This window comes from Triturus cristatus, chromosome 7 (genome assembly GCF_964204655.1).
Source record: "Triturus cristatus chromosome 7, aTriCri1.1, whole genome shotgun sequence".
NCBI classification, from domain to species: domain Eukaryota; kingdom Metazoa; phylum Chordata; class Amphibia; order Caudata; family Salamandridae; genus Triturus; species Triturus cristatus.
In genome coordinates, this window is record NC_140590.1 from 683,800,653 (window position 1) to 683,872,741 (window position 72,089).

Below are 72,089 nucleotides of genomic sequence, written 5' to 3' on the forward strand. Positions count from 1 at the left end.
GCTTTCCGAAATAGTGGCTCTGAATCAATATGCCGGATATTGTTTGGCAAAGAGTTCCAAAGCTTGACGGCCCTGACCGTGAAAGATCTGCCACCTAGCCGGGCTCTCCTAAATGAGCTGTATTCACCCTCCTGTATCTACACTTTCCCCTGAGGGAGCCTTTGACGCCTCGTCCACAGCTACCACTAAGAGTCAAGTGCAAAAAGTGTACTTGGCCCAGTTGCTCAGGATCCATAGTAAGTCTGGCCCCGGGACATCAGGAGGGTTAAAGGCCTCATCTACCATGGTTGGGCCCAGTAGCCGCTAGCGGCCCATGGCCCTTTGAAAGGGTTTCTGGCACTATATGCTGCTCCATGCTTGTTTATGTAGTTTCTGAGTATGGTACTCTTCAGTGCAAGTAAGTGCTCTTTTACACATTCACAGCTAGTGAAACTCAGCTGCTCCCATTGAACTCTTGCACTGCATGAATGAATGCATGAATGCCACTTTTCTGCACATGCACACTATACATCTATGCTTGCTTTGGAGATGGAGTGACTTCCCAGTTGGTTCACTGAGACCTGCTCATAAGGGAGAGTAAATGCTAGAACTGTTGCAGAGCTGTGTATGTGAAGTCGGGGTGAGTATCTATGAGCACAGAGTCTGGGCAGGGGTTTGTGACTCTTCACCATTTAACACATATGGTTGTGTACGTAATGTGGGGATCAGTGATAGATGCTGGGGCTGGGTGGGTTTCAGTAGTTTACCAACAGATACCAACCAATTGTTTTTGAAAGTACAAAAAGTAAATTAATGGAAATCCTAGATCATTAATGCCAACTTCATCACCCACCTCCCCCAAGGTTTGTGCAGCTTCATCCGAGAAAGCAGACTTTCAAGGCTCACAAGCATAGAAAGAAAACTCCACTCAGGAATTACTTCTTCAGTGAAGTCTGAAGTGACTTGTCTATTGTTAAAGGAGGACCCAACTTGGTTTTGTTCATGACTTCAATGAAAGCACAAAAGGAACTGTTAAAGCAGTTCTAGTGGAAAAACAAAACAGTCTAAACAATGATAGCAGCCTCACATTTCTCATTGAAGTGCAGCAACACACCACCAGATTCTCACATCACTAACAAACTACTGCAAGCATTCTTACACCCCTCACATAGTAGTATTCTTGCACCACCAAGAACACTACTACAGCTATCAGAGTAGCAGTCACACACTATCAGTTGCATTCGCAAATCTCACTAATCTAGTAGTCACACTCAATGAATACCGCCCACACCCCACCCAGGGTAGTAATCTGATACTATTAGGAGCACTCCCACACCACCCTTTTTAGACTAATATTGACACAACTGAAAACACTCTCCTACAGCTCACATACTAGAAGTCATACACTACGAATAACACTATGACACTACTCACAGACTAGCAGTAACACTTTACTAGAAGTAGTATCACACCCCTTGCACATTGACAGCAAAATAAAAAGAGCCTCTTCATTGATTGGTTAGTTTGTGTGTATGGTGTGGGTGAGAGAGATAGTGTGTGACTGCAAGGATGAACTAATGAATAAACAAATTCTTGAGTCTAAGGATGAGTGTCTAAGTGCATGATTGATGATTGTTTGCAAGAACAGATGGGTGAAAGCGTCTGTGCTCTGCCATGACTAAGACAGAACTATTGCCATTGCGAATGCTTGTTTCAAAGTGTTTTATAATTCATTTTTATGGAGGAGGAGTTCTGGTCGAGTGGTTCCAATCACTGGGTTATAGAGTACACATAAATGTCTCCAATGATCTGTTACATAACCTCATCTCAGCCCCTAAGAAATGAACACAGAACTACCAACAAAACATATTTTACGTAAAACATACACCAATTTAAATAAACTCTTGTGAACTGCACCCTGTGGTAGTTTGAGAAGAGTCCAAGGGATCTGAGAATCCTCACAGATGAGGAGAGCACCTCTTCTTTGGCAGATAAAGGATGTTTTCCACTGTGATTTCATCTGAAAAGACAGAATAAATCCTTAATTTCCTCATCAAAGTGTTTTTCATATTACTTTCATGCCAACACGACCTACTTTATCTTGTATTTTTTTTCAGGATCACTGGCTGCACATGCCAAAGGCTTGCTGCTGCTTTTAATCTGCAATGAGGTCATTTATCCCATCCGGTAGAAGCAAAGAGCTCGTATAAAATGTCACACACAAACAGATCCAGTGAAAAGAGTAAAAGCTGCTAATATTCCGCTTCCTACAGTGCATGCCCACCCGTATACAAGAAATATACAGACAATAGCTCACAGCATGGTAAGGTCTGTTGCAATCCACAAAGAATAATGCTAATGTTACCGTACAATGCAATATCCGGATATAGTTCACTCAGGAGGAGGAGGTAATGGTAGCTACTGATATAGTAAACGATTATACAGGAAGGAAAAGGCCCAGCTGTGCTAGGAGACCCCATTAAATGTGAATTATATAGTGAAGTTAGTCATCCCTCATGCTTATTTAAAAACACAGATATTTTTAAATGCTCCCAATTTAAACAAGTATAACTGTAAAAGTAATATGTAAGGGTGATTCTGGAAATGTGGATAGATGTTTTTTTTCCCCTCGTGTGTGCATTTTGAAGAGATCCAGCTCTTCTCTTTTATATGTAATACCTGTGAGGAAACCATAACCTATTTGGAAAACTAAGTACCTGATTTAGACGTGGGTGGTAAAAGAAAAACTCTTTGTGTGCATAACTATGCCTTTGCTCCTCAAACAACCTATGTGCACCTTGTGTTTCTGTCCTGCTTAATCTCTGTGCTTTCAATTGCACAATTGTCTGCTATTTTTCGCAAAAAGCTGTCCAGGTAGAATATTTAAAAGAACATGGGCAAAAATGGAATTTTTTAAATCTCACTAAATTATGCCTCTTTAAAAGATAATGTGGAGGAGCCATATGCCTGTCCACCTAGAGGCCTCTTTTAAGCTGTACAAGTACAAAACATCTACCCCTCGCTAGCACCTAATGCTAATAAAGGATTTATGATTTCTCGGCCTCAAATATAGGACACTTTCCAACTTCCATACTAAATTGGAATATCTGCCTTCCTTCACCAGTTACCATGTAAAAAACATGCCAAAATGTATCTTTGGTAATACTGTACCCTCTAATCCCATTCTTCTAATTCTACTCTGAGCTCAAAAGCTTGTCACTAGAAAATCTATTTGGAAATTATTTCTAAGGGTGTCAAAGGATGGGGGCTCTGTGTAAGCCATGGCAGGGTCGGATTCATTGTCTGCATTGCCAGCGGCCAGTATTAATGTCGTGCAGAAAGAGAGCTGCTTTCGTCATTCCACGTTTGTTTGCTTTTTGAAACTTCTCCCTGTTCCTATTTCGGTGCATTTTAACATTAATTCTAAAAAAACATGGGTCTGGAATGAACATCTCTGCCTAATGGCTTTTGCCGCATAATTAAGGATACGGATGAACTACATCTGGATCGATAGAGCTAACAACACGATGTTATCTGCAATCAAGGAACGACGACGTAGTTAATGTAAATTCCCAAGGATGTGCTCTTCTTTTATCGCTTTTCCGAGCCTATATTTTTCTCGGCTATGTTTGAAAGTTGTCATGGCTCCAGAAGCAGTTCCTCACAGCAAACCTAGAACAAATGAACGCCACTGTACACTGGGACAAACTGTGTGATCTTGCGTGCATTGTTCCAGTCCGCGTGCCTTGATTTTGCCACAGAGGAAACACCGAGCAATGGTGACATCTATATTTGTTCACTAGACTCGCGTCCTCGCAGTTCCCAGTCAGTCCCCGCAGCAGTGTGATGACGCAGACCACCTTGCAGCCAGGGCTGTGGTTATAGATCAGAATTGGGCTTGTGATGCTCCAGTTTATAATTGGAAGCGGGTGGCCGCCGGCTTACCACATCCTTAGTATGTAATATGATGATTTAATAAATTCCAACCTCCCCTTATAAAAATGTCAAAAAACAAACACAACAGCAGACTAGACGGTTTGCCTCTTTTTTTCTAAAGGGTTGCTCTCTCTGCCGTCAGATGTTTAAGAGATTAAGCAGTGGGGTGTAGAAAAGTAAAGGGAGGGAGAAAAACAGAGGCCATGCCAAGTTTTCGGTTCCAAACCCCATGTTGTGACTTTGACAAATGACGTGGAGGGGGAAATGTCTGCCGGCCTCGAAAGCATTAGCACATTATCACAGGCAAAAGTGAGGCCTCGCCGGTGCCCCTGGGGAGCCACTGACGAGTGCCTTGGAAATGATGCTTCCATGGCGGTCCGTGCCTTTAGAGCCGGCGCCGGAGTGAGCTACTGCCGTGTTTCAGGAGCCTTTCGGGGCCAGGCGAAGATATCAATCGGCCAATTACCGTTCGAGCTGGGCAGGTAATCGCTGATCCAGAGGCATGCAACCACGGTACTTTGTGTTGATTTAAGGGTCACCTGTAGGAAATAGCATTAGCATCATTGCTCTATATTAAGTACCATGGTCCTTTTCCAGACTGTGCTCTTCAAAAGCCGCAGCCGAAACCCTGTCACTGTCCCACCAGACTCTATTTATTATGTTTTCCATTCAAAGGATTACAAAAAAATGCACTTTTTAGGTCTCGTCTGACCCAGCGCATGCGCTGCTCTGGCGAGACTTATTGAGAGAGCTCCAAAAAGTGCTACCAGGCCAGCCTAGAGCTACAGTGCATGTGTACGGGCGCGCGTGACACGCTTGACCGCGATTTCTTTCACTTTCGAAAAGTTCTTGCTTTTGGGACCTTATAAGTATTTAGTTATGCAACTATTGCATGGCTAAACACTTATAAGGTCCCAAAGGCGAGACCTATTGGCTATGCCAATGCTTGTTTAAAAGAAGGCAAAGCTTTGACTAAAGTGAATCACTGTATCCTGTTACTCTTTAACCCATCTTGCCTCCTGCATTCCTCAAACTGATGTTCACTATCTGATTCTAGTCACGTTATCTAAAATCAATGTCTCTATCTTGGGTACGCAGAGAAAATAGTCTTTCAATCGTAAATGTAGATGTATGTGTATAGTGCAAACCTAGTGAAAAGGCAGAGGAGGGATGTATATTGTCAAAGGCAAGCATAAAGTCAACAAGTAAGAGGAGAGGTAGCAGGGCTGTGGGTAGGTAATGCATTGTTGTTAGACTTGGCATTCTTAGCGTGCTATTTCCCCAAAGTGCTTGCCTTCACCCGCCCTTTTTTAGGTCTCGCCTTGCTATCGCGTAAGCGATTGCAAAGCGAGACTATAGGGAGCGGGTTTGAAAAGTGCTCCCAAAAAGCGGATTGCCTTGCTAGCACGCGCACAATCACGCGCATCGTGCCGCCATGCAATCCGCCTTTTGGGAGCACTTCAAAGGGTCCGCTCCCCCGCCCCCAAGCGCCACGCTCCGCAAACACAGTCCGAGTCTTTGATCTCTACGGAGTGTCTTGCTCACGCTGTCTGCTCTCTGTCAGTCGGCTCCCTGATTGGTTGGCAACTACCAAATAAGCTTTCCGATTGGTAGACCTTGTCAACCAATCAGAGAGCCTACTGGCGCGTGCAGGCAGCTTGAGCAAGACACGCTGTAGACTCGCTGTTCCAAGTGCAGCACTGGCGCCTTTTCCTTCCATCCGGTCACAAAGGTACAGGACTGAAGCAAATACTTCTAAAGAGGACCCCTGGAGGCCGGCAGAACCGGAAGAGGCTGGAAACATTTGGTAAAGTTTCATGGCGATGACTGTGAAGGCTCCGATATTTTCAAAAAACGTAGCATGTATGTTTGTGTATGACTTTGTCCTCTCTTTAAGCTCTGGCTGCCGACGTGAGGACTGGATCATTCACACAGTCGACAGGCATACTTCGGTAATTAACCATTCCACAATTGAACTTCTTAACTACAATGTCACATCTGCCCAACTGTTCCAACTCCTCCTGCAGTCCCACCCCACCAAAACACTTGTATTTGGCGCTATTCGCTGTGCCTGGTGGAGCAGCCCCCGCCCACCCCTGCCGACCAAATTTGCCAGCCCGCCCCCATAGGCCATAGCCGGCCCTCCCTGTTCTCCTTATCTGAGAAATTCCTTTCCTCGGACGGCCCCTTCCCTCCTTTCACTAGCTGCCTAAGTTAGTGCCCCCCTACCCCCCACGCCGCCGCTCCCCCTGGCGGGCTTTTTCTCCCTCCAACCTTACTCCCGTCGCGCTGTGTCTTCACCAGAGACAAGGTACCACCAAATCATCGCTGAGGAGGGGGCTAAACACTTCTGTAGAAAGCACCCAACTGTCCAATGGTGCACTGCACAGTCCCAAAACCACAATCCGTCCACAAACCACAGGGCCAGTGCCTCTCCATCTCTGGCGACCTGCAGCAGTCAGAGCCTCCCGCCGGCCAAATGGGTGCAATCTGTGCAACCTATGCCTTCTTTGTGTTTATTTATTTATGCTTTTTTTTTTATATAGCGCGGACTTTACCCGAAGGTGTCAGAGCGCTTCACAAACCCACTTCACTGCCCGACCCCTGCCCGCCGGACAGCGGCACTCACAGCGGTTAACACGTCACTCACAACCCCACCGGAAAATGTCACACTTAGCAAACCAAAACCTTGGCCGCTATGTCCGTTTCCTAAACTGTATTCTCCTTATGTTTATAACATTCAATCAGTCTGTGTATTGTGGGAATGGCGCCAACCCCATACCGCACAGACCCCATGTGAGGGACCACCTGCTGGATTATAGTCATCACCCACCCTGTTCTCCTTATCTGTGATAAATTCCTTCATTTGGACGGCCTCGCCCCCCCCCCCCCCCACTCACCCTGTAACCAGACCCCTCGCTACCTCTTCCTTAGCTGCCTAAATTACTGCCCACCGCTCCCCTTGGCGCGCTTTTGCCCTAATCAGTATCCTCTATCCTGCCCCCTGATCCAGAGATGCGGCCCTCCCAGCGCTCCCCGCGTGCTGTCACACTCGCGCGGCTTCTACCACTGGCCACCGCTATTGTTTACGGCCCTAAACCTTGCGTTCTTTTCACACCATTTTATTATGACCTGCCCATAAACCGACCCTCTTCCCCACATAGACCTCCTGTCACCTCGTCCGCCCTGGATCCCGGCATGCCAGTAACCTGCAAATCCTCTAACCACCATTGTGCCAGACCCCGAACCAACACCTCCGCACATTATGTATGCCACAATGGAAATGATCAGTCAGGGTTGGAATGCCTGCTCATGACAGCAGCCACTGTGACAAATTGATTTATTTAATATATAGTACCATACGATACCTAACGTTTAAAAGACAATCAGATTCAGATAAGACCTTGTACACCGTTTGCAGGGCCCCAGTTTTAAGGTTGCGTCAATCAGAATATAAACTTTATTTTACAATTTAATTTACAACCACGGTGAAACTATAGAATTGCTGCAAAATGTTTAACATGCGATTGTCAGATATTCCTTTGTATGATGGGCACATGCTGATGAGCTTTGCGGGGGTCAACAGGGGTTAACAAGCATTTGCAATGCAATAGGTCTCGCATTTACGCGAGTTTAAGCTATTGGCATTGTAAATGACAATGCCTTTTATTTATGTTTGAAAAACGAAAACACAAATAAAAGGCATTGTTATTTGCAATGTGAATAGCTCAAACTCGCGTAAATGCGAGACCTATTGCATTGTAAATGCTTGTTGCTAATTTGTGATTGTTGGTTTTAGGAATCTGGATTTTACCACTGCTAATTAGTGCTAAGGTGCTTGTGTTCTCTCCCTCAAACATGGTAAAATTTGACTACACCTAATTGACAGATTTAATTTACTCATCAGTCCCTAATAAATGGCATTACATGTACCCAGGGCCTTTAAATTAATGTTACTAGTAGCCGTACCAATGGTACGGAGCAGCGTACATCTAGGTAACCACCACCACCACCTTGAGACCAGGAAGCCGGTATACCCTAAAGTATAGAAAATCTAATGAAGATTAGAACCTGAACCAGGCAGGATTCCCCTGGGTTTAAAGGTAGCACACACCTTATTTCTATTTTTCATTTTAGCGACCATTAGAAGTCACAAATACTTCGGAAGGGATCCATTAGCCCCGAAGAATGCCCCAGACTGCTTTGGCTAATATCATTGGGCATAGCCATGTTTCCAGATGAGGAACGGGTTGGATCCATTATCTCATTATACCCATTCAAGATTGTTTTTAGTTATACCCGAGTATCCCTTTGAATAAAGGTAATAACCTGGCAGCACCGAGGTGTGTTTAAATATCTGGATCCCATCTTTGTCCAATTAGTCTTATTTAAGAACTCCCTCATTCCATTTAAGTCTTCGAGGAGGTTGAGTCAGCCCTGGTGGTATTTACCTACCGGGGTGGGGACAGGATTCCGATGTTGAAGCATGCCACTATTATGTGTGTGAGGTTTCCTCTTCCATATAGGGTGATTTTCTTTGCAAACACAGCATAATTCCAAAAGTCTTTGGTTTCCACTCTGTTCCTATAATTGGTAGACAACTAGATAGAGAGATTTGTGTTTCTCTCATATTCCCATTGATGCTACCGTACTTGGGTATGTGGTAAATACTAGTAGGACTGCAGCACTCATTGTGTCATCCACTAAGGTAGTACTTGAAAACATGTCTCAGGCCTGCCACTGCAGCCTGTAGCGTAGTTTTAAACTATCATTTTTGACCTGGCAAATTAAACCTATTGCCGGCCCTAAACCTTCATTTTTAATGCATATGTCACCTCTATGGAAGGCCCTAAAGGGTCATAGGACAGGGCGTATTGTATTTAAAAAGGGAAATGTGTACATACGTTTTACACGGCCTAAAGTCGATTTTCACAGTTGAAAGGCTTATCTCTCCTATTGACTGACACTGGGTTACCTTATTACATTTATTAAGTGATAATTTTTTATTGGGAGCAGATCAGAATGTGCTAGTTACACTCAAATTAATTGTAATTTAAAATCCTCTTTAATAGTAAAATCGGATTTTAAGTCACAATTCTGAAAATGCCACATGTAGAAAGTTGGCATTTTCATATCCCAGCCATTTGTGCCTTTTGTCAGTGACCTGAATCATATGACTATGAATGGTTCTGCTACTGGAGTTGTGTATTGCTTCAAGACAGTAACACAAAGAGGGGTTAGTTGTGGTCAGAATGGGCTATCTTGGCAGGAAGACTGGGTAGGAGCTCTACCCAGTCCCACTTCTTATTCAAAAGGTTCTGCCTCCTGCACACACAAAAGAACAAGGCACCAGGCCTGCCCTGCCCTGCCATTTGCCAGCCCCAAACAGTTTGGGGCCTTGACTGGAGAAGAGGAAGAACTTTCCAGCACCAGATGTCAGGATAGGACAGGGAGTCCCCCACACAAAGGCTGGCAGCAGGTATAAATATTGGACCTCCAGAGCCACTCATCAGAACACTCCTGGACCTGTGGAAGTTAGAGAAGAAGGACTGCCCAGCTGCTTGAAGGTTGCCTTTTTGTCTAAGAAGGAAGACTGAAACTTATTGCCTTCATGCCAAGCTAACCAGAGTGATTCCAAGGGTCAGTTGGCTGATCATCTGTGTTAGCTACAGGGATACAGCAAGCTTCAGATGCCTCCCTGCAACTGCCCAGCTGACCCGCTGCATCTGGGCCTGCCTAGACCTTCCACTGAACCTGCCTTCACCCTGCTTGTGACTACTGGAGTGAGTCCCTGATCCCCAAGTGGTGCCTTCCCAGGTACTGGACCATTGTCTGGCATCAGAGTATACTCCTCTTGAAGAAAAGGTGAAATCCTGAAGTTTGGGCTCCTCAACACTGCACACAGGCTCGTTCATGCCAAGACTCTGCTGATCCCAACAACTGCCCACTTGAAGTAGCAGTGGGACCTGCTCTTCATGCTGACAAATGACATTCCATGGTGACCTGCAACTTGAGACCTGCACTTCGCGCTACACTAACAACAGCCTGCGTTGACTGCCATCTTGAAGCTACACCAACGACCGACCATGATGCCTGACCAGCTCTTCATGCTACATGGACAATGATCTACAATGCCCGACCTGCTGTTTGTGCTTCAGTGCAGACCAACCTGCAATGCTCATCCTCCTCCCCATGGCCTCATCCTATGTGAACAGAACTCTTTGTGTTGGACTTACAAGGTAACTTTTCAGGAGGATTTACCTGGTACCTAGTTATTAAAATCTACTCTAGTCTCTAAACTGGTTTGGGAGTTTTTTTGTGTTATGTTTTCACTTTATTACTGCTTGTGTGCTGTGTAAATACTTTGTACATTGCCTCTAAGTTAAGCCTGACTGCTTCATGCCAAGTTACCAGAGGGTTACCACAGGTTATTATAATGAATTTGTTGGGTCGCCTGGACAAGGATTGTGGTTGTTGCCTGAGTGGGGCTTTCACCCTCTTCAACCAATAACTAAATTTCTTACAATTGTGATGCAGTGTTCTTTAATGAGTGAGTCTCCAACTCTTTCCTATATTGGATATGAGCATGTTGTTCCGGATCGTGGGTGCATAGATGGAAAAAGGCTGCTGTCTTTTCTTTTTACACTTCTTGTTCTGCAGTCCAATGATGTCCTGGCAGGAGGTCTACCAAGCTCCAACAGGGATGGTGAGCTTGTCTGCAAAATAAGTAGGGGTGCTGGTCATGATAGCTTGGTAAATTATGCAACTGATTTTGAAGGTAGTGTGGACTGTCAAGGGCTGTTCATGGCATTCCATTAGGATGGGGGTTATGTAATTATATTTTTCAGGCCCTCGATGAGATGTACTGCAGTGTGTAGGATGCCCCTACGGGGTGCTAGAGCCGAGACAGGGAGGCCATGGAGCAGGGCATTGCCACCATCCAGATGTGAGAGAATGAAGGTTTGTACAGCAGTTCTGAAGTTGCTATCTGAAAGAAGTTGATTGACTTTCTTTAGAAGAGAGAGGTGGTACCAGGCCACTTTTGTTATTTTGGCAGTGTGTTCCTTGAGAGTGAGGCTGATGTCCATTGTGAGTCCAAGCGACTTGGCATTCCGTGAAAGTTGGGATTCGAAGCTGTCAAGTTTTATGTCATTGAGCCGGGTTTGTACTGTATATTGTTTATTGTTCTTGGCAAATAACAGGAATTCTGTCTTGGTTGGGTTGAGCTTCAGGTAGTCGCTGGACATCCAGGTCTAGATAATGTTCAAGCAGTGTTTGAAGTTTTGGATGTCTGAAGAAGAAGAGACTTGCATGTAGAGTTGTGTATAATTGACATTTTAGTGAATCTTTATGTTCTTAGAAAATTAACACACAAAGTTATAAATGGAATCAACATAGAGCTCAGTCAAACGCAAACAATAAGTTTGGTTTTAGTATACACTTCCGTTTTAACTTGAGGTGGGTGAAATTTAAAATTGCCTACAAATGCTTGAAAAGTTGACAAAATTCACATTTTCTATACTTTGCAAAGTTTACAAATTAGGCATAATTCCACCTAATGTGGAAATCTAATCAAAATATGCTTTACAGAAGAATGTTCCTGCAAAATCAACTTTTTTGCCACAAAACCTACTTTTGTATGATATTTCCAGAAATATTTCTTTTAAAACCATGGAACTCTCATTAGCATTATAAAGCTTTAAGACTTCCTAAAGATTAGTGAGAACTACATTTGCAGCTTTGCACAGCTATGCCTTCCATCCAAACCCATGATTCTACTTTTATTACCAGATTTTATAGAAAAGATGTAAGGACGTTTAGAACTTTTTAAGTGAAAGAGAAATAAGCAGTGCATTGGCTGTTTTCTTTATTTGGCAAATTGGATGAAAACCTTTTAGACACTTTCCAAAACGCTTACAACTTATTTCCACTCATCCACCGTATTATGCTACTCCCACTCAACCTTAGCATGTTGTACTTCCATCAGAGAGCAATTACACCCACAGAATATATGGAAAAATACAGCCACCTTATTATTTCCTTTCTGAAGACTGGTAAGGTGTAATAGGACAACATCCTGTTTCCCCAGCAATGTGGAAAAAAGTACATTAAAAAGTCAGTTTGTGTGTGAGTTGCCATATGTGTAAATGAATGAGTGTATGCATATGTGTGAATACGTCTGTGTGTGTGTGTGTGGGCATGTATAACTCACTTTGTGGGTACCGTATAGGTCCTGTGTGTGTGTGTATATTATTTGTGAGTGTTTCTATTTTCTGGTGCCAGGATGTTCTGGTAAGGGGTATTCGTTTACTTTCAAAGTGGACCGCCTATCAACCTGAGTCACTCTTGCCCCTATTCCCGGCATTAAAATATCTAAAGATTGTTTTTTATGGGGTTTTTTTTATGCCAGATTTTATTTGGGGTTTAGGCCGAGTTACATAATAGCATGACATTTTCACTACATATCATCAATAAAAAGCATTGATATATCATTGTTATCCCCATTGTATTCAACATTATTAACATTCAAACTCCCTCTCCTTCCACCCCCTGTGAGTCGGTTCAGCTTCTGCATGTCAGCTTGAGTAGTATGTGAATGATCTTTAGGTGTCACTGCTTGTTGTCTTGCATAGGCTACAAACATGGGGCTCAAGGGGGTAGGATCAGGTAGAGGGCGCTAACTGTGCGACACGGCAAATTCCATCTTCTCCATGCTCAGGCGATGGGGGACGTGAGGGGACTGCCATTGCTGCCTCATGGTCTAATGCTATTAAGTTGTCGACTTGTCTTCCCCAGCCCTAGCCATGTCTAGTGTGCCTATGCCCCATTGGTTTCCTTCAGTAGTACTCTCCCTTCACAGTTCGTCCATTTTTCTAGCTCTCTTCTCCACCTCACGACTCTCGCCCCCGTTGACTTCCAGTTACTAGTGATTTTCCATTTGGCCAGGACATATGCAAGATCCTGAAATTTCCCTTTCACTTTGGTTTTAGCTGCTTCCTCCAATTGGAAAAATCTTCTAATTAGCACCGGTGTCAGGTGTACCCTATGTAGGCTGTAGTAGTTGATTCATTTGCAATGAGCATTAGGCGAAACTTTTGGAGTCCTCTCTACTATGGTTTCCCAGTCAGCCTCAGGGATTGGGGTTCCCAAGACCCCCTCCCATTGCAGCCACAATCGTTCCATTGGCTGCTGGAGATCGTGACGGATCACCCTATAAAGGCATGAGACCATTTTGATCCTGCCTGCTGACAAAGCAACATATCGACAACAGCTCAGTGCCCGTGGTTCTGTGAATCCAGTACCCCAGTGCTCCCTAAATGGTGATGTGAGTGCCCTGTGTAGGAGAAAGTGGCCTTGGGGTAGGTCAAATTCTGTGCAAAATTCATCAAGGGGGAGTAACTCAGAATCCTAAAAAAGATCACCCACCAGCATCGCCTCCACTTCCACCCAGGCATCCAGGCCTGTCCAGTTTCCACCGTGTGGCAAGTGTTGAAGCAGGACAAGGGGTAAGTCAGGAGAATAAGGGATTCTGCTATGGGTTCATTGCAGATATCAAATCCAACACCGGGTTATTACTCTGTTCTCTTTGGTGTCCCCAGTGGGTCGCCGGCATATGCATAGCAATATTTTTGCGAGCACCCAGGACATTAGTGTGAATGTGTTCAGGGCCCTCTCTGGGTCACCATCCACTAGATCAGCCAGTTGAGCTGCGCTGCGATGTAGTACGCTTCAAAGTCTGGGATTGCCAGCCCTCCAGTCACTGTGGTGCACTGTCACGTGATCAGAGCCACTCGTCTGTGGGCCAATCCCCAAATAAACAATACGATCTGGGAGTCTAAATCTCGGAACAGCGTGCGGGTGATCCACTCTGGATATGTACCAAAGTAATACAGCAAATGTGGCAACACCACCATCTTCAGGAGAGCTGCTCTGGCTGCTACAGATAATGGTAGGGACTTCCAAAGCTCCATGGATGAGCGAAGAGAGCGTATCGCTCTACCCACATTGCCCTCCATGATGTCAGCGGATCCATGATATATTTTAACCCCTATGCCATGCAGCTGGATTCCCATTGGATGCAGTCCAGCACTTCTGGGGAGGCCTATTGGGTGTCATGGGGAAGAGTCAGGATTTCTGCCAGTTCACCCTTGGACTTGCAAGCCAGTCAAAACATTCCAGCATATTCTGCACCTCTCTCAAGTCCTCTCTCATGTTGGGGAGGAATACCAGGAGATCATCTGTATCCAAGGCGATGGGATGTGGAGAATTCCTTAACGTCAGTCCCTGGTAATCGTGTCCCGCTCTCGTGCAGCACGCCAAAGGCTCCATGGCCAGGGCAAAGAGCAGGAGGTATGGGGGCATCCCTGTTGCATGTCCCACTCCACTTTCTGACCCAGGGAAATAGCCCTCCCCGTACGCACTATGGACATTGGTTTTGCATGTAATAGTTTCGTCCATGCTAAAAAACTACCACTTAGTCCCACCATGCCCAACACCTCAAAAGCCTTCTCTATGTCCACTGCGAACACAGCCGGTGTGGCTCTATCGCAGTCATCTGCATCTAAAATGGTCAGGAGTCGCCTGATATTGGTGGCTGTGTTCCACCTTGGGATGAATCCAACCTGATCAGGATGGATCAGTATAATATCTAAAGATTTTTGGCATCATATCAATACTTGTGCGGCCATTCTTCCTCCTCCTGCAGATGAGGAACTGTTCATTGGCCCACGCATGTACATCTCTGGAGTGTGGCATGACTAGGACTCCTACTTTTCCCCAGAGTGTGAAACCTCTGTGTGTGTGTGTGTGTGTGTGTGTGTGTGTTTGTGCAAAGCGAGTTTTTGTGTCCATGTGTGCCTGTGAATATGTGTGTCTATTATATTTTGATGTACATGAGAGATTGTGGTACCTCAGGTTGGGGTCCCAATGTCACTTCATCCACTTCAGTGGCCTCTTTCAGATTATATATCCCATTTTCCACATTATTTCTAACATGGCAAGAAATCTCAGTTGCATTTTAGCTCCAGGTTTTTGTAACTCTTCAATTTTCCTTCCTAATTCCCATTGGCGCTGTGCTGTTATCTTGCCTATGTCTGATCTTATTTGGTCAAATAAGTTTTCATATGTTAATGCTCTATCGTTTAGTGCACATCCTAGAATATGCTCTAACACTGTATAAGTTAGAAAGTTGACTAGTGTGCTCATAGGAAATTTCCAATTTGGTTCTGTTTGAAGGAAATTCTAAGAATTTTCTGAATTTCTTATTCAACATTGATGTCGGGTCTAGCTCACAAAGCTCCATTACTTCGGAGTTTAATTAAAAATCCTTTGAAGTCATTGACCTCTGCTCGTTCAGGAATAATTAGAAAGCGCAAATTATTTTGCCTTTAACGATTCTCTAACTTTTCGAAGTATTCCATTAGTTGCCTATTTTGTTGTTTTAATTTTCCAATCTCCTGAGTGTTTAGATGCAATCCTTGGTTATGCTTTTCCATATTCACTTTTTCACACCCGTGTCTGCTCTGTGAGTTCGTCTAATAATTTACCCTTTTGACTGTGCCATGATCCCTGAATTTCCTACTTGTTGTGTTCATATGTCTCAAATCTTCTCATAATTTCCGATTTAAGACCCAGAAGAATACCTTCTAAGGAGACATTGGACTTATTACTCATGGTGAGCCTCTCAAGTTCATTCCCTTCTTTGTCTTTTAAATCTTCTACTAATTCAGCGGAATTTAAAGGAATAATTTCATTTGACACACTAGAAGCACCATCTTGTTTATCCACCCCTAGGAATGTCTCATAATCAAATTGCCTAGATGTGGGGCAAACTTATCTGATGCTTCCTCTCCATCAATGGTGCCATCATGGTGTTGTTCGGATATCAATATCCTGTCTTCTTTTACCCCACTAGCTGTATGTCTCCTTTATTTTGTTGTAGTATTTTAAAAAGGAATCTAATAGAGGGGGTAATTTTCTTGATAGTTTGGGTTGGTTTCCTACTTGCTGTCTTAGTGTCCGTTCTTATAGAATTATGGCCATGTGTTTTGGCTGGTGAGACCTTTCTTAATATAGTGCCTCTATCTTTATCTCTCATTGAACCCTCTTCTCTATCTAATTTCTTTCCTAAGTCTTCGTATCATAGCAAATATTTATTTTTGCACGGGTCTTTGCTAGAAATGGTGAACATCATGGTAATGATGTTATAGGAGTATAGTGAAGCAGGCTCGCTTTCATGCCTCCTGTTTACTTCCTAGAACATCTGAATGTGCTGGCAAACTTGTGATTCCTAACACTCCCTACCTCTAGTGGTGACTCTGTGTTGGGATCCAGTGTTCCACTAGCAGCCGTTCCCCACACGTGGCTGTTCCCTGCATGGAACATAAAATTTGGGGAGATCGGCAGTTGCTGCCGGGGAGCTGCGGAGGTCGGACTGAATAAACTGAGTGAGCCACTTACTTGCGTTGCACTTCTTTTTAGTGGCGACGAGATGTCCGGTCCCCAGTCTCCCCTACTGTAGATTCCTGGAGCTTACCTGGTCATCTCCTCCTGGTTGTGGCTGGAGTTCCAGTTGGAGTTCCAGTTGGTTGCAGAGTTCCTATCACGTCGCTCTGAGAACCTATGTGGTGTGAACCCAGTTTGCCACGCATGTTGGAGATCTGTTCCGGTGTTGCAGTTTGTGTCCGTGGCTGCCAGTTGTCGTTGGACGTCAGAGTGCCCGTTGCAGTGACGTGCCTGCTGTGGGCAGAGCAGTCCCGGCACTCCTGTTCGTGACGTGCCTGCCTTGGGCGGAGCAGTTTCTTGGTTCCTGGCTGTAACGTGCCTTCTGTGGGATGAGCTGCATGTTCGCTCCGGCTGTGACGAGTGAAGAGGCAGAGGCAGAATGCAGTTTGGTCTGGCATCAGCTTCGGCAGTGTTCCAGTGCCTTATGGGTAACTTATTTAAGAACACTGTCGTATTCGTGTTTTTCCAAGACGACATCCTCATTCATGGCAAAACTGAATGTGAACATTACAGCAGGGTCAAGCAGGTTTTGGAGATAGTTAGATCTAGCATGTTGACCCTAAGGAAGGACAAGTGCACGTTTTTTCAAGAGGGGGAGGATTACCGGGGTCATCACATTTCCACCAAGGGGGTGAAACCCACATTGAAAATTTTGGATGCCATTCAAATCGCACCTGAACCCATAAACAAGGACCAACTTTGCTCCCTTCTGGGGCTAGTGGAGTATTACACCAAATTTGTATGTAACTTTTCTGATAAAACAGCGTGTTTGAATGAGCTTCTCAAGAAAAATGCCAGGTATGTGTGAACTGATGAGAGTGACAATTATTTCAAGCTCCTTGTGCCAGCGCAACCCCTCAAATTGTTTAATATCAATGATGAGTGCATTGTCACTACCAATGCCAGTGATGTTGGGTTAGGAGCTGCTCTCATGCAGAAGAGATGTGATGGGCGTGAGGAGACCATTGCATTTGCCTCCAGAACTCTTGGGGGGGACGAAAACACGTATTCTACGATGGAGAAAGAGGCCCTGGCTCTGTGGTGGGGTGTGCAGTACTTCCGGAACTTCTTGTGAGGCAATGAATTTGTTCTTAGAACTTATCATAAGTCCTTGGTGGATCTGTTCACTACTATAGGTGGCGGTAGGGCCACTCCATGCATAGCCCAGTTGCAGTACAGATTGCACAAATTTAATTATCGCCTAGAGTATGTAGCGGGTGTGAAAAATCATGTTGTCGATTGTTTATCTAGGCTACCCCTCACGGAGGGTGTCAACGACTTTACAGCGGACGATCTAAAGATAGTGTGTGCTGTTGTTTCTATTGGGGATACTGTTATGGGTGCACTTTCCGAGCTTAAATGGTTGCAGGCTTTGTCTGAAGATGCGGAAATCAAAAGGGTGGCTGATTATGTGGCTCATGGTTGGCCCAACAATAAGGATTTGGTGCCCGAATTGATTCCTTTCAAAAGAGTGGGTGAGGAATTGTCTTTAGTCAATGGGATTTTACGGAGAGGGGGTTTGTTGTTAGTTCCTGCGTGTATGCAGAAGAAGATTTTGGACCTGGCTCATGAAGGTCACCTTTGCATTTGTGCCATGAAGCGCAGAGTTAGAGAGGGTTTCTGGTGGCTGGGCCTGGACAGTTCCATTGAACATTATGTGCGGAACTGCTGTGCATGTGTTTTAGCGATAAAACTCAGCCGACTTATTCCTCTCCCATTGATCCCATTGCTGTTACAGAACCTGCCTTGGTGCAAACTGGCTTTCGATGTTGCTGGGCCTTTTGGGGTCACTGGAAATTCTCCTCAGTATGCATTAGTACTAATCAATTACATGTCCAAATGGCCTGAGGTGAGGTTCAAGGACAGTGTCAATTCCACAACCATCATCAATTTTTTTAAGGACGTGTTTCTTTGGGAGGGATTTCCTGAGGAGTTAGTGACTGACAACTGCACCCAGTTGGTGTCTGTGGAAATGCAGAATTATTTTAGGGAACATGGCGTTAAGCACATTCTCCCTTTACCACCCAAGCAGCAATGGTCTCGTTGAGCGCATGAACATGGTTATCAAAGACCAGTTAGAATTAGCCTGGGTCAATGGGTTGCACTGGAGGGGGTGATTGTCAATATGTTATGGGCGATTAGGACCAACCCCCACATTAGCACTGGCATGTTTCCTTTCACCCTACTCAGGGGAAGGGGTGTGAGTTCCAAGTTAAACAAGGACTGGATGTCCAGGAAGTTAGTTGATCAGTGCAAATTGCACAGAGTGGCTGACGTCAGGGCAGAGGTTCCGTCACAATATGAAACGAATTGGGTCAGGGCCTCCCCTGTCTGTGTTGGTGATTGGGTAAGGACCAAGAAATCTAGTTTTGTTCACAAGGGGGTTCTCAGTTCTCAGCTCCTATGAGAGTGAAGGGGGTGAAAGACCATGTGGGTGTTCATTCTAGTTGCTTTCCCTGCATGGATGTTCCTCCCAGAAGGGGCCTCCATGCTGACCACACTTCCTCCAGGGAAATTTCACCCAGGGTGAGAGTTGCCCCTGCCAGGTTCCAGGATTATGTTTTGCATTAATTCTATATTGTTCTCTCATTTTTTTGCTTTTGGTTATTGTCCTTTATTCTTCAATTATTTTCTTTTTCCTCTATGTTTGAATCTTTATTGTTACTTCTTGTTTTTGCAATTTGAAGGAAGGGGGGTGTGTTTGGATCTAGAGTGTTCCGCTCTCGGCTGTTCCCCGCATGTGGGTGCTCCCTGCGTGGAACACAGAATGTGGCGAGATCGGCAGTTGCTGCCAGGGAGCGGTGGAGGTCAGACTGAATAAACTGAGTTAGCCACTTACTTGCGTTGCACTCCTTTTTGCTCTGCCTACGGCCTCCCCAGAGGTTGATCCATGCTGCAGCTGCTCAGACGCACACTAAGGAAGTGAACGACAGTGCAGTAAGCAAATAAAGTGGGACATGATCCTTACATATTAGATTGATGAACTGAAGTGGCAAAACCTGAAGAAACTAACAGGGTGAGCAAGCATTTGGAACAGCGTCAAACACCTGCCATGTTCCCCTCTCCGACCCCCCTCTCAAAGATGCATGGCATTGGCAACAACTGTAGGCAAAGGCACGGTCACAGCTATAAACCCCAGCATGCAGACTGCTCCCAAACAGTGATACTCATAGCTCCTTGGTAGGTTGAATCTATTGACCGCAGTTTATTAACAAACATTGATTTACAATACTTGCCCCGTACCAATACGTTTATTAGAGATCATAAATAATTCTCAACAGGATCGTTATAAATCTTTGTGACATTTTTATTACCCAACCAAGGTCATAAATCATGGGTGACAGACCTTCATAAATCAATCTGACATTTTATGATGCACCAACTCTAAAACGACAATAAATCACTTTCTGCATCATTACTTAGTCACCACCTATTAATCATAAATCAACTCACCATAAACCAATTGAGCATTTAGTAAGAATTTAGAGTCATTGTACTGGCATTTCTCCTTTGTGTGGGGGGTACTCCTTTTAACCATTGTACATCTAACGCACTACCTTTGATGGCTTGTTGCGTCCTCCCCTCTGGCAGACCTTGGCTACAAGCACTGTGCTTCATGTACCCCTTCCATTGACTGACTTACCCTGCTGTATCTGGTGTTGCTTCCCCATCATTTTTGTGTTCTTTTCAGCCACGCTGCTGGTGGGTTTACCACCCGACTGCGGAACCCTCAAGCTTTTGGTCTCTTCATTTGCATCCCTCTAGCCTCATATCTGCCAATAGATTAGATCAAAACACCTGCAACCCCTCTGTGGACAGGTGTATGCCATCAATGTGAAAGCATTCCGGCCTCTGTAGATTGATGAGGCCATGTCAGATGCGCTCCCATCTGGTTCTGATCCAGAATGTTTTCACTTCCAAGTTAAATTTCTTTTTGCAATATATCCAGGGCTGCAGTTGACCAATTGCCCCTCCATTTCAACCTTTTTTTTTTTTTAATTATTTTTTTATTGAGAGTTCAAGTATAACAATACAATATAGGAAAAAGGATACAGTCGAATCCGATTAATACAATGCGAGAAAGAGAGTACCAAAAAGATTCATACAGATTATCATTATCACATTTGAATTATAAAGTGCAGGGTTGAATAGAAGCAAACGAACAGTCAACTGTCATTAAAAAAAAAAAAAAAAAAAAAAAGGAGATTTTGTTAGAATAAAAACAGTACGCAATATTTGAATACAATGAGCGTCTTCTCACTTAATAATCCAGAGCTAAATTGTAAAGTGCAATGTGCGAAATCTAGACAATCGTTATAAACTAGTAAACAAATAGATGTTCTCGAAGAAGTATAAATCTAGTTAAGTAAAATCAGGACAAATTTAAAGATCAAACACCCTCCAATATTTATCATATTTTTTAAGGGCCCCTGATCTAAGAGCATATTTTCTTTCCCTATCCTGGATTCGGAGTAGTTTTGTCTTCCATGCCTGGAAGGATGGAACAAGATCTGTTTTCCAGGACTGTAATATAAGGGATTTAGCTATTAGAGAAGCTATAAAAAGGGACTCATCATGTTGGGTATGGATATAAGAACAGCCTAGGAGGGGAATTAGATCATCAAATACAATATTAGTTTTGAGAACGATTGAAAGATATTTTTCTATTTCCTTCCAAAAAACCTGGATTTTTGGACACTCCCAGACAATGTGTTTCCAAGTGCCTTTTTCATCGCAACGAAAACATTTGTCGGCTACTTGAGGGAAGATATTATGTAAAAAGGATGGGGTTCTATATATTAACCATTTGTTATAAAATTGCATATGTTTAAAATTTGCTCCTCGAAAGATGGTTTTATTAAATTTATTTATTTTGTCCCATACCTGTTGATTAATTGTAATATCTTCCCTCTTTTTCCATCTTTCAGTAATCTTGCTGTAGAAGTCCTGGTCCTTACTTTCTTTTAATATTTTAATCCAAAAACTCATTTTCTTTTGTATATTATTATTAAGGATAGTAGAAATATTTTCTTTATTGGATACATTTCCAATATTAAGTTCTGTGAGTTTTGGATTTATCCTAATAAAGGACCAGTTCAGCGTTGAGTGCGAGTGGATTAACTGGCTGTGAATTTCATCCCAGGATTTCCACCTATTTCCCAGCATGAAGTCTTCAATTTTCTCAAAACCATTCTGCTTCCAAAGTGTTGTTATTTTTTTGTCCATACAGCAAGCATCTCCCAAGCTAAAATTTATTAAATTTGTCTTATTACTTAAAATAGGTAAGTCATAGAATTTAAAAAACTGAGTTTTCACCTTGAAAATCCACTGAAGGGATTTATATCGTACTTTTTTTGGATCTTTCGTAATTCTGACCGGGTCATGGATTTTCAATTCTAACAAAATCCTTTTCATAAAGAAATTATCTGTCTCATACGAATCTGAAAAAAACCTGTGGCTATAATGTGCAAACGACGCAAAATAATATTCCTTAATATTTGGGAGGGACAGCCCTCCTTGTGTGGATTGATAAATATAAAGTGCACAGTGCTAATCTGGGAGATTTTTTTGCCCATAGGAAAGAGGAGATCAAAGCTTCTATTTTTTTAAAGTAAGAGGCCTGGATTGCGCAGGGAATTGCGCTAAAAAGGAAATTAAAAAGGGGTAGCACCGACATTCGAATTAGCGATGCCCGCCCCATAAGAGACAAGGGTAGTAGATTCCAACGATCTAAGAGTGAGCTCACCTTTTTTAATAGAGGTAAAAAATTAAGTGAAAAGAGATCATCTGGGCTATCCGAAAAAAGTACTCCAAGATATCTCTTTGGATCCGTGTTGTATATCCGCCTAAATTCTGGAGCAAAGTGTCTGTAGTGCAGTTCAGAAGAATAATTTCCGTTTTGCTTGCATTAATTTTATAACCCCAAGCTTTTGAAAGTCAGAAAAGATTTTTAAAATCTTCAGTTGACTTGAGGGTTTAGAGTCTATGAAAAGGGCAATATCGTCCGCATATAATTTTATGTTTGTCATTCCTAATATTGGGGCAGTGTCAGCTTTGATGTTCCTGATAGCGATCGCTAGAGGTTCAATAAATAATGCAAATAAAATTGGCGACAAGGGGCATCCTTGTCGCGTGCCTCTAGTAACCTCACAGGACCCAATATTAGTATTATTGACGATAATTTGTGCCCTAGAATTCATATACAATTGTCGTAGAAGAGAAATAAAAACAATCGGGAAATTAAAACTACGTAAAATTGCAAACAGACAATCCCAAGACACTAGATCGAAGGCTTTCTCCGCATCTAAAAAACAAATTTGGGCCTTCACCTTATTAGTTTTAAAATAATCTAGTGCCTCCAATAAAAATGTAGTGTTGAAATGGAGATGCCTGCCTGCAATAAAGCCACACTGATCATGTGCTACCAGAGATCCTACTATTTTATTTAATCGATTTGCTAAAAGTTTTGTAAAAATTTTGTAATCGGTGTTCAAGAGGCTAATCGGTTTGTCTTTAAGTTTCGATTGCTGCACTATCATGGCTTGGGCTCCCTTGCTCTTAAAGGAGTCGATTAGCTTCACAAAGTCCCTGCGTCTGTGGGCAGATGCTGCCGACATATCACCAAAAATTTGAAAATTGTTCACCCCCTCCACATTAAAAATTCTTTTAGCAAATGCGGTATTTAACATTTTTTCTTTTACCCTAAAGTCTGAAAAATTAAGCAGAATTGTACGGGGGTATTTCAAGTTATTAGGTTTATGAGCAGGGACTCTGTGCGCCCTTGTGATAGTCAAGTCACCTTGCAGCTCAGGGATAGCTTTTTTCAATAGAGAGTCTGACCACCTGACTACGTCCTTATCTTCAAGGCCCTCTGGTATGCCTACGAGTCGTAGATTAGATCTCCTATTGAAATTCTCCAGGTCCTGGAGTTTTTCCTCTAAGTGGGATTTCTCTCTATTGGCCTCCGCAAGATTTTTCTGAATTGTAGTTAAAGAGTCCTCTAGTGAAGATATCCGAACTTCAGCTTCAGAGACCCTCAAAGGAATGTTGCCAAGGCACTCCTCCATCTTCGTAAGCCTGCTATGTAAGAGTGAAATTTCCTGAGCCTGAGAGGATTTAAAGTCTCTTAGTTCCTGGAGGATAGTAACTAGGATATCTTCCATCGTGCTTGCTTTTGCGGCACTCGGGAGGGGAAGCAAGCCGTCGTCTTGGAGTAGCGGGGGGGCTTCTAGGCTTAGGGCTTGACTTGGAGCTATCGTGGTTTGCTTGCTGCTTGGGCCTGAGTTTGGGCTTGGGCTTATAGCTGGTGGCAGTAGAGGATGGAGGGAAAGGGAAGTTTTGGAGGAGATCACAGTTGAGACCGTTGGAACCGTTGGTGAGGGTAATGCAACATCTTCTATCCCAGTCGGTGTCTTCTGGATTGTGGGGCTGCTTACTTGACCTTCAGTGTTAAAGACTTCATGCTCTAAGGTGACACCTGCACTCCCCTGCTTTAACCCTCCGTATGTAGGAGTACTTGAAGACTGACCCTGCTGAAGAAGGGGTTTTGAAAAGAGAGGGTATTGTTTCGGGGTAGAGCAACTCTCGTGGCTAGCAGTATAGGACGTACTAGCAGCCATGTCCGTTTTGTCGGTTTTTTCCATATTTTTACCCCTCCTGATCATTCTTGACCCCTTGTCTTTCACATCATCCTCTTCTTTGTCGCCAACAGCAAGCAAGCTCAGTTCTGCAGATAGCTCAGATAGAGTCAAGGTCTCTACCTCTACCTCTTCGTCTTCACCGCCCTCCTCTTAATCATTTTCCTCATTATCATCATTCTCAGCCTGTTTCCTTAGCACACTATACTTATTTGTTCTATATAAGTCAGTGGACTCCAGCGTCTTCTGTTTTGGGACTTCTTTTTGATGATTTTTCCTTTTATTTTTTTTTCTCTCCCTTTGTTGTTGATGGAGATCTGATCGGGGTCGAGAGCTTAACCTCCTTTCCCAGCTCTAGCTTGAGCTGTTTACCCCTCACTCTTGTCGCCATCTGGAATGTATCTTTTAACCACGCTTTTAAATGGCCTGAATATTCTCTAAAGAGTTTTCACTTTTCAGGTCGCTACTGAGCGCGGAGTAAGGATCAAGGAATCGTGGGGTCGTGGGATATGAGGAGGGAGAGACAGCTTTGCCCCTTCACAGTCTTTCACAGTCTTTTCAAAGCAATCACCATCCGATTTATAGTACGTGCACCGAAGAGGGACCGCAAGAGAGGCGCGGAATAGCAAGCAAGCGCGAACTGGGTAAACCCCAGCGCGCCTTACCTCACAAGCAAAACCAGTAGACAAGCGTCCGGCAGCCAACGTCCCCCCAGCTTCCAGTTGTTCACCGCTATAAGTGCAGCGGGGTTAATCACTCCGTATTCCAGCTGGCAGGGCAGGCACCGAAAAGGGACCGACAGCTTTGCTTTTACCCCTTCACCCCTTGCAGGCTCCAACCAGCTTTAGAGACAACGTCCAGCATCCAGCAACCAGTGCCCCAGGCCCCCCCGGCAGCTGACCTCCGCAGCAGCCAGCAGCTCTTCAATAATTCACTCGCTCCGCTCCGCTTGTTAAAGAATCAGAGGGCAGGGCAGGGGAGAGCAGACTTGCACAGCACAGCGCTCGGAGCCCAACACAGAGACTCTCCGAAGGGTTCCCGCTTGGTTTCCACTTAGCCCCGCAGATTCCCGGACCCAACTCGGCAACCAGCGAGGAAGCAGCAGTTGCGGCGCTCCGTTCACGAGGGCGTGGTTACGGAGGAAACAGCAAGCACAGCGGCATGGGTGGGTGGGTCCATGTCAGCCGTTCATCGCCATCCTCGTAGCCGTTCGACTCCCCTCCATTTCAACCTTGATATGATCACAGACATGACCAGGGTAGATTTGCCAAATAATCTTGATGCCTTCATTAAATCTACCCTAATGCGAGCCAGGAGCTCCCTCCTACGTAGGTTGTTGCCCCCAAGGTGTATAATCTTGCATCCTCTTCCTCACCTTTCGGCCAAGGAGGTGGGGTGCTATTTATTTGTACCAACGCCCCTTTATGCGTGCTTACCTTTTCTGTGTGCACTCTCTTTCAAGGCCTGAGAGGGGTTTCCGCTCCCTTCCTCTAGCCCCCTGTGGGTGCGGGTCTTTGCCACAACTTTAATGATAAAATGAAGTTCTGTGATAGCCAGAAAGGCAAGGATATTAAGACCAGAACATACAAATCACAGTCTTTGTAAATAAACCGCTGCCACCACTATTTTCATGAGTTTAACTTTCTTCTTTTTACTTAAAACTTAACCAGGAAACTACACCTGGACAAGAAGCTCTGTGAAAAACCTCATACATTTATAGCACAACTTTTTGCAACATTCTATAAAACATTTGCAAAATAGATTTTTTGGAGTGAAATGAGTTTGGCCTGTCTTATACGACTTTGTTCATATGAAGGCACATTATTTTTAGAAAAATGCCTTGTAGTATTCTGGTAGGAGACTGGTGTGAGCAGAAAATGTCTCTCAGTGAGATACTTTATGCCCATATGAGCTTACGAAATGCAAAAATTATGCAAGTGCTATCAAGCAAAATTCGGAGATCCTGTGTGAGCTTCCTGTAATGCAATCTTAGGGATGTAAGTGAATTTTACAATTGTAATTTACAATTCACCCATATCTACCATGAATGCTACAGAACTCTGTTGGGATACAGCATGCATAAGTTTATATGTGGAAAACTAACAATCTTCTCCAATGTGAACCTTGTTAAAGTGCTATTATCACTAGCACCTTTGTATGTACAACTCCCATGAAAAGGTGTCTTATTTCAAGCAACTATGTATGTACAATATCATGTTTTTCATTTTGATACTGAATGTCAAGACTACCTATAGTAATGTGAAAGTCATTCTCTTAGTGAGTATGAACAAAATAAAGAAAATGTTTTTTATTTAGAGGTCTGTTGTGTTCCTTTTTAATGACTTTGATGTTCTTTGTAATAACTCACCATTGCACAGGGATTGTTGTCTACTATGGTTTCGCATTATAAGCAGTGCTTAATTTCAGCCATTGGTTGCCAGTGAGTCCCACTTTCACTCATTTTTGGAAACCAGCACTTTTTTCCCTGTTAGGACATTTCCCGTAAGCAAGAGAGGGAAAACACAAATGGGAAAGAAGGAGAAAGAGACAGACTGAAAAACCGTCACAAAGGGAGAAAGCAGGAACCTGTAAGAGTGAGATAAAGGGGTAGGGGGTGTCTGGTAGTTGATTAAAGAAGCGTGATTTGGAGTCAAGACTAGGCAGCCCTGGTATTCGGTGTGCCGATGCTGGCTTTGTGCTTCTGAACAGAGCTTTGGCCAATGGCACTTATTCTTCTACAGGCACTGATTATAAGCTCCTCTCTGTGCAAATTTGTCAAGACGCTGGAGCTCTCCGTGTGTGCAGCAGTCAGTGTGAGCTGGCCATGCGGTCATCTCAGCCTGGGTCAAGCCTGAGTACAGGAGTTGTTATGTGATTCCAGCATAAGTGCTTGGCAGGTTCACCCTCGGGCAGCCCCGTGTATAAGAGTAGCAGAGACAGCCTCTCTGAGTAGCACTGCCGCATCACCCAGAGAGAGTAGCTTTAAAAGCATGTTACAGTGCCAGTCTATGTGAGTTGATGGTCTCAACACCGCAGTGTGCAAGTTTAGAAGGCTCTGAGCTCACCCCTCACTGTCGGAACAATCCAACTCCTTGAGACCCACACTGTGGCAGAAAGTTTAAGTAAGATTTTTAGGCCACCCGGCCCCCAGTCACAAACCGGCTAAATAGCTATGTTACCGAATTGCAGACAGACTCAGATTCGTCGATACTCGGAGTTGAGAATGTCTTGGCCGAGTTCCAATGATGCTATGAACATCTCTATGCCTTTGGTGTGGGAAACAGCCATTACAATGTGGCTGTTTCCCCGCATACCATTACAACACATGCGTTACCACGCTTGCGTTGCCCAACCCGTAGTCATTATTCCGCATCTTTTTACAACGCATGTGCTTTTATCATGCATGCCTTTACAACAAATTTCATTGTACAGGTATGAGTGGTAAAAGCACATACCTTGTCAAATAAATATAGGCAATCCACGTCGTTGTGAGGAAACAGAGGCTCTTCTGTTTCCACACAATGAAATGCACCGCCCCCTCAGACACGACATGCAGCAGGAACCAGGAGGAGAGAGAGGTAAGGGGGATTGGGCCTGGGGTGGGGGTTAATTTTTTAGGGTAAAAGGGGGTCAGGTGGGGGGTGTCATGCAGGGTACTGTTTTAGGGTAGGGTCGGGGGTCATGTGTTTTAGAGTAAGGAGAGGACTGGTGGTAGGGGGAGGATTGTGCAGGGTACTGTTTTATTGTAGGGAGAGGGCTGGGGGTCGGGGGTGTCGTGCAGGGTAGTGTTTTAGGGTTTAGAGTAGGGTTGGGGGGTCGTGCTGGGTTGGATTTTAGTGTAAGAAGAGGACTGGGGGTCAGGGTGAGGGTCGTGCAGGGGTAGTGTTGTAGAGCCTAGGGTAGGGTCGGGGGTCGTGCAGGGTAGTGTGTTAGGGTAGGGAGAGGACTGGGGTTGGCGGAGGGTCATACAGGGGTAGTGTTGTAGGGTTTAGGGTAGGGTCGGGCATGCAGGGTAGTGTTTTAGTGTAAGGAGTGGGCTGGGGGTCAGGGGAGGCTCTTATAGGGGTAGTGTTGTAGGGTTTAGGGTAAAGTTGAGGGGTCATGCAGGGTTGTGTTTTAGGGTAGGGAGAGGACTGGGGGTTGGGAGGTCTTGTGCAGGGTAGTGTTTTAGGGTAGGGTCGGGGGTCTTGCAGGGTAGTGTTTTAGTGTAAGGAGAGGACTGGGGGTCAGGGGGAGGATTGTGCAGGGGTAGTGTTTTAGGGTTTAGGGTGGGGTTGGGGGTCATGCAGTGTAGTGTTTTTGGGTAGGGAGAGGACTTGGGGTCAGGTGGGGGTCGTGCAGGATAGTATTTTAGGGTCTAGGGGAGGGTCGGGGGTCATGGAGAGTAGTGTTTTAGTATAAGGAGAGGACTGGGGTTGGGGGAGGGAGATGCAGGGTAGTGTCTTAGGGTAGGGAGAGGGCTGGGGGTCGGGGTGTTGGGGGTGTCGTGCAGGGTAGTGTTTTAGGGTTTAGAGTAGGGCTGGAGGGTTGTGAAGGGTAGTGTTTTAGGGTAGGGAGAGGATTGGGGACCGGGGAGGGTCGTGCAGGGGCACTAAATTAGGGTTTAGGGTAGGGCAGGGTAGGGTAGCGTAACTTACCTTAGATACTTTTACCAAGAGTATACATTTACCACGAATGCCTTTGCGATGTAATGGTATACATGGTAAAGGCATATTCGTGGTAAAAGTATGCATTGTAATGGTAGGTCATGGTGAATGACTACGCTTAGTAATACCCGCGTTGTCATGACACGCGTGGTATTAGTACATGTAGTAACTTGTCATATTACTCTTGTTTACCTGATACTCCACGGGAAATTCTGTTCTACTTTGATAAGGTCGCGATGGTCTGGCTTACAGATGGTCAGTGACAGTTTCTTAGTGAACCGATCACCCTAGAGGAAATCATTCAGGCACCCAAAACTTTGAATGGGTCCAAAGCACCTGGCCTTGATGGCTTAACAGGGGCCTTATATAAAGACTTCAAACAACAACTCACCCCTGCCTTTTAGCACTGTATGCCGAATCTCTACCTACTGGTACATTGCACCCTTTGCCACGGGAAGCAGTTCTTACACTTCTGCTGAAACCTGGTAGGGATCCCCATCTCTGTCCTTCCTATCGACCCCTTTCTCTGTTAAACTTAGATAATAAAATGTTTGCCTTGCTACCAGATTGTCTTTTTCAATGGAGCTCAGAAGTGTTTGGAATTTTCTGCCGCGCTACGCTGGCCTCGGCCTATCTGGGGACACAAATGACTATGGTCAAAAACCTTTGCGAGTGTGCTCGGCAGAACCCTTGTGATTTGTAAGTGTGGTAGGTGACGGCTCCACCCCTCATCAAGTCAGAGATAGAACACCTAGTCATGTGACTCAGGATGCAGGCTGCAGACACCAAATGGTTGGGACAAGAAAATGCCAACATTCTAAAAGTGTAACTTTCAGAATTGTGACTTAAAATCCGACTTTACCATTAAAGAGGGTACAATTCTTTAGACACAAAACTCAACATTCCCACATGCTCCCAATTGGAAGTTATTACTTCTTAAATGCAATAAGTTAACTCAATTTTATCTTATGGGAGAGGCAGGCATTGCAGTAGTGAAAAACGGATTGAAGAGATTTTTACTACCAGGCCATGTAAAAGTTAAAGGTACATGCCCATGTTTTTAAATACACTGCACCCTGCCTCTGGGCTGTTTAGGTCCTAAACGACGGGTGACTTATATGTATAAAAAAGGAAGGTTTAGGCCTGGCAAAAGGATTAGTTTGCCAGATCGAAAGGGCAGTTTATGACTTTCCACACAGGCTACAATGGCAGATCTGAGATATGCTTAAAGGTCTACTTAACTTGGTGGCACAATATGTGCTGCAGGCCTACTAGTAGTATTTCATTTACAGGCCCTGGGCACAGGTAGTACCACAAGTCAATTAAATATGCCAATTGGGTGTAAGCCAATTCTACTATGTTTAAAAGTGAGCGCACAAGGTCTTTAGCACAGATAAACAGTGGTAAAGTACGTGGAGTCCTAGAGCCAACGGAAATGAAATCAGCAAATATGGAGGAGTAAGAAAAAAGGTTTAGTGAAAGACCAGCCTGAGGCTGACATGTCTAACAACCAGACAGTCCCTTCCTCTTGTTTTCACTCTTGGAGGTCTCTGCTTTCTACTTTTCTGGTGGTTTTTCCAACATTTGCCTCCTCCTTCTTCTAATTGTGAGGAAATACAACTGAGTAAAATCAGTCCAATCCTTAATAAATAGCTTAAAATGTTGAAGCATAAGATAACAAGATATTTTTTTTAAATTAAGTTACACCTAGACGTGGCTCAAGATGGTTGCAATGAGATGCTATGAAATTACATGCATGTTTTCTGGCAAATATCAGCTTTAGAGAACGTTACATTTCTGTAAATGTGTGTGTTGCAAAGGGCATGCAAGACTAGAGACATTCCAGAAGCGTGGCATATAATTGGGACCGGTGAAAAAAAAAATCTGCAGAACCCACTCCATGTCTCTGAATTTGAACAGAAAGTGTTTTTAGCTTAGACAGATCTAAAGTTATTAGGATACCTGGAACTGGGATGCACTGTAAAATACAAACTCTGTTTTACTTCTGTTTGATGTATACAGGCATTTAAAGCTTTGATAGGTTTGCCAAGATAGTGGAACCAAAGGGGTGTTTTTGTGCAGGAGGAAATGATATCCATATTACCTTCAATGTAAATTAAACAATTAATAATTCATTGGCATGTTTTGTTTCACTGTTCCCTGACATTCATAGTTACATCGCACATGCTGTTCTGAAAGTAGCCATTATTTCAAAAGGACACTCATACTTTAGAAGAATCCGATACATCTTACATCTTTGTTAAGGTCTAATGTCTTGAGCAATTAGTAAAATCATACACATAATAACTATACAGGTACTGTACTTTTCTGCAGGCATGTTTCTTAACTTTTTAGTGCTTTGCAGTCTGAGTGCCACCTAAACTCAAAACTCAAGATTATTATTATAACATAACTGAAATATGTAAATTAATGAATTATAGTTTTTTTTTTTTAAAGTTGTATATATTTGCATGTGTGCTTGTTTTCTGTCAAGTTCAACACTGTATATGATTTACACAATCTATGTGGGAAGTAGGCAGGAAAGTTTCTTCTATTCAAGCCAAAATTATTGATTTCTTGGAAATAACATTTTAAGCAGAATTTGCTAAATGTGTATAGCTTTCTTTCTTATTATAGGAAGCTGGCTCTTTATATGATAAATCAAAATGAGATATGTTATTTAGAGACCCCAGGGGTTCCCCTATGAGTGGACTGGGGGCTTGCTATGGCAATCCCAGGGTGCTCTGTTAGAGGGTAGAGCGGTCGAGCAGCCTTAAGCTTCACATAGAGGAGCGCAAGGCATCTGAAAATACACACAATGATCAAAAAGTTAGACACATGACTCAAAAAGGAGATCCACACCAATTTATAAAAATAGCAAGTATTGTTATATATGTTTAGGCATCAGAAGAAAATCATTCTGCTAAGTACGTTTTTAAAGAGCAATATTCTTCAGTTCAAAAGTTCTAAATTCTGCAATGTTAACCTATGGGGGGGGAATCATATGCGGTTTACCAGTTCTTGTCAGCAACTAACGGGACCCTTCTCCAGGTGCTAAGGTGAGTTGTGGCAAGGTCCAAGCCAGCACCAGCAGAACACCACCAGCAGCACTAGGGTGGCTGGGTGCATAGGTGACAAACAGCGTTGAGTGCCCAGTGTTATCCAATGGAGAACGGTTGTGATAGAAAGAGGCTGCAGGAGGGGATTGTGGGACCCGTCCGTTGAAACCAATGAGTTGCTTCGGTTCTTGCGATGTTGGGGGATGTGGGGACACCTTTGGTCCTCTACTCCTCTGCACGGGGCATCCGGGTGCAGAGGGTGTTTGGGGTGTCAAAATTCACTGTCCAGGAACACTAGCAGTTGAGGAGCCCTGCCAAAAGATGCTGGAGGCGATATCGGGGAGTTCTGTAGGAGTCACTCCACAGTGGACTCGGTACCTTGGGGGCTTGGAGACCATGCTGACGCCACTGGGCTACTTCGACACAGGCTGGGGGCTCAGGTGCAGTGATGCTTGACGACGTTGGGTTTTGGCCGGTCAGAGTCCTCTTGGTCTTTCTTTGGCTGTTCTGCAGGATGCAGGAGACAGTTCCACTGTCCCTCGGGATGTCTTGGTTCCTGGGTGAAGGCTGGCAGGCCTCCCAGCTGCAAGATAGTCAACATTTGGTGCAATAGGTGAAGTCAGCAGGCAAACTTGCAGGGTTGGCGCCAAGTCAGTTGCTGGGTCTTCTGTTCTCGCTGTGCGACTCTTTTCATCCGTCTTCTTTCTTCAGGTCATATGTTTATGCTCTTCTGGTGCCTAGGGCTACCCTAAATACTGAATTTAGGGGCATTAGGGGAGTGTAGGGTAGCAGCCAATGGGCTACTTACTCTTGGGGTCACTACGCCCCTATATGACCACTTTCTGTTGAAAGTGGACATAGTCCTGTACCAGAATGTCTAAGTATGACCTCAGAAAGATTGCTACTTCTGAAAAGTCATGTCCACCTCAGTTTAGCCCACCTTTGGGGATGGTAGTAGCCTGGGGGTGGACACCTACCTGACTAGATTATTTTCTCCCCTTTCCAGGTGCAAAAGGTGCTCTGGCCAAGGGGGTCGGCTTCCCATCCTGTGAGGGGGAGGCAGATTTGCATTTCAAAGGCAGCAGCTCTTTGAAGTTTGCCAGCCTAGGAGGGCTAATCAGCTGGTCATCCTGTGGGAGGGGGTGTGACACCCTCTTCCCGAACAGGCTTTTGTTCTGGGTCTCCTGAGAGCACAGGCACTCACCCTATGATGTCAGAACAGTGTCTTGGGTGGCAGTGTGGCTCAATGGTTAGAGCGGCAGACCCTGATGCAGAGGTCTGGCCCGGGACCAGGGTTCAATTCCCGCCTCGGCGGGTCTTGGGCTCAATTCCTCGGACCTGTTAATTCTCGCCTCAGTGCCTATTCTAATCATGGGTCCCACTCTGCAACTCTGGGCAATAGCTTGCTTAATCTCCACAACGGCCCCAACAGCGCTGGGATGCCTGGCTTCACCTTGGGGGTGCCCAGGAGTGGACATTTCACAGGGAAAAGCCAGGAAGGGTTCCATAGCGGTATGAGTTACAGCGCCAGGAGACTCTAATTGGGTAGCAGTGCACTTTACAAATACAACCACATTTACATTTACATTTACATTGCATGTATTGGTAAATTCATCACTGGAATCAGTGTGGGTTTACCAATACAAGATGTTTGATACCAAACATCCCTATCTTTAGTGAGTCCATCTTGTAGCTGGGGAACTCGTTTTCACCAGGTCCAGCACATATTTCAAAATGGGTTCCCTGGTCACATGTACTGGCAGTATCAGGACTGACCAGCACAGGGGCATATCTGCTCATGCAGGTATGCCCTCACATGTAATATTCAGCACCCAGCCTTAGATGTCAGGCCTGCTGTAGGGGTGACTTACAAATATTACATGCAGCGTTAGGGGACAAGGCACACAGAGATGTGGGACTTGTAATTTTTCCCTTTTGTCTGCACCAAGACATGTAGCCAGCAATGGCAGCTTTGCATGTGTTTTGTGTGGGGTCCCGTAAAGTGGCACAATTCGTGCTGCTGCCCTTAAGTAACCGCTTTAGTACCTCAGGACCTGGGTACCAGGGCTACCATTAACTAGGGACTTAGAGAGGGTAATAAAGGTTTTGCCATGTGGGGGAAACAAATGTACAGTTTTAGGGAAAGAACACTGGTACAGTTTAGCTGGTTAGCAGGAACCCGGTACACTACAATCCAAGTTACATCAAATACCAGGCAAAAGGTGGGGGGGGGAATCTGCAACAAGAACCCAGTTCCCTACTCTTATTAAATCTAAGAATTATTTAGAGTACAGTCATCCTTTTTGTTAATATACCTATAAAATTATGCCACAGAAGAAGGATAAGGTATGTTTCCTTTTTTTTCACTTCCCATCTTAGGTTTGAAGGGACTGATGCTGTGGGTGTGCTGGGAGCCAATGGAGTTGGTGAGCTTGTCAGCCAGTAGGGCATGAATGCAGGTAAGGATGACTTGATGTATCTTTGACAATGTATCCATCTCCCAGAATGATTTGGGACTAGGAAATGCAGGTAATTTCCTCTTAGTGCCAGAAACGATATTCAGGTTATAGTTAACACACTCAGGAAACACAAGATAGGCTCACTGTCCCATAAGTGCAGATCATTTTATATAAATGAGGTGTTTACGGTACCAAAATTACAATATATTACTTTTTCATTCACATTTTAATTCATTGGTTACATTGGCTGTAAGGAAACTTCCTCACCATTGCAACCAACATTTAAATATTCCCCAAAGTTAATTTGCACAGTGCATTTCAATTTAGATGGTTGCATTGTAGAAGAGTCGCTCAGCCAACATGTATTTTTGCCCAAACTGGCTAGTATACCTGGGCTGTTTCAAGGCGTCTGTTTCAGCGAGAGTCATATTGAGGGAGGGAGTTATAGGCTGTGCTGCTCTAATGAGCCAAAAGAAAGACCCAAGAAATCTCATGCAGTCTGTTAGGCAGAGACAAGGTCATCAGCAATTTAGTCTGGCCCGTCAGGAGCATCTGTTCATATTGCAGTGGATCATTTCAAATAATCTATTTTGGTCCTGTTTTAGGATTATCGATGTGTAGAGAGACATTGGGGCCAGGTTTACCAACTTCTCATGTAGCACAGTGCAGTAGATGCAAATGCTGCACTGTGAGAAGGAGAGAGCAGGAGAGCGCCAAATTTACTGAAGTATGGCCCTCTCCTCCCCTCTCCCTAGCGCTGGTGCTGAAATGAACTGCTGTACGCCACGGAGTCAACTTTGCACCATAGTGCAAGGGTGTCTCCGTGAGTCAAGCATAGGTTTTGTACTGGAAGGATACACTTCCAGTACAAAATACTATGCTTAGATTAATTTTTAAAAAAATCCCACTTTGTTTGTGTGCTATACAGTGCAGCACACATGTGAAGTCGGAAAATAAAGTTTAAAAAAAAGCATTTCTCCTGCATAGCATCTGGTTGAAGAGTGTAATTTTTTCTGCCACTAAACCTTGTGTGCTTTAGTTAGTGAATTGGGTTTAGCATCAGAAGCCTTAGGTGGTTGCATTGAAATGCCCATGCACACCCATGGTACGACCCCTTGGCGCTAATTAATGCAAAGGAGCGCTATGCGCTGCTTCACCCTACTTTCACATTATTTCCAGGCTAAACAAGTTTAGCGCTGGAAAGAAAATTGGACAAAATGATTTTGCACTGTTTTTCGTCACTTTTGTGACTCAAGCATGGCATAAAATCTTAGTAAATCTGCCTTTTAGTTTCCATTGTTAGGCTCCAATAAGATATGGGGGCACATGCATCAATGTAAGGAATTGCTATTCCTTAATAGCGATTTTTAAGGAATCGCTATTAAGGACTCGCAAGACCCTATGCATGTAGGAATCGCTAAATAAATAGCGATTTCTACACATTCCCTATTAACGAATCGCAAATTGGGAAAACATTCACAATTTACGATTACCATAAAGGTAATCGCAAATTGCACATGCAATTTCACAGGTGCTAGGGGGCCAAAAGGCCACCATGATGCACCCCCAAAAATGGCATGAGTGCACATCTGGCGCACAGACATCCCCTAAGGGCATGTGTGTGCACCACATGGCACTTAGAAAAATGCACAACTTGAAGTTGATGGTAATTTGCGATTCCTTAATGCAAAGTTTCATTCTCAGAATACTTCTTGCATTGCATTTAGGGAATCGCAAATTGCGATTCCCTAACTGCATTCGCAAAATAGGTAATTGCAAATTATGGAATTACCTATTTTGCAAATGGCTTTGGACTTGATGCATCCCACAAGGCTAATTACCGGTCGCAAAGGGGCCAATTCTGCGAATCGGCCCCTTTGTGACCAGTAATTAGCTTGATGCATGTACTCCATAATGTCTTGATAGCATCGCCTCCGCCCAATATGTCCAGAGTCCTCAGTATACTGGGATCCATGCAGTTGCTTCTCTATCCAGCACCCTTATGTCTCTCTACCCCGTCTCAGCCACTACCCACTCGACTCGTTAGTGTCTATTCGTCTATGGTGCTGGACCTACCAACGCACAATAGGTGTAGTCAAAAACCTCAGGCACATCACGATTACAGTCAAATACTTCTTACCCCCGCATTTGTTTCTTCACGTCACTGAAGAGGTATTTCGAGCACTTAAATACTAATGTTGTCTGTGCAATTCGCAACTGTATTTCGTTTAACCAAACAGCAATTACTTTATCACTGCAGTACCAGAAAGTAGCTAGCTCCCCGTTGCCTATGGGGCCACACTGGATGTGTTCACAAATAATCCATACATAATTAAATTCTTCGGGTTTTATTCAGGCTCACAGAAGTGAAGCAATTGCCATTCCCTCATGGATTATATTATCCACACAAGTTATGATTCAAGTCTTCCATTTTTTTTCCTACGTGATTCTTTTTTAGACCTCTGGACAGATAGGTCTCTGAACAGCATCAGGCCTCTATTTTCTCTATAAATACAGGCCTGCAAAATTTCAACAAGTCAGCTCTTGTGTGCCATAGTGGGAGATTAATGACAAACCACATTATTTTCCTCTCTTTCTCCCTCTCTCTAGAACAGGCCACAATTGCAACCCCACTTTCTCCAAACACTGCCTTGTTTTTGTCCGAGAAGGAGAATTCAGTCTGGTATCTTTGCGGAAGGTTGGCTCTAAATGGTAAGGAACATTACTTCAATGTGGTTTCACTCCCTCACCATAAAGCAAATAATGGAGCTCACACGTGTAGGAGTTGTCACTGTGGTAGAGCACGCTGTTCTTGGTCATGTTCTCATAATATAATTATCATATACGCATTTCTGCATCTTGATTTGATGCTGCAGCACAAATAAACACATTTGCTAAGAAAGTACCTTCGAGCTGTGTTCATTTTAAGCTGGCAGTATAGCTCTTTGAAACAGAATACATCTATATGAGGTGTTATTAAAAAAAGAAATGTAAGAGTTGTCACTACTTTCTCATGCTTCATCCTTGTTACAATATTTACCCGGGGACTTTAAATCTTTATCAGTCTTCTCCCCAACATTTTAGTGCACACAGACACTCTCCACATTATTACGGTAAATGTCCTACCTTTCTTTCTATCACAGCATGACCCAATGACCCCCCCTCAATCCAACTCGAGCTGTTTTCTTGTCTCTTTTTGAAGAACTCTTGAGTCTTTGTACATGGCCACAGTAATTGTTTTCTTATTTCGACGGTGCTTATACGAATTGTCTTCCTCCTGTAGCCCTGCTATTAATATATTTGCATTAACTACCCCATAAGGAGACATGCCTACGTCTATGATTTGGTTTGGAGTTAACTGTACAAAAGGGGTCTCATGTCCTGGTCTGGTGGGCACTGCGCGAGAGGGATGTGAATCATTCTCATGTGTAAACATTGTTAGTGCCTCCATTCAATTTAAGTAACACACACAGGGTTTCATTTAGAGTTTGGTGGCAGCACACTGTCTGCCAAAGTGGTAGAAGTCTTTATCTCTACCCCCCTGGCAGACTATTGACTGCCATCTGTACAAATCTCTTTGCCTTCAAAGGTGCTGATGCCAGTGCAGCTCTTCTGAAGGTGCTCAATGTTTGCTTGGCGGATGCCATGTTTTATGCCACTTATCAGAAAGGTTTTGTGCTTTACAAAAGCAAACTTCATAAGAGGGAGTTTGTTTTTGTTTTTGTAAAACAAAATACTAATGAACCTGACTCCTTGGGCGCTTTCTCCCAAGGGAGGCAATTTTTCTTTTTTCTGCGTGGGACAGCCTGGCTTCCCTTGGCGGTCCGAAAATGAAAGGAAAAAAACATTGTTTTAATTTCTTTATTTTGTTAGTTTTTTCTGACACGAACATGACCCTTGAGGGTATCAGAGCGGTTTACAAAATTACAGCGAGCAGAGTGATAATAACAATAATATCATATTTGAGAGAAGAAAAAGAAAATACAGGATAGGGTAGTACCCAGAAAAGGGGGGTACTCTTTACACTGTTCAGAGAGCAGTGGAGAAAACCAATAAAAAACAAAGTGATCATAGTCAAGAAAACTGCGGGATTAGACAGTGTCAAGAAAAGGGAGCGTAGTGTCAGGCCTGATAAATCAAAAACACTGAAGTAGCTGGTGAGAAGTAGTTATGAGTGTGATTAAGGAATTGGTATCTTAGGATCTAGGGAAGAAATTTGTTCTTAAGGTGTACTTTGTCTTCTTTCTTGAAAGGCACAGTTAGACCGTCTGCTCTAAATAGGACGGATGGTCTGATGTACTTACACCAATGTATTCAAGTCTGTTGGGTATTGGTGTAAAGTTTTCGCACGCAGAGCTAGCAGGGGCACTTTGTGCAGAAATATAGTGGTCCACCTAACTAAGTAGAACTACATTGTGGTTAGGGCAGAATACCTGTGTAAAGTATTTGTACTCAAAACACACAGTAATACAGTGATAACACCACAAATGGACACCACACCAGTTTAGATCTATACAGTATCTTTATCTAAACTCAACAAGACCAAAACGGCAAAAATCCAACATACAAGTATTAATAAAATTACGTTAAAAAGGTTTTAAGCAACTGGGTCCATAGAAAACTATGGATACATGATTCCTCTCAAAGTACCTGTTTGTGACTAAATTCACAAGGCCAAACAGCCGCAGCTATGGGAGGCACCGAAAACAAAGAGATGCGTCGTTTCCTGAGACCTTGAGGAAGCAATGCGACAGTTCTGCTACATGCAGGAGAGCCGTGAGTCTGGTCTGGTCTGTAGGGGGGAAAGTGAATGTGTTGATTCCAAGGCGACTCCGATCTGCAGGTGATGTGTCGGGAAAACTTGCCACACAGGTACAATGCGTGGAAATCCAGGATGCATCGGCGATCGATGCAGCAGCGTCGAGCGGCACTGCTTTGGTTTCTTAAGCCGCGATCCCTCGATGCGTCGGTGCTTGCAGAGGTGACAGGCACTGCGTTGGTTTTGGCAGCAGCATGGCGATGCGTGGAGAGTCTTCTCGCACCGCGGTGCTGCTTTGGGAAAACTGCCACAAGAAGAGCGATGCGTCGATTTTCTTGTAGTTGCGTTGCTTTTCCAGCTCCCAACAGCAATAACAACCTCCAGAAGTCCATGACAGTCACAGGCACCTCTCAGAAGGTCAGAACCCCCAGCAAGGAAGTTCTGGGGAGCTGGGGATGAAACCATTGTGTCCCTGAGACTTCAAAACAGGAGGCAAGCTCTACTCAAACACTTGGAGATCTTCTTCAAGCAGGCGACACAGCACACAGCACAGTCCTTCTCCTTTCCTTTTGCAAAAACAGTTACTGCAGGCCAACCCCAGACACACAGTAAAGGGGCAGTACTTCTCCTCAGTTTCTCCAGCTCTTCTCCTTGGCAAAGGTTCCTCTTGATTCCAGAAGTAGTCTAACATTGAGGGGTTTTAGGTCTAATACTTCTACCCCAAAATGTATTTGTTCTCTTTGTGCAAGGGTCTCTGAGCCCAGTCCAAAGCAGTTCTGTCCTCTCTTGTGCAGCTGCCCGGCAGGAGGTGAAAACATTATTGTGTAAGGCAGACATGCCCTATTCAGGTGCAAGGGAAATCTCCTCCCACCACTCTAAATGCAGATCGGGCCTATTCAGGTGCTAGTGAGAACTTCTCCTCCTACTCTGAATGCAGTCCAGGTCTATTCAGCACAGCCCTGACTCATTCAGGAAAGGCAGGCCACACTGCAACCTCCCAGCAGCTGTCTAAGAGAATGCACCTCCTCAGCCCCTGTCACTCCAAAACCACACAGTCAATACACAAAGAGGCAGAGGCACACAGAATGGTTAGACAAGAAAATGCGTACTTTCTAAAAGTGGCATTTTCAAACACACAATTTAAAAACCATCTTTACTAAAAGATCTGTTATTAAATTCTGAGTTAGGTGAGCTAAACTTTATTTCTCCATCTTGTTCCAATGGGAAGTTATATTTATAAGATGTTATAAATAAACTCCCATTGTACCCCGTGGGGAAGATAGCCTTGCAATTAGGGGTGGGCGGAATTTGTGTAGTCGTGCTATGCAAAGCTCCCCGAAACGGTGAAAAATCTCCGCAAGCACGCAGAAATTCCGCAAACACGTGTAATTGTTTGTTTGAGATGCTTTTTTCCTGTTTGCAAATGCTGTTTGCGTGCTCGGGGGGAAATATCTCGCGAACACGCATTTTGAGAACGTGAACAAGCAAAAAATTACACAAAACCGCGGAATGCAGAATTTTGGGCAATTCCGCGTTCTCCGCGGAATGCGAAATTAGCCAAATTCCGCAAATTTTGCGAGCGGAACGGAATTTACCCCTCCCAGGCCTACTTTCAATAGTGAAAAGCAAAATTGGCAGTATTTCACTATCAGGACATGTCACACACACCAGTACATGCCTTACCTTTCATATGCACCGCACCCTGCTCAGGGGGGTACATATAGCCTACCATAGGAGTGCCATACAAGTACGAAAAGGGAAGGTTAGTGCCTGGAAAGTGGGTGCACTTGCAAAGTCGAGATGGCAATTAACAACTGCGCACAGACACTGCAGTGGCAGGTCTGAATTACCTTTTCAGAGCTACTCATGTGGGTGGCACAATCAGTGCTGCAGGCCCTAGTAGCACTAGCCCTAGCCCTATAAGCACTTGATTTACTGGCCCTGGCACACTTCAGTGCACTTTCCTAGGGACTTACCAGTTAATCAAATATGCCAAACATGGATTCCCAATCATGAAAACTATTTATACAGAGTGCAAGTTAGCACTGATTAGCAGTGGTAAAGTGCCCAGAGTCCTATAGCCAACAATAACAGGTCAAGAAAAAATAGAAGGAAGAAGCAAAAAGTTTGGGGATAACCATGAAAAAAGGCCAAGTCCAACATACCCCATCCACTAAACTCTAAATGAGGCCCACAATACCTTATAATTGTAAGACTTTCTAGCCCAGATACATCTGAGATAACAATACTTCTCTCTTACACCACCGAAAGGGGTGCTTCCTACCACCATGACTATTTCTACTCAGACGTGTCTTGCACCTATTCCAGAGTGGCATCTCAATAAATGGTGACATGGAGACAAGTGTGAATGTGAGAAGATGTGAGGTCAGGTCCTTTTGTGTCTCATGTATGTCCACTTAAATTATAGTTTATGTCAGTGAATACCGAATGGAAAATAGAAGGTTAGCTGCAATGGCTGTGGACCAAATTCAGTGAGCAGGTCCTATCCATCATTGTGACAAGCTAGGATCCAACCTGATAAGTGCATGGTTTGCAAATAATTCCCTGATAACTGCATGATTTTTTAATAATTAAGCGTGAGGCCCAATAATTGCTCAGAAGTTCTCCATACTTCCTGCCAATGAGAAAAAATAATATTTTATTTTCCTCATAATAATAGAATAGGAGATACAAATACAATGAATGGCCAATTTATTGACTATTCACTACCTATCATCATCATAATCTTTATTTCGGTTGTAAAACCAAAAAAGATACACACATATTCTTCCTTGGCAGTGGAGCCCATGATACAGTTTACACAAGGAAAAGTAGATATGTAATACATCAGGTTCAAATGGACAAGTATCTTGTACTGAGAATTGTAAACACCGAGGAAATCACTAAGATGCAACATTTCTATGTGTGTACTCAATTAAAAATCAAGTAAATAGATAAAACAGGAATAAAGTGCGAGTGCAATAATGACTAACAATGTCCACAATTTAAAAAGATTTTGATAAAACTTTGAGAAGGAAGTTAAAAACAGGATCCTGGGGATTAAAGCACCCTCGAGTCGTAAGGTTTTTACTACAGCTGGTCCCTGGCACAAGGAAAAGTGGACAGGAGCCTTCGCCTAATGGCCCAAAACCGGCCAAGAAACTTTGCAATGGCACATACAAAGGATTGTCTCGTATCCGATCTTAAAATCCGTAGTGCTTCAAGATGGATATAGGTCCCCCACTGTCTGTATATGGGACCAACCAATTCCTTCTTGGTCTATCGTAGGCTAGACATGCAAAGAAAACATGGCCCACAGTTTCGTTTGGGTCTGGACAGGATGAGCATCCCTTGGGCTGGCTGGTGGTGTTTCGCCAAAGGTTGGTAAAATCATTGATGGGTAAGCAGCCAAACCTAAACTGGGTTTACAATTTCCTGTCCCCAGGCACTTTGATAATATCAAGATATTTCTCAACGTATTTCGAGGATTTTATGTCTAAAAAAACATCAGTTAAACAACCATGACGAATCCTCGAGTAGGTGGTCTGTTCTACTCATAGCCAATATTGACACTTTAGCTGGTCCTTTGAGTGCCGTGGTGGAGATCTAGCAGGCTCATTAGGGAGGCCAATTGCTTCCCGAACAGTGTTAACATATTTTATCTACCCAATTCTTTGTTCCTGTCTAGGGCGGACACTTAAAAGCAGCAACATAAGGGGCCAGGTCGGGGGTAGTGACCAACCTATACCTATCATTAAGGACCACTGTAGAAGAAAAATGACTAACCAAGCTCTCCCGATGATGTAAAAGTGAAATAAACTGTCCTGTAGGGTTATCTGCGTGTCCTACAACCATTTATTCTTAAGAATGGATTTGTGGTGATGTTATGTCTCTTCATAATAATATTACATTTGTTATGTATTTTTTTTATGTTATGTCTCTTTCTAATAATATTATTTTAGGTCTAATAATATTTGATGTCTAATAATATTGGTAATGTCTCTTTCTAATAATCTTTGTTATGTTATGTCTCTTTCTAATAATATTACATTTCCTGACCTGCTCACGGTATGGTCAAGGGATAGAGAGAACTACAGAGCACTTCAAATATGATTACAGCCCAGTGCCCAGCAGAAAGCACCAGTACTTACCCCACTTAGAATAACAAGGGGCAGGGCACTTGATGCACTGATTCTGCCCACCGAGGTTTGTAACTGTTAGTAGTTACTTTCAGTATGTCATTCACCTACTGCCTACATGAGAAATTAGGATTTCCTAGTTGGTCAACTCCTCTCTATCCTCTGTGCCTCTCTGTGACTCATGACGATGTACTGTTCACCGGAATAGACTTCCCATTGGTGACTCGACTAGACTTCATGCCAGGAACATCCACCGCTTAGATCAATGAACAGTCCTTTCTTCAAAGGGTTCCCCTGGAGGGATAATACCTGGTCCCTGCTACTTATGCAAGGTTTAACAGGGTGAATGCCCCATCAGAAGCATGTGTGTGTGCTCACTGCTTACTTGCTGAGAAACAACTACAAAGCAATTGTCTGGAAAATAAAATTATGCTCCTTTAACATTAATCATTCAGAGCACACTGCATAGCAGTCCCAATAAAATATTGGAGCTCAGTCTGAAGCTTTCCCATTTACACATTTGTCCTTCCTGGAAGGGATTAATTATATGGCTTCCTTTTGTGCCTCCAAACATGTGGCTTAGCCTGAACTCTGCTAAACATTGCAGAACTACAAACAATCAAACCGTTATTTGCAATGACACTCAAGCCCTCAGAGAAGGGAAGGTGATATTGTACCTAACCTCCATTTTTAATGACACAGGAGGTCAGCACATCCTTCTGACATACCCACATATTCTATTATCAGAACAAACAAAGTAGTGTTTGTATCTTGGAATCTGTGATCTTCAGAATATTCCTGCCTGACTGAATGCAAGCTCAGTTCCCACCCGTCGGAAAGAAAAGTGCAGTTTGCAGAGACATGGCCTTTTTTGAGTCCAAAGTGTCAGCTCCCACTGTAAAACAAGCAGAAGTGGTCAAGTAGACAGCTAACCACGAACATACAAAGGACTCTAGCCTAGTTAGCTCTGGTGACATATGTTATAATTATGGAAATTAGAATATGCACTGCAATGTGGAACTAGCTACATGGCTAGATCACACTGAGGCACTAGTTTATCGAGAAACACACAAATGTTGATGGAAGGCTGCTTGCAATAAGTCTAACCACTGGCAATCACCAAACCCCCCAGCAAAGCCTCAGACGATACGCCCTCCCAGGACCTCTGCATCAAACTCGGCTCCTACTTCCATCTCAAGATCAAGTCAATCTACGACAACTTCAACAAACAGATACTTGACATCGAAGCCTCACCTACCTCCAGCAATGCCAGCCAGCCTACCATCTCTGCCTGGATCCAGGTCAATACAGAAGACACCGCCACGACCACCATGAAGAGCATTCACTCAGGAGCCCCCATGGACTTGTGCCAGCCACACATCTTCCTTAGAGCCGCCGCTGCCATAGCACCCGTACTGCGATGCACCATCAACTGCACCTTCAAAACTGGCATATTCCCCGATGACTGGAAATGCACAGAAGTCAAGCTCCTCCTCAAGAAGCCCTCCGCAGACCCGACGGGCCTAAAAAAATACAGACACATCTCTCTCTTTCCCTTCGCAGCCAAAGTCACTGAGAAGATCATCAACATCCAGCTCACAAACTTCATTGAAGCTAACTCCATCCTCGACTCCTCCCAATCCGGATTCCACAGCACCGAGACAGCCCTCTTCGCCACCACAGATGACATCCGCACTCTCCTTGACCAGGGCCACACGGCGGCTCTCATCCTACTTGACCTCTCTGCAGCTTTCAACACCGTCTCCCACACTACATTCACCAGCCAAACTCCACGACGCCAGCATACAGGGATCCACCCTTGACTGGATCCACTCTTTCCTCACCGGCTGAACCCAAAGAATTAGACTCCCGCCCTTCCTCTCTGAACCCACAGAGATCAGATGCGGAGTACTCCATGGATCATCGCGCAGCCCTATGCTCTTCAACATCTATATGGCCCCCCATCGTCATACAGCATGGATTCAGCATAGTATCCTACGCGGACAACACACAGCTCAACTGGTTCAAAGGAACCCAACACCACCAGACTCAACTTCCAGGAAGGAATGAAAGACGTTGAATCCTGGATGAGCAGCAGCTGTCTGAAGCTCAACTCGGAGAAGACAGCAGTCCTCGTCCTCAGACCCACCCCCTTCACTGCCCTCGGCAACCCCCCCCACACCCACGGACTATGCCCACAACATCGACATCATACTCGATTCATCCCTCACCCTGATCTGACAGATCAACACCATCTCCTCCACCTGCTTCAACACCATCCATGTCCTTTGCAAGATCTTCATGCGGATCCCCCTCGAATACAGAAAGATCGTCAGCCACGCACTCATAACCAGCAGATTGGACTTCGGAAAAGGCCTCTATGCCGGAATCTACTAATCCCTGCTCCGAAGACTCCAGACCATCCAGAACACTGCTGCCAGACTCGTCCTTGGCATCCCGCGACAAGACCACATCACCCAGCACCTACGAAACCTCAACTGGCTCCCCGCTGAGAAGAGAGTGACCTTCAAGCTACTCACTCACACCTACAAATCCCTCCACAACACCTGACCCCAATACCTCAATGAAAGAGTCTCCTTCTATGCACCCAAGAGAAGTCTCTGCTCTGCTGACCTTGCCTATGCCGAACCCCCCCCACATCCACAGAGCCAGAACGGGTGGAGGAGCCTACTTCATCATGGCAAAGACCTGGAACAAACTCCTGCCCAGCATCAGATGTTCACCCACTCTGCAAGCTCTCAGGAAAAGCCTCAAAATCTGACTCTTTGGGTGAGACGTAGATGCACGACGACCCCCCCCCCCCAATGCCTTGAGACCCTCACAGGTGAGTAGCGTGCTTCACGAATACCTGATTGATGGATTGATTGATTGAGGTAGCACTCCAACCCACCATTCTGTTGCTCACCATGCCACCTTAGTTTAGACCCAGCCATATGCAAACCAGTCTTGGCCCTGCTCCTTATGGGAACAATCCAGCCTGAACTGACAAGCCAGGTCCTCCCTGAACCAGAAAACAAGCAACCCAGGACCAGTTTCAACCTAGTTATGGGCTCATCGGCCAAGTATAGCTTGTTTCTAGCGACCCAGAGAGCAGGAGACCTATGTCAGGGCATACCCATGCTACTTAGGGTGGTACATGAGACACACAGAAGGTGATGAGAGGCTGCCTGCAATAAGTCTAACCACTAGCATGGGATAGCACTCCAACCCATCGTTCTTTTGCTCACCATGCCACCTCAGTTTAAACCCAGTCATATACAAATTTGTCTTAAAGTCACCTGTTGTCAGGAACTGATGGTGTCATGTAGTTCCCCAATAATCTATAGGATCTGCGTGTTTGTGGACAACATAAACTTTGGGTGAGGGGCTGTTAGACCTGTCAGCCCTTTGGCAGTTCCCTCCTCATTTTATTATTTTTGTCCCTTGTCCCCTTCTCATTTTTTCTGTCTACCAAATTTTTTTTTAGGTGCTGATGTAGAGGTTCTGGGCGCCTTTTCCTCGTCACTTGAGGGAAAGGCGCAAGGTGCTCCTCTGAGGAAAATAGATGTGGTAGGTAGGATTCTAGTCAGGAGTCCCTAGCGTAAACTGAAAGCCTGAAGAGGAATCACGGGGAGGGCTTGCCGTTGGGACTGCCTTGACTCTTTGGTGGACAATCGGGAATCTGACCCCCCCTCTGTGGCAAAACAACGGAACTCCATCATGGGCTTAGGGCAAGGAGCAGTGCCAGATACTCCCCGGGCTAGTGGATCTGCTCACCTGGGTTACTGTGAGCCACACCCCCTTGTTCCCCGCCTACCGGCACTAGCCCCTATCTAAGAACCTCACCTCCAGCTATTCCGAAGCGAGGAGCTGACTGCGGGTCCCCGGTGGAGGCCTGAGAGAGAGCCGTGGGGTTTGGTGAGAGGCTCGGGGCTCTCCGGTGTTGTCGGCATCCATCGCGCGTGTCAGCTGTGAGGAGAGCTGACAACGCGCCGATCAGCTGACTGAGGAGGCCGCGTCCGGGAAGCTGAGTCGGGGCTGGCCTGGAAACTGACGCCGGGTCACGTGAGCCGGGCCCTCGAGGAAGCACCGCCCCTCCCTGCAGCCGGGAGACGAGGCCGCACCCCTCACGAGTCGCGCTGCATTAGGAGCGGCGGAAGTGACTGACGGAGCCAGGGCTGCGCTCCCGCAAGTCGCGCTGCGATCGGCAGCGACGGGAGCGCCTGGCAGAGCGAGAGAAGCCGGGAAGTGCCCCAGGAGAATTCTTCCGGTGAAGCTCACCTCACGGGAAGTCCCTTGAGGGTGGGGGTAGTTGAGAGGTGTTACTCCCTTAGCCCCAGTCAAGACGCCCCCTTGCTGAGGAGTTCGACGAGTCCCGCTGCCGGAGGAGGACCGCAAGCCTATAAAGTAAGCTAGGCCTTGGAGGGGCGGGGAGACTGGCTTCTGACAAAGGGGAAGAGAGCGCTGGAGTAGCTTTGCGCGAGACTGAGCTAAGGAGAGTACGGATCTCCAGTGCAAAGGACAACCGTCTCCAGTCTGGTACATACCGGGACTTAAGGATTCGGCTAGGTCGTGGTGATTTCGCTCCTATGTCACACCTAGCTTTCATGTGAACTATTTGGAGGGTCCCCTTTGGTCGCCAGCAGAAAGCAACCTCCAGCTGAATATCTCATAGGCAGAGATTAGATCAGGTGGGCAGGATAGGAGCCTGGAGGTATTGCTTTTGGGAAATGTTCAGAAGAGTCTAAATGTGCTTTTGGGAAATGTTCAGAAGAGTCTAAATGTGCTTTTGGAAACGTGGGTTGAAACTTACCATGCAGAAATGTAACTAGGCCCTCTAGTTTTAAGGTGGAAGGAGAAACTAAAAGGGTGTTTTAGAGACTACTCTATGAACTGTAATGTTGGAACATTAATGTTATTCTAAATACAGATGAAATGTCGTGCTCTGTGATGCGGAACTGAGAATTCCTGTAACGTAAGAAAGGTGGAAGAATTCTAGTAAACGTTAAAAAGAAAATATCCAGCGTAGTGTCCTTTTTGAGTGGTGTCATACTGGATTGCAGACTGAGGAGGATGCAAGTACGAAGCGCCATGTTGATAAGGATGCCTGTTAACGTAGGCCAATGCTACCCCTAGGACGTAGGTCCAACAAGTTGGTGCTCAGCGGTGGGATTACTTATTCAGTGCTTGCATCCGCTTAGTGGCAGTTTAGTGTGCATCACCACCTACACTGGATTGTTTTGATTGGAGTTTTCTCCAGCTTGTTTTCCTAATTGGGGGTTTTTAAAATTGTCCTGTGTATATTTCCCTTCTTGGGAAAGTCATCCAGAGTAACGTTCTTGTTGACTGTGTTGGGGTCCTATCTGGTAGGATGGAATTCGAATTGGGTAGGCTGGAGGAGTATACAGTGGCCCAATTGAAGGAATTCTGCCAGGAAGGGGGGTATTCTTTAAGCAGGGGGCGAAGAAGACAGAGCTCCAGGCTAGCTTAAGAGCCTAGGTTATGGCCCACCCTAGCGGGAAACGGGAGGAAGAACCCGGACTAGACCCCCCGGAAGAACCCGGACTAGACCCCTGGAAGAACCGGAAGTCCTTTTTCCCCCTGGGAGCGGTAATAGGGACGTTGGGTCCAGAGCCCCCTCAAGAGTGGGTAGTAGCGCCTCAGGGGGGAGCCTGTCCTCTGCGGATCTAGTGGACCGGAGGGAGGAGAGGCAGTTTAGAATGGATCTGGCCCGGTTGGAAAAAGAGAGGGAGGAGAGGAGGTTCCTCCATGAGCTCCATTTAAAGGAGTTAGAGCTCAAAGCCCTTCAATTTGGAACCCCCAGCAGTCCTAATGGTGGCAGCATACCGAGAGAAATCCCGAGAGAGTCCAGGCCCTACCTGCCCAAGGATGTAGTCGCCAGCTATGGTGTCGGGGATGACATTGTAAAATGGCTGGCTGCCTATGAGGTCTCTCTAAGAGCCCATAGGGTCCCCGAAGCCCAGTGGGGGGGAGGCCTATATAGGTATATGCCTCCGGTGGGGAGGGATGCCTTGCTAGCCTTGGAGCAGCCAGACCAGACCAAGTACCCCGTCATGAAGGTCGCCCTAGTGAGAAAATTTGGACTGACCCCTGAAAAATTCAGGCAGAGGTTTCGGGGCAGTCAGAAGTTGGCCACCCAGAATTGGGTGGACTTCTTGGACTATGCCAAGAAGGCCTTAGAGGGTCTGGGTGCAGGGCAGTGAATTCAAGGACTATGAGGGACTGTACAATTTAATTTTAAAAGAGCACCTCCTCGAGAAAAGTGTTCCGGAGCTGCGCCAGCACCTGGTAGACAGCAAGCTAACTAATCCCAGGAAGCTTGCAGAGGAGGCGGATATCTGGGCAAGTACCCGGGTATCTTCAAAAGGGACTGGAGGGAGTTTCCAAGGGGCTGGACAGGGCGCCCCCCAGAAGAAAGAGGGGGGAGATAAAAAGAGGGAGTTCTCTAAAGGCCCCCAAAAGAGTTCACCAGGGAAGGGAGTAGGATTCCCTCCTAAGGTTGGCCCCCACAAACCCCCTTATCCTGACCGTGGTCAGCAGCCTAGGGTTGTCCGATGTTATGAGTGTGGTGAAGTTGGGCACTATAAGGGGGATGCCAAGTGTCCCAAAAGACCACACCCTCCCATTGGAGGAAAGACCCCTGGGGTGGCGAGTGTAGTGCTCGGGGAGGAGTTGCCCCTAGATAAGGGAGGTGAGATGGTTCCTAAGACCCAGATGCCCTCGAATACTACTAAGTACAGGCAATGGGTCACCATCAATGCCCAGAGGGTGGAGGCTCTGAGGGACACCGGAGCCAGCATGACTATGGTAAGGAGTCAGCTGGTGTCCCCGGAGCAGGTGGTTCCCAATGTAGTCCACTCAGTTGTGATGGCTGACAACCGAGAGGGTCACTATCCGGTGGACCAGGTTCCCTTTGAGTGGGGAGGGGTTGCGGGTCATCTACGAGTTGCGATCAGCCCTGCCATGCCGGTCGACTGCCTGTTGGGAAACGACCTTGAACACTCGGCATGGAAGGAGGTTGAGTTCAGGGCCCACATGGAAATGTTGGGGACCCCTGAGTGGACGTGTGCCCACACTCGGTCCGTGACTACCCGAAGAGGGGATTCACAGAGGTTAGAGCCTGGGACAAAGGCCCAACCAGCTGCCGGAAAGGGTAGACGGGGACGGGGGAAGCCTGCCCCGGCATCTGACCCTCCAAAGGTGGATGGGGCAACTGAAGTGGTCCCGGAGACTACGGAGGGGGATGTATCGTCCCTGGAGGGCTTACCTACCCCTGCAGACTGGCAGGTGGAGGGAGGACCTACTAGGGAAGAGTTTTGTTGGGCCCAGAAAGAGTGCCCTACCCTTGAGGGTTTACGGCGGCAAGCCGAAGCCCAGGCAGCGGGTAACGATTCAGGGAACTTCCACATATACTGGGAAGATGGACTCCTGTATAGCGAACCCAAGGCTCCGGTGCATGGTTCATCCCGGGCCTTGGTAGTTCCCCAGCGTTACCGAGCCTTCCTATTAGGACTGGCTCACGAAATACCCTTGGCAGGACACTTGGGACAAGACAAGACCTTTGCTCGACTTGTCCCTCATTTTTACTGGCCTCAGATGAGGATTACGTCCGATACTTTTTGTAGGACGTGTGTAACCTGCCAAGCTAGTGGGAAGACAGGGGTGAAGCTAAAGGCTCCCCTGAAACCACTGCCTGTCGTTGGTACCCCCTTTGAAAGGGTGGGCATCGACATTGTCGGGCCATTGGATCCACCAACGTCTGCCGGTCACAGGTTTATCTTGGTTCTGGTGGATCATGCCACACGGTACCCAGAGGCTATCCCTCTGAGGACCATTACTGCACCTGCGGTGGCACGGGCCCTTATGGGAATTTTTACCCGGATGGGATTCCCCAAAGAAGTGGTGTCGGACAGAGGTACCAACTTCATGTCGGCATACATGCGGGCTATGTGGAAGGAGTGTGGAGTCACTTACCGGTTCTCCACCCCTTATCACCCCCAGACCAATGGTCTGGTGGAAAGGTTTAACAAGACCTTAAAGGGCATGATCCGGAGTCTGCCCGAGAGCCTGCGGAGGAAATGGGACGTCCTCCTACCTTGTTTGCTGTTTTCTTACAGGGAGGTACCACAGAAGGGAGTGGGCTTCAGCCCTTTCGAACTGTTTTACGGGCACCCTGTGCGTGGACCACTTAGCCTGGTGAAGGATGGATGGGAAAAGACTCCCAGAAAACTTCCCCCAGATGTGGTGAGCTACATGCTGGCTTTTCGTAGCCAAATGGCTAGGTTGTGGAAGCAAGCTTCTGAAAACCTAGAAGCCAGCCAAACGGTCATGAAGGAATGGTATGACCGAAACGCTCACCCGGTGGAGCTGGAGCCTGGCCAGAAGGTGTGGGTGATGGAACCGGGAGAGCTTAGCGCTCTCCAGGATCGCTGGTTAGGCCCCTTTGAGGTGGTTGAGAAAAAGGGCAAGGTTACCTACGTGGTAGATCTTAAGACCCCCAGGCAGCCTCATCGGGTGCTCCATGTCAACCGCCTCAAGCCTCACCAAGAGAGACCCGAGGTCACGTTAATGATGGTGACTGATGGGTCAGAGGAAGAGGAAAGTGAGCCTCTTACCGATCTGTTTGCGTCCCAAGAGAAGGATGGATCGGTGGAGGGAGTGATCCTTTCACCGTCACTAACTCCTGAACAACGGAAGGACTGTCGCCAGGTACTGGAGCAGTTTGCTTCCTTGTTCTCCCTTATCCCGGGAAGGACTCATCTGTGTACCCATGACGTGGACACAGGGGACAGCCCACCTGTGAAGTCCAAGTCCTACCGACTGTCGGATAAGGTGAAGGCTAGCATTCATGGGGAAGTTACCAAGATGCTAGAGCTAGGAGTAATTGAGCCTTCAAGTAGTCCCTGGTCCAGTCCGGTGGTACTGGTACCCAAAGCTGCCCCACCAGGCACTACCCCAGAACTCCGGTTCTGTGTGGATTACAGGGGACTGAATTCGGTGACTAAGACAGATTCTCATCCTATCCCGACGGCGGATGAGCTCATTGACCGGTTGGGAGCTGCCCAAAAGCTCAGTACCTTTGACCTTACCTCCGGGTACTGGCAGATTTCCCTGACGGATGGAGGCAAGGAAAGGTCAGCCTTCTCCACACCTGAGGGTCACTACCAGTTCTGTGTGATGCCCTTTGGGCTCAAGAACGCCCCGGCTACGTTCCAGCGATTGGTGAACCAGGTCCTCTCTGGTATGGAAGCCTTTTCAGTTGCGTACCTGGATGACATTGCTGTCTTCAGCCGTAGCTGGGAGGACCATTTGTGTCACCTTCAGGCTGTTCTTCAGGCTTTGCAGCAGGCAGGTCTGACGATCAAAGCCTGTAAGTGCCAGATCGGGCAGGGGTCGGTAGTGTACCTCGGTCACTTGGTGGGTCGGGGCAAGGTGCAACCCCTCCAGGCCAAGATCGAAACCATCATGGCCTGGGAACCCCCCAAGACTCAGACAGAGGTTCGGGCCTTCTTGGGCCTCACTGGTTACTACCGACGCTTTGTCAAGGGATACGGTACCATCGTGGCCCCCTTGACTGAGCTCACTTCCAAAAAGCACCCTCGACGGGTAATCTGGACCGAGGGATGTCAACACGCTTTTGACACCTTGAAAAAGGCCATGTGTGCGGCACCTGTTCTCAGGGCCCCTGACTTTGCCAAGGAGTTCATTGTCCAGACAGACGCGTCGGAGCACGGTATTGGGGCAGTGCTGTCGCAACTCAATGACGAGGGTCTAGACCAACCAGTGGTTTTCCTATCTAGGAGACTACTCCCCCGGGAACAGAGGTGGAGTGCAATTGAGAGGGAGGCTTTTGCGGTGGTGTGGGCCCTGAAGAATCTGATGTCGCCTACGGAAAATTCAGAAACTTCAATGGTCTTCAGGCAGATGGAGCATTTGCCACATTTGTGAAGTCCTTGCAAAGGCAACCACTTTCATAATACTCTCAGATCTTTTTAGACTGTGGAGTCTAATTCTGTACACTCTCTAGCTAGATGGTTCCTTTAGCTGTGATAAGTCTTTAGTGCAAAGAAAGGCTTCTCTACATGGCAGCTGAGGGTAGACAGGCAGTACCAGTTTTTGCTAATATTTCTTTTAAAGTGCATCGTCTTCCAAAGAGATACATAGGGTGTACGCCATGCCCTCTTTTTAAGATTTTAAGTAATTTCTTAGAGTATCCTCTTGATTTCAATTTTTCAATAAGAAGGGCAGCATGTTGGAGGTAATCTTATTCCATGGTGCACTTGAGGTGAATTGTAAGGAATTACCGATATGGAAGGCAATCTTGGAGACTTCTTGGATGAACGCTGTCATATCTTAATGCAGTATTCTTGTCTGATGGCTTGATTTATAGTGATGTTATAAGTGTTTTGCCCTGTTTTTTCATCCGAATATCTATAAAGTTGATTCTGTTCTGGCCATGGGTCATGTTGATCTAAATGATGTGAGAGTGATTTTTTCAACAAGCTGAAAACCTAATTGAGCTCTTCAATTGTTCCTGTCCAAATGCAAAATGCATCATCAATAAAATTGTCACAATTGAATGTTATTCCAGAATGGGTTATTACCATGGATGAAACGGTCTTCAAATTGAGCCATTATAAAGAATGGCTTCCCTTGGGGAAAAAGAACAGCCCATTATTGGAACTTTGGTCAGCAGGTGAAAAACACTCTTGAAAAGATATACATGTTTCTTCAATGTCATCCTTGTGAGAGCAAGTATGAACTGTATTGGCACTTTGCATGGTATCTTGCATCTTTGAATATAAAGTTTGATTACCTCAAGTGCGTCATCATGTGGAATGTTAGTATACAATGAGATCACATTGAAAATTAACCAGAGTTTAAGGGTGTTGTTTCCTTCAAATTCTTGACGAAATTCATGGTGACCTCAATGTATGACCATATAGAAGTGGTTAAAGGTTTCAAGAAAATTTCCACATACTTTGATGGGTTCAAGAAGTGAATCATACTCTGAGACAATTGATCTTCCTAGAGGAGTTTTGGCCTTTTTGTGCATCTTTGTTTACAGGACTGGAGTTTGTGGAGAAGTGTTCATCATTAAGTTATATTCTTTGGGTTCCAATCAATCCCTTATTATAATCTTCTTGAAGTAGTGCTGTTAACTCCTCTTCAATTTGCTGTGCGGGTTATCTTTTAGCTTGCCATTGTACTCTGGATCGATACATTATTGGCGTCCTTCTATGGGGTAATTTTCTTTGCCCTAGATGACAATGGCTTCACCCTTATCAGCCAGTTTTATGACAACTGATTTGTCCTTCTTCAGCTCAGAGGAAACTTTCAATTAAGTTTGAAATTTCATGATCTTTCAAACTGATTAATGGTGGATAAAACTACTTTTTTTTAAATTAGAATTTAAATAGGCATCTCTGACGTTAGTTGAACAAATGGATTTGTTTCTGAAGTCCTGATGTTTAATTTATTTAGGAACATTTTCAGTGTTGAAAAATCTTGTAGTCTAATTGTTCTGAAAAGATTTAAATTCTCACTTTTAAGTTGTACAAAATCTGACCCTTTGTTGCATCACAAAAACAAAAATTCTAAAACATCCGCCTAAACAGATAAAAATTGTGTTCGTCAACTTTTAAACCATCAACAATTTACACATACAGGCCAAAACGTATATTGATTTTCAAGAGGGAATTGTGAACAGGTGTTTTTTTTTTGGATTAGAAAACAAGTCACCAAATTTTGGGGGATATATCTGGCATGACCAAAGCACACACACGTGGCACAATGTACCAGGAATAACTCTTGTACCTAACAAATAAAGTACCCAATATAGTCACGATATCTGGAAACATTTCAAAGAGGGTAAAAGCACTTTACACAAACTAATGATTCAATGGTATGTTAACTTTAACTCTCACGCCAGCCATATAAACTAGTGAATGTTAAATATTAGCTTACACATATAATACTGCATTACACAATGCCAAAGTAAATAATGTGATCAATAATGCTTATAAAATATGGAACTCTTTAGTTAAATGCCCAAAATGTTGAATGTAACATGAAATACGCAAAGTACAATCATACATTAAAGTTTAAGGAGAATATCATAATTAGGGCTCCCTGTTTTCCGTTTTTACTGATTTTTACAGATAAATACAGACAGAAAACTATTTATATTCCTGTCTGTATTTATTTTTAAATACAGGTAAATTAGGAAAATAGGCCTTCTTGGATGAGTTTTTTCTATTGTCAATCATGAGTGCCAGGTCAGTAGTTGTACCGATTAGAAAGTAGGGGAGATAAAAAAAGACAATAGATTTCTTAATTAAGCTTAATTAAGAGCAGTTCTACAGTTATTTATGCTATTCTACAATGCAAGTGTTTTCAGACAACGCTATTGCACTGTATACCGTTGAAACCATTAGGACATTCAAATGTGAGTATACATTTACAATTTAAATAAATGTGGAAAAATACCTATTGCCGCTTCATTTCTACATTAAACACAAAATAAAAAAGGATAAATACAGACGGAAATGTTGAAAAAATAAAACCGGGAGTCCTAATCATAATGCAAGATAATAGCTCAGGACCATTTCAACAAACCTATCAATTCTATCCTCAATGCCGGATACTTTCAAGAAATACCAATTCATAGAAATAGGCAAAATAAAGAAACTATTGCAAATTTACTATTTAAATTCAGACTCATTGAAGGAATCATACATGCTCTTAAACAGTCACCAACACTCACTATGACATTCATTTATGTCCATCACATTTAAGGTAAAAGTTGTACTTTAACTATGTAATTTTACAGATGTATATGTAGTATTGATAGAGTGCCAGCCTTAATCTCCCCAAAGTCTAGATTTTTCGATGGCACCCTGATGGGAACTTTCATGGTCACATCACTCTATAGTTGTTCATTATGTGCGTAGGGATATAAGCAGAATTTCTGGAGCTTTGGGGTAATGGTATGAAACACACATAGATCCAAAGAATGACACATTCAAAACCATCATAACAACAGAACAAATTAAAACAATAGTACACAAAGCTCCACAATAAAATAGCTGCAAACACAACCCACAAGATTCCACAACACAACTTATCAGTATTTCAACCCGACACAAATACAGGATGGATAAAAAGCACACTTCAATATCACAGCCACACAAACAACACAACACTGTAACAACACAAACACAATAGCATAACAGTACTAAGCCCAGGTGAAATTTGATTTATGCTAGCACAATTATATCACATCATGTAATTGAGACTACATTTGGGTAAAATTCTTATCACAGAAGAATGGGAAGTAAGCGAGTGAACAGAACACGAGCTGCTGTAATCCATGGTATTCATGATTGTACTCTAGATTTTTAGTGGGAAATGTGTTCTTGCTATAAAAATAGGTGCAAAGATGCATGTCAAGCTAACTAATAGTGCAAAATGCTGAAGCCAGAAATGTCATGTAATAATGTGAAATTTGGGTAACTTTTGGGGAATTATGCCCAAGCCTACACGATACAACAACCATCCACAGCTTTACAATTGTCAATTGTATAGTCAACATTCTATTTCTGAAAGGCATTAAAAAACTTAAACATTAATGGGCCCATTTACAAACAGCCTTTTGTAGGACATTTTGTAGTACTAAAATGGTACTACAAACGTTCTACAAAATACTGTTCACAAACCTACTCATGAAATTTATATGTCAGCCTTTCCTATCTTTTTCTGTGTAGATATCTCCACCCCACTACGGAGTCTCCACATAAGTAAGTATATGTTTTAGTGGTAAATGTGGGAAAGACATGGGGGGAGGCTGGAAAATGGAGAATACATACTACTAAAGGGGATGGATTTAGAGAGTAGTAATGAGGGGTTATGGGATGGTTTAAAGAGGGAAGTGAACCCACCCATGAAAGAGTAAGAGGAATCACTATGGTTGAAAGAAAGGTGCAAGCCATCACAGATTGGCTAGTCCCTCAAAACATTAAAGAAATTCAACGGTTGATAGGGTTTGCTAACTTTTATTGCAGGTTTAAAGATCATTTTTCCTCCAAATCTGCTCCATTGACCAAACTGCTGCAGGAAGGGGTCACTTTCCAGTGGATTGCAGAAGCTAATAACGTTTTTCAATCCCTTAAGAAGGCCTCCATTACTGCCTGGTCCTACGCCACCCAGATGTAACTCAGCCGTTTACAGTAGAAACGGATACTTCTACTAAGGCAGTAGGAGCGATCCTGTCTCAAAGAGATGTAAATAGAGTCCAACTCCATGAACTGGCATATTTTTCTTTAAAAAAATGATCCCAGCAAAATGTAATGGCATTATCTCTGAAAAAGAATTTATAGCGATTTTTGTGGCATTTAAGGAATGGTGCCATTATTTACTGGGAGCAAAACATCAAATTACGGTGTTCACCGATGACCACAATTTGCAATTCTTGTGGTTTGCCTAAGCCCTAACTCCCAGGCAGCTTCATTGGACTCTATTCTTTACAGAGTTCGGCTAAGTCATTACCTACCATTCAGGAAGTGAAAATAATAAAGCTGACGCATTGTCAAGATGGAATACTATGAAACCAAGAACCAAAATGCAACCTTTATCAATTATACCACCAACCCGAATCATTGGTATGACAGTAACAGACAGCTTTCTAGACAAAATTTAAAAAAACATGTCTATGAAAAGAATGGGAGATTGTCAAGCATGTGAAAGGATATTGTCATGAGTAACAAAGCTAAAGGATATTGTGCTTAGTAACTCGTACAATAATATTCCTACAAAGCACTCAAGGATACTTTGCTAAGAGACAAACTCTAATCCTAGAAATGGTGAATACAGTAAAGACCACAGACATGAGTAATATGTGAGAGCTCTTGTGAATACTGAACGTTTTGTTTTAGTTGCACAATACAAACATATTCAGTGTGAATTTGAAAGCTAAAAAACATGTGCAAGATATTTTTAGCAGCAGAGTGTGCAACATGCTATGTGTGCTCAACACAAATATTTACAAGGTCTGCAATTGTGGGCCATCAACATCTTTAAATCCCCAACAGGTAAGCAGAGGCCATAATAGTTCATATCTTATTGCTGATAGTAATTGTAGCTCTGATCATTGATGTTCCAGGTCTCCCTCCCCGCAGTACCATCCCAAAAACCCTTCCCACTATCCGGCCATTCCTATTCTTTGGGTTAATACTCGTAGAGTTGGTGCTGCCACAAGGTGGGAGATGGAGGGTACTGCTCCCAAGGAACTCGCGCTTGACAGAGTTCTTGAGACAGTTGAAATCCTTTATAGGTATTAGAACAATTCGTGCTTTTCACAGAACAGGAGATTAGTCTTCTTTTTCCAATTCACCTCCTTTGTAACTTACTGCACTGTTATGGCTTTGTTGCCAGATATCATAACATGTGTGTTATGATATCTTACTCAGTATCGGTGGAGCTATAGTAGATATATTTGGAATGAGAACATCTTATTGATAGTTAGCCAAGCCACCAAAACTGTTTTTTGTCACAGGTAATGTCTATAGATCAGACAGCCTAATACTGAGAAAGCTAGAGGGTCTTTGCATTTACTTTTTTTCTTATGTTGAATTTCCCACTTATACTATTAGATCGTTGCTCCACATAAAGATAGCCACCACTGTGAAGTCTGTAGTCCTCTTTTTCTGATCATTGATCAGTGTCATGGTAGCAAGCCCTTCATTAGTGTTGATCTATAGTGTTCATCCAGGCATCCTGCACTGCTCCCTCCTGGCTCACCACAGCCTGCCTTGTTCCTCCCAAGCCTCCCATAAATTGCTGTGGTGGTTTCAGCTTTGTATACTTCAGTGTGATGCTCTAGGTGGTACGGGCATGCCCAGGAGTGGGTTTGGAGCACAGTGTGCCAGTGGAACCAATCTATACACAACTCATAAGCCCTAGTGAGGGTGAAATCGGTCTTGGGTTTGTTTGTTTTATGGTTCAGGGCCTAGCAGTTTGGGCATGTCTGTTCCAGTTTGAACTGGGTAAAGACTGATCGCCACATGGCTGGGTCCAAATCGAGGTAGCATGGTGTGCAAAATGACGATGGACTGGGATGTGGCTCAAGTAATTACAAGTGACTGAGGTTAATTCAAGCATTCCATCCTTCACTTTTTTGTATCCTTCATGTGTTCTATCAAGTTGCAGCCATGCTACTCAGCACCAATCCCCACTCTTCCCCTCTTTTATTAAATTAGCCACTTTATCACCAGACCTGAAAACATCTTCTTTATAGGTTGTGTCTGTTATCTCTATTGACTAGCACATAGTGGACTAATGCATCCACTCCAGGGGTCAGTAGCTGACTTCATGGTCCCAAGTTCAAATCCAGGGACTATAAAATGACTACCATTGAGTTGAGTAACAATAAACGTGTGATTCGACCCCACGTTCACCCAAGAGATGGAGGTGTAATTTACAAATACATGTTATATTTAGATGTTTCAAGCCCCTTGAAGTTTGATTCTATTTTATTGCTGGTGCTATATCATTCAAAAATTCTCAAATGCATTAAACACTGTCACTTCTCCCATTTTCACTCTTTTTCCAATGTTTAGTAACTCTTCATGGTCATCTCTCTGCCTGTCTTAATGATATTGAAAGATGGATGGCGTCTCACTTTCTCAATTAAAATCATACGAAAAATGGGGTTTATTTATGAGCCCTTGCGACAGTTTTGCGCTTCTGTTGCGTCACTTTTTTGACGCATCGGCGGCGTAAAACATGCCTCCTGTTGCGCCCTATTTACAAAGTGATGCATCTGAGCAGATGTGTCACTTTGTAAACCCCTGCACTACATTATACCTGTGTCAGGTATAATGTATGCAGGGTGGGCGTTCCCACGTAAGTAAGCCTCATAGAAGTGACGCATTGAAATCTACGAGATTTCACTGTGCCACTTCTAGGGTGCAAATGCGTCAGTATCTTACGCCTGCCTCACTGCAGGCATAGGACTTATGCAGGCCCTTTCACATGGGGCTTGCCCCGTGTGAAAGGACACATTGCTGGAGTTGCGTCACTTTTGTGACACACTCCAGCAATGCGTCACTTTTGCGCCTACAGATACGTCAGAAATACTGACATATCTGTAACTCCTTGTGACATGATGCGTCATACAGTAAATATGACACATCCATTATGTGGCAAGAAGGGCGCACTGAGAAGTGACGCATCGCTGCTTTCATGCAGCGATGCATCACTTCTCATAAATGAGGCCAATGTATTTAGACTTTTCTTCAGCTCATTGTTTCCTGTGTCCTCCCTTAATTAATTTTTCTCCTTGTCTGATTACTCACTTTTATTTTGCATGCAGCCTATGCATTACTTTGAATTCTACTCTTACCTTTCAAAAACAGATTTCTTTTATTTCTTATACTTGTCATTTCCTATTATACAAAAAGAAGAGTATACAGTCCTTTGTTTATTGTGGCTAAACGTCTCGTTTAATTGCTAGCTTTTCTATCATTTGGACTACTGTTGCTCCTTAACTCTAACACTTCAACAATATGTGCTTCTTCCATTTAATCCATTATTTATTCTGTTCTCAGTATCCTTTGTGATGTACCTCTACTCATATCTCTCCTTATTTATATCTTCATTGGCAGCCTACTTCATATGGTTTTCAAATTCAATAAATATGCATTGTCTTTCAAAGTACTAAAAGGTCTTATCAGTTTGACTAACTTCTATCAACCTGCTTGTAATTTAAAATCAGCATTTCAAGGCCTCCTTATCAACTCTTTGCCACCTGTGCTGGCACTAGGGTTTGGTCTTCTACTTTAGTATGCCCAAAGTTGTTTAATGACTTTCTCCCAACTTTCTGGATTTTCTTATTTTCAAAAAGCATCTTAAAATTATTTATTGAATCTTACTCTTCCACATCAGCTAGAGTAATTGTGTGTATTGTCTTTGTTCTTTCTGTTATGATTATTTTCGTGACAGTTACTTGTGTAAGCTGATCTATTTTGCATAGTTTCACTTTGTTCCAGTTCTTTGTGCAAAACCACTTTATCAACTCAAACCAACAGCCATCATTAACAATTGCATCAGCGACGGCCCGTATAGGGCGTGTTACCGGGGCGGTGACGTGGGGCAGAGGAGGGGCAGGGTGGGGGGTTGCAAAATGCGGCATACGGCCGATTGCAGGTAAGTTACGAAAAAATAAAGAAAACGAATTTTGCTGCGCACGCTGCATCGCATTTGGCGATGCTGCGCGCGCAACGAAATTCATTATTTTTTTTTTTTTTAACTTACCTGCAATCGCCCGTATGCCGCATTTTGCAACCCCCCCCACCCTGCCCCTCCTCTGCCCCACGTCAGCGCCCCGGTAACATGCCCCATACGGACCGTCGCTGAATTGCATTAACATTACAAGTACATTAACAAATACAAAAGCTTTTGTGTCCCAATTACCAAAAAATGACAACAATTGGTATTGGTAGGGGTTTTTTATAGAGCACACAACTCACCCTGGGGCATCTAGGCGCTTAACTGGGAGAATGCGGGAGAAAAGTATACATGCAGTGCAAGGAACCGATTAGAACAGGAAAGTTTTTAGTTTCTTCCTGAAAATAGTCAGTGACTGAATTTTACGGACTGCTAAAGGAAGCTTGTTCCAATAGTTAGGGGCTAGGAATGAGAAGGATCTACCTCCCGTGCGTGTAAGGCGGATTCTGGGAACTTGAAGGAGGTCCAAAGAATTGGATCGGAGATTTCTCTGAGAAGAATATTTGACCAATTTCTTTCGAAGATAGTGAGGACCACTTCCCCTTAAAGGATTATAAGTCAGACAAAAGATCTTAAAGATAGATCGATTTCTGACAATAACCAATAATACTGGACTAACCACTAACCTTGGGTTCCGGAGCTGAGTGCTGAGGTAGTAAACTGTATATAAATGCAATTACAATTATGGTTATTGCCAGACATAAATTACGTCTGGTTGTTTGTATTACCAATCTAGTTCAATTGTGCTCAATTTATTCGATTTTGTTTGAGGCTTTTTGACCTCCTACTTCAGTTATAGTCAGATTTAGAAAAAGTAATCTGTTCCATTTTTTTTATTAGAGCTAGGTTTTTTTTTTTTAAGTATCTTATGGCTGTAGTGGACTTAGGACCTTATATGGCTACAGAGATCCTGTCTGCCATATTACAAATTCTATAGGATATAAAGGACTTGTAATATGGCGTTTGTGACGTAATAACCAGGTCTGTCAAACTCTAAATCAGACCCTTAGTCACATGTAAGACAGGCCTCTCAGCCTCTCAGACATATGTGCAATTTGAAGATCTCTTCAATTGCCCGTAAGCAGCATGAACAGTGGATAATGCGAAATCAAATCATTTTACTTGTAGTGGTAGTAAAACCAAAGCAAGTTTTCCACTGTGGCTTGGTTACGTTGGTGTGCACGCTCTCAAAACAGAAAAGAAAACATTTCAAACTTGTAGCCCCAAGGTCTTTCCTATACATTGTGAAGGGCAGCTTGGAAAGGAAATTAGAAAAACAAACACAAGGTGCCAAGTGTGTTTTTTGTGCTACCTGGAGTAGGATACGCTTAATTCCTGCAGCACCGCTTTGGCGCCGGGTGCACTGTTAAGGAGGGAAAGGCACCCACAGCTCAAAAAATACATCAAGTGAAATATCAAAAGGGCAGCCGCCCTATGTGGCACAGGATGTGCGCAATTAATTATGTGATTTTTAAATGACAGGACTTAGGAAAAGTTTGGAAGAAAAAACAAAAACCCTCGAAGTAAACTAAAAGGCCCTGTTGTCCGTGCGCCAAACTCCAGTAGCCGATAAGGCCTGCGGTGACCATGGAAACGCAGGCCTCGTGGAGCCAGAATCCAATTTCTAAAACCACAAAATCAACACACACGTGTGCAAGAAAAAAACACGGCTGGCAACTGTGAAGCAGAAAGCACCAATGTATAAAGCAGCCGAACCGAATTGACCCTTGCCCATTTAAGCCAAAATAATGAAGTTTCACGCAATGGGCGGCACCGCCAAAATTATTGCTACTGTTAACTTGCTGCACCCTTCTGCTAAATGATCTCCTTTAATGTGCAATAAAGACAGTCTGAGGCACCTCACTGACGTAGACATACTTTCAGAAAGAAAAGCCGTTTAGACATTGTATTCAAGAATATATCAGAAGTGCTCCTACAAATTGCACATTCCCAAAGTAAACCAAACAAAACTACAGGTGGCAATAAATGAACTGGTCACCTAATTAGATATCAGTTATAAACATAACTTACCAATGATCCTGCCTCCAAGATGACCTGAAGCATATCTTTACCAACAGTGTTCTAAACATGGTTTTCTTAAAACTGAAAGAGTTATTTTCCTTTATGGAACAAAAGAGCTTGGATTTCAAAATTCTTTGAGAAAAATAGGAACCTGAATTATGCACGTTTATCTGTTTTTCTAGTCTTCAGTCTGGGAAAGAAACGAGCAACTTTTTAGTGCTGCAGCAGAGGCCCCAGGGAAAGCTGACCAGAAGCTCAGAGTGAAAGATGCTCTCTTCCATCAACTCTTTGATAGGGAACAAAAGCAACGCCGTCCTGGTGAAAAGCAGAACATGGTAGCTGCCAGTCAACCACAAAGCATGAACTCACAAACTGCAAACATGCATGGGTTTCTCTTACATGATTCTCCTAATTTACCACCCGCCACCAATTCGGCCAGATTGGATTCCAGAAACTGCCCACCTCCTGCTGCGCCAAGAGCTCATTCCGGTTCCCAATTATTTCAAACACTATTTGGATGCCCTAGGAAACTTATTAACCGTGAGGAGCATTAGGATCCGTCAATATGCCAATGACACACAACTCCACGTGAAAATCTACACCACTCCTAACCTGTATAACTGAAAACCAGCCACAATCTCATTTGCATCTGGATGTCAAGTGGTACCCAAACCTCAATCTGACAATAACAGAGTTTTTTCCTGTTTAGTAATGCTAAGAATCAATGCCAAATTCTCGCATGGGTCTCACCTTCACGAAACATACTGCCCAAAAAACTAAGACAGCATAGCATAAATTTTCCCAACTGAAGAAAGTAAAAGACTCCCTTATGGAGCCTTGCTGCTGGTCGACATTCAAACCCTTTGCCTTCTCATAGTAGATCACAACAATATCCTCTTCTGCGTCTTCCTGATACTAGACTGGCTGCTCAAACATATAGTATCCAACAATACATCTAATCAAGAGAAAACTTGTTGTAGCGTTCCACTCCTACCCTGAGAAAACTCCATTTGCCCCCCTTTCAAAACTGCACCATCTTCATCGTAAGCTGAATCACATAGAATGCCACCAGAAGTGTTACCCCTCCGTAGCGGGCAGAGAAACCCACGCGGTACCTGTAAGAATTATAAAGCGGCAATGTCATTGCCATGTGGTACTTACTGCCTTCTGATTTATGGGTGGGGAAAATCTGGAATAAAATGTGTAACATGAAGTGACACCATTAGAAAGGGTTATTCTACAATTGACCCTGCAAATACTACAAAAAGAATGCTGTAAGTACGGGTAATGGATTTCCATGATGTGACAAATGCACTTCAACACGAGTGATTTGACACACAACAGCAAACATCCACGAGAACGCAAAACTGCGTGATGCTGAGTTTAGCACACATCGTCCTAAGGACAGCTACACCAGTTCTATGAACGAGGCCTCAATGGCATGAATCTCCTCTGAGTGTAATGTAGCAGGGCTGCCCATGAGGAAATTTGGAAAAAGTGGCCCGGTCTCACTCAATTTCGTTCCAACAAAATGCATTTTGCTGCATATGACATTTAGAAAAATGATTTCATGGTACCTAACATAAGGAGACTTTTATTCAAAATTACATTCCCGATTCTCAAAATTGCAATGAATTTAAAGAGATGTTTAGTTTGATTGATTTCGTAGATTTATATTTTTGCAAAGATGAGATAGTCTTTACCCAATCAGTGAGTCCATCTCTAGCACAGAGTCGTCGGAGCACTCTGCGCCCGTTTTTAGAAGCACCGCGTGGTTCCCAGGTTCAGAAGAATTCATACATTTTGTAACAGAGGGAAAACATTATAAGTATCGTTTTCTTACATGCCCCTAATAATTCATATTCAATGTCTGGATGTCAAAGTATGAATATTTATTCTGTAAATTGCACCAATCTTTTGTTTGACAATGAGCATGCACGGTGCAGGTTAGGTTGGTTCCCTTTCATTCGTGTGCCTGCAGTACAGATTGCTTGGCATCACCCCCTGGTAATGGGCTGCCATTCAAAATTAAAGCTGCGATATTATTAAAGATCTCTTGACACACAGTACTCCTACGGCACGCAAATATTGCATTGATGGAACCTGGTGGGATCAGCACGAACAAAGTTTTCAAATCTTTTTCATTAGTTATGACAGGAACTTGGAAGCAGAGAGCTTCGTGCACAGTATGTAACGGGGATGGTTTTGTGAAATGTATCCCAGCATTTTTAATTGCATTCAACCCACTGGGATAAGTTGGTTTAACCATGGAAAGTATCTATTTCGTACATTGTGCTCAAGTAATTAATACCACACTCCTGCCTATCTCTTAAGGCACGATGTGAGTGGTGTAGAACATGCAGTCCATATGGAGGATTGGCAATACAAAATGCGGGTGTCTCAGGGCCATCTTTGGTATTCTTCTGGTTCCTTGGTCTGTTCTAGTATCTGAAACATTTGCTTGTTTGTACAGTCAGTATAGCATCAGGACCAGGGTTATACCATTCTGGATCTCCGTGTTTTAACTTGCAGTAGATCAAATGGTCAACAACACTTTAGAAATAACTCAATTCTTTTTTTTCTATTTTATCCCAATGGAGTCACTGGCCAAAGAGGGTATCCACTGTTTGCCAACATGCGCTGCTTCTACTTCCCCACTGAAGTCTCTGTATCCATGCTGAGTTTGTTTCCGGACGTTTGTGATGACGGGTGGCTCACGGCGACCAGCAGCTCACGGGCCTGCCGCGCCACGACCCTTCCGCCTAACTCTCCCTCCTACCTACCAGACCCACTGCATCCCTGCTGGGACCCGGCCAAGCCCCGAGCTGCAGCCTCCGGCCCCGGGCCTTCATTTTGGGTGGCTGTTCTCCTGCCCTGTCTCTTCTCCTGCCGAAAGCAGGGTGGGGGCGGACATGAGGCAGAAGAGCTGGCAGCATCTCCATGAGGAGGAGCAGGGAGACGAGGCTGAGGCTAAGTTTCAAGCCCCGAGTGGTGTTGGTGAGCTGCAAAGGAGTGAGAAGGAGCGAGGACGTGAGCCGACCGAGCTGGCAGGCAGACAACTCCAGGAATCGGCGACAACACAGCAAGGAGTGCCAAAGTGAGAGTGACAAGTAAGACAAGTAAGAGGGCGCACTAACGGACACGCTACTGGGGTCTGGCAGGGTAGGGCAGCCCAACTCACCTCTCAAGATCCCCAGGCCGGCAGCTCTGTTCGTGCCCGCCCTATCTGGCCTACTTTCACCAGCTCCATCAACCCCGTCTTTTCCATCTCAACCCTTGCTGGGCTTCTCCTATGCACGAAAGAGGAGAGGCACAGTGGAAGGAAGGGGCCGAGGCCAGGAGATGGTGGTGGAGGCTGAGCTGAAGCGGCATTAGTGGCCGGCTTCCCAGTGTGAACCCGGGCCCCTGCAGAAGCGGCCCAACTAGGTTTGGGTGCGGCTTGTGTGTGGCCTGGTGTGCTCCCATTTCGGCCCTCCTCCCCCCTCCCAATTTCCCCCATAGCACCAAATAGTGGCTCTACTCCCAGACACCCCACTACCTAGCAGAGCCTGACATCATCAACGTCCGGCTATAACCCTCGCAGGGGTGCAAAGAGGAGAGAAAAGGAAAAGGAGCAGGTGGAAAGGCCTCCCCTCCCTTCTCCCAAAAAAAAGTTCTTAATTACGAATAGGGGGAGCAATGCGGACAAGAAATTCCACGCAGCTCTAAAACTCCCACAGCCCCCATAAGACTGCCTAACAACAGAAAGCAAAGATGCTGTACCCTCAAGGTCGAAGGCAAGGGAATCAGTCATCATCTCAAATCGACGGAAACCATGAAGCACACGAGGGGTCCAAATCGGATACAGGGGATATGATTAACAAAATTGAGGGGATGCCATTCAATTGCAATCAACACATATTAGTAACGCTTGATATTGAGGCTTTGTACACCAACATCCCTCAGTATCAGGCGTCACAGTCTGTCTCCGCCTTGTTACGTAGAACCCCAGGAGAAAGACCAGACGCTTTTATTTTGGAATGCTTGGAGGTGGTACTCATGAATAATTTTTTTGAATTTGAAGGTTCTTTTTACAAACAAATCAAGGGCACCAGCATGGGAGCCTCTTGTGCTCCCAGTGTGGCCAATATATACATGGGTGAATGGGAGCTCAAGAATGTGTTTAACGAGGCAGCTCCTTTTTCGGATAATGTCATCGGTTGGAGACGTTTCATCGATGATATTTTCTTTATATGGACAGGAACAAATGAATCTTTGAACGAATTCATACTCTGGCTGAATGCGAGTGACTGCAATCTCAGGTTCACTGCTAAATGCAGTATACATCAAGTGGAGTTCCTGGATATCCTTATCTCGGGATTCAACAATGTCATTGGGGTAAGCCTATTCAGGAAACCTACTGCAAAGAACACAATACTACACTACCAGAGCTTCCACCCTACAAGTCAGAGAGATGCCATTCCTTTTGGTGAATTCCTGCGTATCAGGCGCAATTGCACTGATATGCATGATTTCCATAAACATGGAGATGCCCTGCGGGTACGACTTCTGGCTAGAGGCTACCCACATAGGCTCATAAGACATGCCTACAAAAGAGCCAAATATTACGATCGAGAAGCATTATTGGCAGGCACCACCCGCACATCTAAAGATCAGGTGGTATGTGTTATAAACCATTCTCCATTAAACCACAAGATCAGAAATATCATCATGAAGAATTGGAAAATCTTGAATAGTGATGATAACAACATCCAGTTGGAACAACCATTGGTAGCGTACCGTAGAAATCGCAATTTGCACGATCTCTTGGTACATACCAGACCTATTCAATCCAATACAGCACGTCAGTTTACCATATCAGGTTTGCCTTTGATCTTGGGCAATCACAAGTGTGGTTCCTGCCATGCTTGTGATAGTGCTATGGTTACAGACTCCATACAATATGAGGGAAAATCTGTAAAACTGAGATCTTTAACCAATTGCAGGAGTCACAACATTGTATATATGCTACTCTGCCCTTGTGGACTAGCATATATCGGAGAAACCGCACGAGAATTTCGTATCAGATATAGCGAGCATAAATCAGCTATACGCAACAAGAAGATCACAGCTCCGCTTGTACAACACTGCATTGATAAAGACCACTTGGAAAGTGAATTTAAATGGCTTATCCTAGAAAAAATTCAGAGTAAAGCAGGTACGCCTATAGAAAGTACTCGCAAACAACGCGAAACTTTTTGGATTTATACCTTTAACAGTGTCAAGAAAGGTTTAAATCTGGACATACAGTGGTATGTGACTCAGACTTGGTGAGTCTCACATATATCCAGGTTATCTTGAAAATCTATCCAAACTGATCAGTCTGTTTTTATAGGTGCTATGGACATACTTGGATGATCTACATTTAGTTTTTACTCTTTATGTCATGGCAATGATAAATAACTTAGATAATGTCACCTATTTTTTTGCATTGATCCCGGTACCAACGATCTTGGTGAATAACATGAGTCTTTTCGATATTTTAACACGACTCATATATAGAAATCACAATTACTATTTATTTATCGTGAGAAATAGATTTTGTGAGACTGAGTCAGGACAGTGAAAACGTGACTACTATATTTCGTATAACATACCTTACGGGACGTTCGCTTTGTTTGTAAGTTGTGCACGAATTTAAATTTCTATATAAACCACATCGCGGATCTGGTTGCAAAGTTTTTTCCACTTTATGAATATTGTATGTGGGGGTGATCATATTGACTACCCTCTACCTGACAAAGGGATAAAAAAGAGAATTGTCTACTTTCTGTCAATATGGGACAATAAAGTTATGTATACTTTGATCCTTTATTTCAAGATCGGCCGTGTAATGGCTACCATCATGGGTCGGCTAAATGGCACCCGTTCCAAAATGGTGCTGACTAACCTTAGGAGGTAGTCCTCTTTTGTTGTCCATTATCTGGTTAGTGAAACCACGCCCATTGGTTTCACGTGTTGGTCCTATTGGCCAAGCACCCATATATTAGGTCGAGCTTTAGGAGGCGTATACGTGCTGCCGCTCCGTTGTTGCTGGTTCACCCGAAGGACTGTCCGATTGAAAATACTTTATGCTAAAAGAACTTCAAAAAGAAGGTAAGCTCCCAAGCGTGCACACAGTTCAGGAAGAAGTATTTAACACTAGAACGGTTTCTTCCGTTGTGTATGACTTGTTGTAGAACCGTCTATAGCGTTTTTTCCGTTATGTTTTGACGTTTTTAGATACCACGACTTAGCGTCTTTTTGGAAATCTGCCTTGAAGTCGACTTTCTGCACAACTTAACAAAAGGTTAGCCTTTACATACTTAGACCATATCAATTAGAAAGAGCTCATCTTTGGTTACTAATATGTCAAGCATAACTTAACAAAAGGTTAGCCTTTACATACTTAGACCATATTAATTAGAACGAGCCCATCTTTGGTTACTAATATGTCAAGCATAGGATTATAACAGCAGTCATTTTGAGTTTTGCCATTACTACCTAGCGATTTTTTCACTACAGTCGAATTATAATGTTGTTTTGGGACAATACATCTATTTCTACTTAATCGTTAAACATATGTTTAGCCTTATTGTCCCCTTCAATTGGTATTAAGTAATTGATGGTACCACTATTGAAGAGCAGGCACCATTTCCAATTAGGTATCACCTGTTAAGTAACCGCTACATATTTTGGTGATTTTCCCTGCTCCAAAAAATTAACATCTTTGGATAATATTATGTGCGGCTATTACTCATAGAAAAATAGACCGTTAAAATTTTGATTCGTTTGTCATTTTTAGTAAAACAAGAAAGGGGATTCCTTATTGGCTTTTGACTCTCCTGAAAATATTCGGACATTAACACTGTACCGAGACTGTGATCTTGTTAAATAACAGTGACCCATGAGGACGGGCAGTGAGACCTCTTTCCCAAAAAACAGGTAATGGAACAAATTGGTCATTTATTTAACAAATTTGGCCTATTAGGTCGTGAGTAATCTAATAACAGTCCTTTGTATTCTTTCAATAAGGATGTTTCAAATCATTAGAAACCATGATGGGATGTCTCATCTTTGACGGGAATTATTTAATTCTTTAGAAAAACAAGTAAGCCCCTTTTTTCATCTACGACATTGGGACATAAATACTGCATAAAAGATGACTATATTGGTCTCACACTTGGTGTTCTGATATTTTATTGGTGGTGGTACTTTACGTATTGTTTTCCCTCTCTTTGAGCAATTGTCCTTAGTCTGAGCAAGGCCTCAGAAAATATGTTTCTTTGCACGTAGAATAATTATCTGGTTATGTTGAAGTAGGTAAAAATAGTAGAATGACAACAGTAATATCCTTCAATGATGACTTTCTCTCTTCAATTTCCATTTCATTCCTTTTGGTAAAATCTAGCGCTCATTGAGTGATCACCTAACATGTGAAGAAATTCTTTTTTGTGATTTTAATAGGGAAGATTGGGCCATTTATTCATGATATTTTATGTATATGTTGTTTCAGGTCTTCCTTGGGCTTTGTCGTTATTGAATATACCTCTGGTCCTGATGAAGGTGGCACTTACGCCATCGAAACGCGTCGACCACTGACCATTGACATTAGCATCCTGCTTTTGCAGTTGTCTTATTAATTTTAGGAGATTACTATGTACTTTATGTCTCCAATGTTCAGTATACGATAAAACTTTTCTCTTCTTTCTTCTGTTGATTGTGGCAGATGTATGAATGTGGAATGTGTTGGTATGTATGCAGATGAGATTGTATGAAGACATAATGAATTCTCTTTGTAATTAGTGTGCCCTAGAATTTCTGTCTGTTATGATGCATTATCACTGTAATGAATATAGTCAGTGATTATTAAATATTCCAAAAAAAAAGGAAATGTATTGAGTTGTTCTAAGAAAAATAGAAAAGGTTAAATAATAAAAATTAAACTACTAAAAATTTTTTTTTAAAAATTGTGTGTTGCATCACTGTTTTTAGGCCTGTTTATCCCTTACTGCAATTAAATTGTATTGTTAAAAATAGAGGTCGCGAGGGAAGTTTTATTATATGATTGTCTTTATTTCCCCTTTCTCCCTGACCTTAAGTACATTTCAAGGGGGTCCCATATTTTTTGCTGTCCAAATCGGATAGGCACATCAATCTCTCGACATCCCCAGCCAAAGGAAAGCAAGATGTGCACGAGAAGCTATAACCAGGAAGCACCCCGGCGCCAGCCAAACTGAACAATAGCGACACCAGATACATCAGCGACTATCTCAATCGGGCTGGCAAAGAAACGCAAAAGCTCAAGCAAGCAGCCCTACTTATGGGAGTCAAGAGCCCCAGCAGTCATAGCCAGACAGAGGAACTCCGAACAAGTACACCTCACCCTGTTTCCCTTTACCCAGAAATAATTATTCATGGGAAGGACCTTGCTCCATTGCAATTAGTCCAGCCTCCCTCCCAAAGGAGACTTCAAGAAAGTCTTCTGGATGACTCGCATAACAATAACCCAGTCTTGGATGCGCCCAGATACTCCTGTAACGTGAAACCTAGTGAGGCCCACCAAGAGCCGCCGCAATGGTTGGAACCCGTGGACTTTTGAGAAGATCGACACCTTGCCTTAAA

At 44.1% G+C, this 72,089-nt stretch overlaps 1 long non-coding RNA gene across 1 annotated transcript; it reads left to right on the plus strand.

The window, feature by feature from the left end:
- The first annotated feature begins 4,277 nt into the window (after positions 1–4,277).
- On the plus strand, positions 4,278–36,917 carry LOC146810338 (uncharacterized). The gene is made up of 3 exons (XR_014965671.1): positions 4,278–4,397; positions 34,141–34,220; positions 36,831–36,917. It is a non-coding gene; the product is annotated as an uncharacterized LOC146810338 (long non-coding RNA).
- Positions 36,918–72,089: the final 35,172 nt, after the last annotated feature.